The sequence below is a fragment of the Podarcis filfolensis genome (genome assembly GCF_964270895.1).
Source record: "Podarcis filfolensis genome assembly, chromosome: 3".
Classification (NCBI taxonomy): Eukaryota; Metazoa; Chordata; class Lepidosauria; order Squamata; family Lacertidae; genus Podarcis; species Podarcis filfolensis.
Genome location: NC_139606.1, coordinates 99,754,028 through 99,825,274, shown reverse-complemented (window position 1 = coordinate 99,825,274; position 71,247 = coordinate 99,754,028). Strand labels below are relative to the sequence as shown.

Sequence of the window (71,247 nt, the reverse complement as noted above, 5' to 3'; positions counted from 1 at the left end):
GTGCAGAGGAAGGCAACCAATATGATTAAAGGTGTGAAAACCAAACTTTATGAGGAATGTTTGAGGGAGTTGGGGATGTTTAGCCTGGATAAGAGGAGATTAAGAGGAGATATGATAACCATCTTCCAATATCCAAAGGGCTGTCGCTTGAAAGATGGCACAAACTTGTTTTCTCCTGCTCTGGAGGGTAGGACTGAACCAATGGATTCAAGTTACAAGAAAGGAGATTCTGACTAAACATCAGGAAAAACTTTTTGACAGTAAGAGCTGTTCAACTGTGGAATAGACTCCCCTGGGGGTGGGTGGTAGACCCTCTTTCATGGGAGTTTTAAGTAGAGGTTGGATGGCAATCTGTCATGGATGCTTTAGTTAAGAGTCGTACATTGCTGGGAACTGGACTAGATGACTCTCAGGGTACCTTCTAACTTTATAATTCTATGATTCCATGAAATGTGGTCTTCCTCCTGCTTGCCACTTTCTATCCTGTTAAAAGTAGAGGATTTCCTCTGCAGAGCAGTTTCCTGGTCCTACTCTTTGGGGACCACTCCTCAAGGGTCAGGGCACACACCTGGAAATCTTCCCCACACCTCTACCTAAACGGAAAGGTGTAAAACAAGATAACCCTGCCATTATACCAGAAGCAAAGCAGAGCACAGGACACAAACCTACACTGGTGGCTAGAGAACCCATAAATTGGCAAGTGAAGCCAAATATTGTTTGCTCTAAAGCAAACCGTGCTCCAACCAGCATAGCCAATGTTCATGGATTATGGGAGTTGTAGACCCAAAACATGTGAAAGTTATCAGATTGGGGGATGTTGCATTATGGAATATATTTCCAGACCACGATTAGTATAATCAAGACATCCCCCACTCTACCCCCTAAATGCAAAGGCCGATCACTTAGATCAGGGGTAGGCAACCTAAGGCCCAGGGGCCAGATGTGGCCCATTCGTCTTCTCAATCCGGTAAACGGACGGTCCGGGAATCAGTGTGTTTTTACATAAGTAGAATGCGTCCTTTTATTTTAAATGCATCTCTGGGTTATTTGTGGGGCATAGGAATTCATTCATTTTTTTCTCTCCAAAATATAGTCCAGCCCACCACATGGTCTGAGGGACGGTGGACCGGCCCACAGCTGAAAAAGGTTGCTGACCCTTGCCTTAGATGGTATCATCAATTGCACATTTAGTTACCAGATGTCAGTTCAGTTCCTGTCCACCTGGGCTAGATGTGAATAAGAAGAAACTGAAAGATGTTGTTGGCATTTTCTTGAATCACCTGGATTGAGATTGCAGCTCTTACGTTGTATTGAGTCTTTATGTACGCTCTCCCATCTTGCTCACCATTTGTCAATTTAATGCCATTGTAATATGTGTAAAAATAAAAAGGAAATAATTCAGGGGAAATTAAGCATACCTAAGACCCATTGAAACCAAGCGCTTAACATTTAAGTTAAGCGCCTAACATTCCCTGGATGGCAGTCATCATTTCACAACTATGTTGCAGTCCTTAAATATCTCATTTTGGAACGGGCTCATTAACTTCAGTGACATTAAGCTGAAGTGGAATTCCTCCTACCCCCCACATTTCTCTGAAGTTTTGTGTTCCTTCTGGAAGCAATGATAAGTCCTTCCTGTTTTGTCTGGTATTTTTTGGCTCATGGAGCAATCGTTTGGCATGCCTGAAGCCAGCAGCTGGCAACCTACGGTAGCTGCCAGAGTCCACTGCCCTATCGGGGGTAAATCAGTACTGATCCTTGTCCCCATACCCTCCATTTAATTTTTATCTTATTTATTAAATTTATTACTCACTTTTTAAAAACCCAAGTAATAAAAGCAGATTAAAATAAAGAAGGATAAAAGAAAGCATAATAGAAAAAAAAAATCTAAAACATAACTACACACATATATATATAACAAAATGCTTTACAAAATGTCGAACAACTGGGTATGTGAGTTTCCATTTTAACGCAGTACATTGAGTGTTCTGGTGCATTGCAGGAAGTCAAAATGGAGCCCCCAACCACAGCAGTGGTGAGCTGCCACTTCCAGGTAAGCCCAAGGGAGTTCATCAGTGTAAACTGGGACTCACCAGAGGACACTTTGAGCAGCTAAAATGAGCTACAGGAGGGGACCACCTCCCTGCCTAATGGCAGGGTCGGCTGCAAATCAGTTCCCTGTTCTTAGGAGTGGGACAGACTGCTGAGCAAGCATAAGATTCCAAATAACTTCCACGCCTCCATCTCAGCCCAAGTTCCTCCAGGGCTGTTGTGCTGCCTTAGCAGTTAACTACCATTGTGGACATCAGTCGTTCCTACATCAGTCTATCTTTGGTTGGTGTATGGAAGTTGGATGGGGATAAATTTGCTCCCAAGTCAGGAATAGGACCGTGGTGTTAATCTAAAGTAGGTAGGTTACTGGTACTTGTTTTCTATATGTGGTTGCTCACGGACGTTTTCAACACACGTTTGCACACAAATGTTTCTTCCTTGTCCCCCATCTTACATCATTTCCAGGAGACACCAAAGCACCCTTAATACTCCTGCAGATTTGTTTGTTCTCTCTCTTCTCTCTCTGTCTCTCCCTTTCCCTCCTTCCTTGCCATATAACGCAAGCTTTTCAAGCGCCACAAGCAGTCTCTGCATTTAGCATCAGATCTGCCACAACAATGCTTTGGCTCTCTGCCACCGCACAGCTTTGAGCAGCTGTACTCTACCCTTAACCCTCCTGCCTTCTCCTCTTCCTTCCTCATTATATCCTCAACATCTGTATCTGTAGATTGCTTGATTGCTTTATTTAGTTATTTAGTTATACATAAAGCTTGTTGCATCCTGAAAGTGGGGAGGGTGGGCAAGACAGCAAACACACACACTGCAAAACAAACAAAGACTTCATCCACATTTTGCAGAATTGCAGAATAGCATCAGCTGAGGCTTGAGGAGGTAATGATTACCAGAATTGCAACAAGTATGGAGGGACAATTTAACCTTTTCTTCCTACCATGAGGAAAATCTCTCCCCGATTGTGTTTTTTTAGGGCAGTACGAGGGGAAATGTCCGTGTGCATTGCTCCCAAAATACACAATTTGCACACACTTTTGCCCAATATACACATTTTTGCAAGCAATTTACCCCAGTTTAACACATCACCCCCCCATGATTTTCACTAATATATGCATTTGTATGCAAACCTGTCGCTCAGTATAGACATTTTGTACATAGTTCTGGGTTGCCAAATTGCACCGCAAAATTCAAAGAAGCCCGGTGTTTTGACAAGTGTGAATTAGGGAGAATTGCATTACAACGAAACAAAATTTCTCCCCCAACTCTAGCAAACAGTTAAATAATCATAGAACCACAGAGTTGGAAGGGCATCTAGCCCAAGAGGCATCTAGTCCAACCCCCTGCGATGCAGGAATCTCAGCGAAAGCATCCATAACAGATGGCCATCCAGCCTCTGATTAAAAACTCCCTAAGAAGGAGAGTCCACAACCTCCTGAGGGAGACCGTTCCTCACCCTATGCCTCGCACAATGGCTTACAATCAAACCAACATAAGAAAAAAGAAAAAGTGACACGAGTGGAAGAGGAAAATATGTACATTCAGGTACCGACTCTTGGATAATGGTTATGGCCAGATGGAATGGCCGTCTGGCGAAGAGCCATTGCTCAGTGCTAGAGCATCTGCCTTGCATGTGGAAGGTTTTGGGTTCAATCCCTGGTATCTGCAGGTAGGACTGAGAATGTCCCTGGTCTGAAACCCTTGAGTGCTACTGCCAGGCAGTGTAGACCATGGGTAGGCAAACTAAGGCCCGGGGGCCAGATCTGGCCCAATTGCCTTCTCAATCCGGCCCGTGGATGGTCCGGGAATCAATGTGTTTTTACATGAGTAAAATGTGTATTTTTATTTAAAATGCATCTCTGGGTTATTTGTGGGGCATAGGAATTTGTTCATCCCCCCCCCCCCCAATATAGTCCAGACCCCCACAAGGTCTGAGGGACAGTGGACCGGCCCCCTGCTGAAAAAGTTTGTAGACAATATTAAACTAGGTGGATCAATGGTCTGACACAGATTAAAGCAGCTTCCTATGTTCCAGTGTCAGTGTGGGTCATGCTGCCCTGTGCCCAGTGGACAAGAGGACTTCGCTGTTGCATCTCGCCTTTCATAAAGGAAAATGCTTCAACACTACTGCCATTGAAGGATCTCTGCTCCATAGCTTTCTTGGAATTAAAATCAATCCAGCCATGCAAAATGGAAAGTGCGTGAATGACTGGCTGTCCCAAAGTCAGAATTTGGTATTAGATTTCACTTCAGGCTATGGGTTGGGAATCAAGCATTTGAATGCACTGCCGTGTCACAAAAACAACACCAACACATTCCTGCATGGGGGGAAAAAAGCAGTGTCAGAGTGAAGGAGCATTTCCTCTTATTTTCCTTTCCCTGTACTGCATGATGTATCTTTTAGTGGTGCTAGGGCTATTCAAACATTGAAACCCCTCCCATTTCCGAACTGGTACTGTCCAGTTTTATAACTTTGTTTCTGCTGTAGAAATTGAACTCTCTGCATAGTTGGCCCCCTGTAACCATTGAGAATGCCAGCTCTAAGCAGACACAGGTTGCAACTTGCGACTGTCTCCCCCAAAGCCATCTCCATTAACGTTAGGAGATATTCTGGAATAAATTGGTTGAAGTCTCTCTGGTTCTCACTGGGTGGGGGCAGGGGGAGCCATAAAATCCAATGTGGGAAGTGACTTGTGGTCTTTCCCATATGATCTTAATTTTGGATAGGCACATCTTTTAGAAAGAGAGGGAGAAGGTTAACACTTTGCAGATGAGAGTGCTCTATCTAAATCCGCTATCTGCTAGAGTTTCCTGTGCTCAGAGCCATTTTTCAGACATTTCATATACACAACTTTGTTTTCAATTTAGATGCAGGGCTTCAACTTGGAAGACATTTGTAAGGCCCAAATGATGAATTTCCAAGTTGACAACTGTGATCTCCCATCCCACCCCTCTCCAAAAAGACACAATTAGCATTGTATGCTAGAATCTGTTCTGTGAAACATTTTCCAAGAATGTTTCGATTTTTTCTTCTTCTTCTTCTTTTACAGCCTGTTGCTTCTAGGAGGGCCATAGATGAGTTTAGAAAAAGCTCTGGTTTTGTTAGCGCAAGAAGGGTGCCACTGGATGATGCAGAGTGCAATACTGCCATCTCTTGGACAGTTGCCTTTTCTAGATTTTCTTGAATTTCCAGATTTTTTTTAAAAAGCCTTGCTAGACTTTTTAAAAGCAGTACCATTCAACTTTAAACAGTCATGGCTCCCCCACAAGAATCCTGGGCCCTGCAATTTGTTAAGGGTACTGAGAATTATAAGGAGACCCCCAGTCCCCTCACAAAGCTACACTTCATAGAATCATAGAATCATAGAGTTGGAAGAGACCACAAGGGCCATCGAGTCCAACCCCCTGCCAAGCAGGAAACACCATCAGAGCACTCCTGACATATGGTTGTCAAGCCTCTGCTTAAAGACCTCCAAAGAAGGAGACTCCACCACACTCCTTGGCAGCAAATTCCACTGTCGAACAGCTCTTACTGTCAGGAAGTTCTTCCTAATGTTTAGGTGGAATCTTCTTTCTTGTAGTTTGGATCCATTGCTCCGTGTCCGCTTCTCTGGAGCAGCAGAAAACAACCTTTCTCCCTCCTCTATGTGACATCCTTTTATATATTTGAACATGGCTATCATATCACCCCTTAACCTCCTCTTCTCCAGGCTAAACATGCCCAGCTCCCTTAGCCGTTCCTCATAAGGCATCATTTCCAGGCCTTTGACCATTTTGGTTGCCCTCCTCTGGACACGTTCCAGTTTGTCAGTGTCCTTCTTGAACTGTGGTGCCCAGAACTGGACACAGTACTCCAGGTGAGGTCTGACCAGAGCAGAATACAGTGGCACTATTACTTCCCTTGATCTAGATGCTATACTCCTATTGATGCAGCCCAGAATTGCATTGGCTTTTTTAGCTGCCACGTCACACTGTTGGCTCATGTCAAGTTTGTGGTCAACCAAGACTCCTAGATCCTTTTCACATGTAGTGCTCTCAAGCCAGGTGTCACCCATCTTGTATTTGTGCCTCTCATTTTTTTTGCCCAAGTGCAATACTTTACATTTCTCCCTGTTAAAATTCATCTTGTTTGTTTTGGCCCAGTTCTCTAATCTGTTAAGGTCGTTTTGAAGTGTGATCCTGTCCTCTGGGGTGTTAGCCACCCCTCCCAGTTTGGTGTCATCTGCAAATTTGATCAGGATGCCCTTGAGTCCATCATCCAAGTCGTTGATAAAGATGTTGAATAAGACCGGGCCCAAGACAGAACCCTGTGGCACCCCACTAGTCACTCTTCTCCAGGATGAAGAGGAACCATTGATGAGCACCCTTTGGGTTCGGTCAGTCAGCCAGTTACAAATCCACTGAGTGGTAGCATAGTCAAGACCGCATTTTACCAGCTTCTTTACAAGAATATCATGGGGCACCTTGTCAAATGCCTTGCTGAAATCAAGGTAGGCTACATCCACTGCGTTCCCTTCATCTACCAGGGTTGTAATTCTGTCAAAAAACGAGATCAGGTTAGTCTGACATGACTTATTTTTCAGAAATCCATGCTGACTATTGGTGATCACAGCATTCCTTTCTAGGTGCTCACAGACTGTTTGCTTAATGATCTGCTCCAGAATCTTCCCTGGTATTGATGTCAGACTGACTGGGCGGTAATTATTTGGGTCCTCTCTTTTCCCCTTTTTGAAAATAGGGACAACATTTGCCCTCCTCCAGTCTGCCGGGACTTCGCCTGTTCTCCAGGAATTCTCAAAGATGACTGCCAGTGGTTCTGAAATCACATCTGCCAGTTCTTTTAATACTCTTGGATGCAGTTCATCTGGCCCTGGAGACTTGAATACATCTAGACTAGCCAAGTATTCTTGTACTATCTCCTTAGTTATTCTGGGCTGTGTTTCCTCTGCTGAATCATTTGCTCCAAATTCTTCAGGTCGGGCATTGTTTTCTTTATCGGAGAAGACTGAGGCAAAGAAGGCATTGAGGAGTTCAGCCCTTTCTGTGTCCCCTGTTTGCATTTCACCATCTTCTCCTCTGAGTGACCCCACTGTTTCTTTGTTCTTCCTTTTGCTACGAACATACCCATAAAAGCCTTTTTTGTTGCTTTTAACCTCTCTAGCAAGCCTGAGTTCATTCTGTGCTTTAGCTTTTCTGACTTTGTGTCTACACGTGCTGGCTATTTGTTTGAATTCCTCTTTGGTGGTTTCCCCCCTTTTCCATTTTTTGTACACATCCTTTTTTAATCTTAACTCAGTTAAAAGTTCTTTAGATAGCCACCCTGGCTTCTTTAGGCACCTTCCATGTTTCCGTCTCATTGGTATTGCCTGAAGTTGTGCTTTTACTATCTCCCTCTTAACAAACTCCCAGCCATCATGAACTCCCTTTCCTTTTAGTATTACTGTCCATGGGATCTCACCAAGCACTTCCCTAAGTTTTATGAAGTCGGCTTTCTTAAAGTCGAGAAATTGAGTCCTAGTATGCTTGGCTGCTCCTTTCCGCTGTATAGTAAACTTCAGAAGAGCATGATCACTCGCGCCTAATGATCCTTCCACTTCTACCCCACTAACCAGGTCATCAACATTGGTTAGGACCAGATCTAAAATGGCTGTTCCTCTTGTTGCTTCTCCCACTTTCTGGACAATGAAGTTGTCTGCAAGGCCAGTGAGGAATCTGTTTGACCTTATGCTCTTGGCTGAGTTTGACATCCAACAAATATCCGGGTAATTGAAGTCCCCCATTACTACTATCTCCCTTCCTTTTGCATGCTTGGCCATCTGTTCCAGGAAGGCATCATCTATGTCCTCCGTTTGGCTTGGGGATCTATAGTAAACTCCCACAATGAGGTCACTGTTATTCTTCTCTCCCTTAATTTTGACCCAAATGCTCTCACTTTGGCTTTGAGGTTCTAAATCTTGGATCTCTTCACAGGTATACACATCCCTGACATATAACGCCACTCCTCCTCCTTTCTTGTCTGGTCTGTTTCTCTGAAATAGATTGTATCCCTCCATTATTACATTCCAATCGTGGGACTTATCCCACCAGGTTTCAGTGATTCCTATTATGTCATATTTAGTTTGCTGTACCAAGAGCTCAAGCTCATCTTGTTTATTTCCCATACTTTGCGCATTAGTGTACAGACATTGAAGTCCATTAATCATTCCCCCGTGTCTCTTATTTAAGGATTTTTTCCTCCCACCACTAGGTCTGCGTGCTGTTTGCTCCATTCGGTCTATGACATTTGGATGATCATCTTCATCAATTGATAGACTCCTACCTTCAGGAGCACTGTCTCCCTCCCCCACATTAGTCAGTTTAAAGCCCTCCTGATGAGGTTTCTGAGATTTTTTGCAAAAACATTCCTCCCAACCGTTGTGAGGTGCAGCCCATCGCTTGCCAGAAGTCCATCTTCAAGAAACTGCATTCCGTGATCTAAGAATCCAAACCGTTCCTGTTTACACCATTTGCGAAGCCAGTTGTTCACTTCCACTATTTTTCCCTCTCTCCCTGGGCCACGTCGTTCAACTGGGAGGACAGATGAGATGACAATTTGTGCATTTAATTGCTTCAGTTTCCTGCCCAGAGCCTCGTAATCTCTTTTGATCTTCTGGAGGCTATTGCTTGCAGTGTCATTGGTTCCCACATGAACCAAGAGGAAGGGGTATTTGTCAGTGGGTTTTATGATTCCTTGCAGTCGTTCAGTTACATCTTGGATCTTAGCCCCGGGGAGACAACACACTTCCCGAGACATCTTGTCAGGCCCACAGATCACTGCTTCTGTTCCCCTCAGTAGGGAATCCCCTATCACCACTACACGCCTCCTCTTAGGTCTGGTCGGGGTTCTTCCGTGAGCTGTCCGTTCCAAGGTCGCCTGCACATTCCCTGAGGACTGCCTTTGCTGCTCGTCTTCATATACCTGATCGACTGTAATGAGGGAGAGATCCTCAAATGGAGTCTGCTCTTCGTCTTCCATGCTAGGAGAAAGGACCTCAAAGCGATTGCGAATTTCTAAACAATCAGAGCGAACCCTGGGCCTCCTACTTCTTTGAGTCACGTTTCTCCATATATCTGGCTCCTGTGTTGGTGAACTAGCCTCCTTCTCAGGGGAGTCCCCTGTCTCCTCCTTGGTGGAGACGGTGTGCTCTGTTGCTTCCAAGAAGAGCTCCAGCTCTCTAATTCTTTGGAGCGTAGCTACACGTTCCTCCAGTTGCTGGACTTTGTCTTTTAAGAGGGCAATCAACATGCAATTGCTGCAGGTAAAGCTGCCTGCAACCTTTGGCAAGATGGCAAACATTGCGCAGGAACCACAGGCGACTGCAGCTGTTCCCTCACCCTCCATCTTGAGAAGGTGTCGTTGGGGGTGACTACAGCGGTCCTCCATCATAAAAAGCGTGAAGACAGGACAAATAAATCCCCCCAAATAAACCTATATCTCCCCCAACAAACGTTTGAGACTAGCTCCCCTAAATCTAAAAGATGGATCAAACTGCGCGCGCCGCTAGGCGCGCGCCGCTTCCCTACAAGCTCTGACAAGCTCCTCCCACAGCTAATCACCTACCTCAACAGAAGCCCTGCCCCCTCTGACCTTTGCACAGAGAAAGCAGCTAATCAGCCACAAGAAACTCACACAAGAAAACCCTTTTTGTTCCTTCTTCAGCAGCTGCCCTACAAGCTCTGACAAGCTCCTCCCACAGCTAATCACCTACCTCAACAGAAGCCCTGCCCCCTCTGACCTCTGCACAGAGAAAGCAGCTAATCAGCCACAAGAAACTCACACAAGAAAACCCTTTTTGTTCCTTCTTCAGCAGCTGCCCTACAAGCTCTCACACTTACCAGAGTTCCCGGTGAAGAGGGGTTGATTGTTTAGACCACTCTGCAAACTATAGCTCTGTAAGGGAGAAAAGGAGTCTCCCAACAAGTCTCAGGACCCTTGACAAACTACAGCTCCCATAATTCTTTGCAGGAAGCCATGAAAGTGGTACCACAATGCTTTAAATGTATGATGTGAAAGTCACTATTGTGGGAAACATATGGCTGCTGACAGCACCACCATGCAAATCCTCTTCACCACCTAGTAAAATAAGTGAATGGCAAGATGTCCAGCATTTTCACACTCTCGGCAAAAGGCAACCAACCAATTGTACCGGGCTTGGGAAAACACTAGAAGCAGTTATGTCATGTTGCACATTTAAGAAGACACCAAGAAACCTGGAAGATCAAGCCAAAGCTGAACAAACAGGGGAAGAAATAAAAGCAGGGAAGAAATAAAAATAAAAATAATCACATCATCGTTGTACTATGCATCCCATGTGTAGAAAGCATAAAACAAGCGAGGTCCCAACTAAAGAAGAATGGCAACTTAAACTGATGGAATATGTGCAGTTTGCGGATTTCACATGTATAAAAAGAGAACAATAACATACATTTAAAGATTGGAAAATGTTTATTGAATATATGGAGGGAAATTGTGTACACTTGAAAATGTTGGCAGCATTAAGATAAATCCAACAGTGTAAACAAGTTTTGACAGACGTAATGATGGAATACTGAATGGTTTAGTTTATGTAAAATATGCAGGGATTTATGATATACTAAATGAACCATAGAAAGGAAAGTCGCTGACATTTTAAGGTTGTTTAATTGGATATTCTAAATTGTAAAACAGAAAATGTAATAAAAATTATATATAGAAAGCATATAATATTTCAGTAAGTAAAACAATACATCCATTGTCAACTGTATAAAGCACAATTAAAATGGGGATAAAACAGACAATAGCTGGAGATTCATGCTAAGAGGGTTGTGACCATAACTGTTTCAGTAACATAATGATTTCTGAGGCTTACTGCTCCCATGTGAACCACAGTATGCACTGCAAATGGGTACCAAACACTAATGGGGTGGAGCCAGTGTGGTGTACTGGTTAAAAGCGGTGGACTCGTAATCTGGTGAACTGGGTTCGCGTCTCCGCTCCTCCACATGCAGCTGCTGGGTGACCTTGGGCTAGTCACACTTCTTTGAAGTCTCTCAGCCCCACTCACCTCACAGAGTGTTTGTTGTGGGGGAGGAAGGGAAAAGAGATTGTTAGCCGCTTTGAGACTCCTTCGGGTAGTAATAAAGTGGGATATCAAATCCAAACTACTACTACTACTACTACTACTACTCTTCTTCTTCTTCTTCTTCTTCTTCTTCTTCTTCTTCTTCTTCTTCTTCTAATGAATGTGTCTCTTTTTTCCATGAACCTCTGCGTGCGCAACCAGGCAGCTTGCTCCGCTCCTGTGGGCAGTTCGCCCCGTCCTTATGGATGGTTCGCCCGGCCCCCTGGCACTCTGCACTGGGTGCCAGAGAGACTTCTTCTGCCACTGGCCCAAACCCCAAGCATTTCTTCCAAGTCTTCAGAGTAATAATGTAGAATGGATTGTTTAGTTCCTTTCGTTTGAACTGAGCAATGCCCTGTAGTGTTTCAGTTTCATAAGGTTTTTCAGGTTCAGTGGAGACCAGTCTACATTTTCATTCCCTCTTATAAAATTGAACGGCTTTCTTAAGCAGGCAGGCATCACAATAATGATGAAAGTCTGGGGATCCCCAAACCCCCATTATCCCCAACCCTTCATCTGTTATTTCCATTAATGAAAGCAGTCTAAGGTTTTCGCCATTTATGAAGAACATCCTTCTCAAGCTAGACAGGTAAAACCTGAAAAAGAAAGAGGAGCTTAGGTAGAAGCGCCACCTTCACTGCGGCTATTCTACGCTGCTAGGTAAGATTCAGCTCACACTGGCGATGTAAATCCTTCCTAAGCTGCCCCATTAAAGGATCAAAGTTAGGCTTTTTGAGTTGTCTCAGTTCATTTGTGATAATGACTCCCAGGTACTTGAAACAACCTGGGCAGGTTTCCATTTTGAATGTTCTGCTTAGGTAATTTTGCTCTTGCAGAGTAACATTTAAGCATAACATAGAGGATTTTGAAAAGTTCACCTTCAACCCTGATGCATTTTAAAAGTCCAGTAATATCTCTTTTAGTGAGTGCCAGAATTGGACAACATTCTTAACTCCCATCATTCTCAACCAGCATAGCCTATGACGAGGGATGATGAAAGCTTTAATCCAACAACATCTGAAAGGTCACAGGTTCTTTTCTTTTCTTTTTTTAAAATTTGCTTAATCATTTTTTCGCTACAAACATCAACCGCAAAAGGCACATACAACAAAAACCATAATAATAATAACACAATTTGTCAATTCAGATTTGAATACACTGAACTGAATTGAATTGAATACAACTACACCTTTTTAAACAATATTTTTCCACCTCTTTCTCCCCCCCCTTCTTCCCACCACTATCCGCCTTATCGCTTAAATATTCGTTCCAGATTTCTTCATATTTATCCATTCTTATTTTGCGTCGCCATGCAATTCGTTCATATGTAGCTTATGTGTCCATATTATCAATCCATGTGCTCATTCCTGACCTATGATGACTTTGGAGTCAACCTTCCTTCTGTAAGTTCAGCAAGGAATCTGCCCTGGAGAAACACTGAGCTGTTGCATAATGGAGTCCTTGCTTTTATTCGCTTTCAGTTTGCCCAGAGAAGGGTCAGGGTGCGACTTGCTGACCTTCCTGGTATTTCCATACTGATGGAAATATGAATGTCTGAGACACGCCGCAGAATTGATGCTTGTGAATTGACAGGAGGGACACACACACACACACACACACACACACACACACACACGGCAACCCATCGTGTGCCACTTATATTTCTGAATAAATAAAAACTGGGGCGGAAACTGTGATCTGATCTCTGACCAGAGGAATAAAAACATTCCGACAGTTTCCCTCTCCGCTGCTGCAGATGGTTCTCAAGCATCATGCTGGGCTCCCCTTTGGCTATGCAAACTTTCGTGACTATGGTAGGGAAAGGGAAGAGGCATGGCATTATAATAAAACCCACAGCCCCAACCTACCATTTAGTCAACGGCAACACAGAACTCTTTTCACATGCGACGATTATTTCTGAAAGGTTGCAGCCAGTTTCTCTTTCTGGCAGCTGCAATTTTAGGAAATCATAAACGCTGGAGATGGAACACAGTTAGATCATCTATGCAAAATTAGCTTCCAAGGATGGTCTGTGTGCGCATATTCCAGCCCAGCGTTGGCAAACGAACTGGGCCTCTTGCAGAGGGCGCAGTTGCCAAGAGCATAGAAGAAAACACCGTGGAAGATTTCTAGCTTGCAATGTTTGGATGTTCTGAGGTAGAGCTGTTTTGAGGGAAAGCCTTTGCAATACTACTTCTACGCCCTCGACTGCAAACTCTGCTTTGCCACATCCTTACCTGCCCTGCATCTGACAACTTATTATGCCAGGTATGGGGCACATGGGCACAGCTTAGCAAAAATGGCCTCATGGCACAAACAGGGCCCAGAGGGCAGAGTTTCTCCACCGCTTTGCCTTCATCAACCAATGAATCAATCACATTCGACACCATTTCTAAAAGGTCTACATTTACTGCCAGTACATTTCCGAGCACAATTCAAACCTTTGGAAGACATCTAAAGGCAGTCCAGTATCAGAAAGTTTTTAATGTTTGACGTTTTGCTTTGGGTATGCTTTTATTATGCTAGAAGCCACCCAGAGTGGCTGGGGTATGGATAATAAAAGATATTATTATTATTATTATTATTATTATTATTATTATTATTCCCTATTCTTCTAAAGTGCTCATAGTACGCATTCCATTTTTGAGTTTTAAGTGTGCTGGGATTTCTCCTTGGAGGAAAAATCAGTCAGCGGATTCTGCCTGACTGAAATGCTGCAAATATTTGATTTTTTGTTACTGTATCTTTACTTCCAGGGAGAGATGCTTGTGGGATTTTCTGCCTCAGGTGCACTGGCTGCCAACTACCTAATAGGCTAAGTTCAAAGTGCTGATATTTGTGAACAATGCCCTAAATAGTTTGGGACCAGGATACCTGAAACATCACAGCACCTCTTCTATACCCAACCAGTCACAGTGCTCTTATGAGAGGGCATTTTGCAGGTGTTATTATTATTATGGTTAATTAAATTTGTATACAGCCCTATACCCATAGGTCTCAGGGCAGTTCACAGGATAAAAAATCTGATCAGGAAGTTTATTCCATATTATATAGGAATCAGGCTTTTAGTGTGGATTGATCTACCCACTGAAAGTCCCTCCTTTTGCATATATCAGACAGGCATTGCTTCTGTTGTCTTGTCAGCACCTTTTAAAACCTTCCTTTTTTAACAAACCTTTTGCATGGAAATTCTTATGCTGTGCTGTATCTGACTGGAATCGATGTTGTGTTTATATGGATTCCATTCACTTCTCTTCAAAGGGTTCGATGAATCCAAAAGACTTCCCACAAGAGCTTGGTTTTCTTCTCTTGTTTACCTTCCCAGTGCCCACCTGCCTTTATCTCCCGAGGCCATCAGCAACTGGTGCAAAACTTGATTTTTGTATTTCACTAGCTGGTGAATTTAGAAAAATGATGCACTCTCTTTCACACACAAAACTTATATTACTTTTTGAGCCTCCTCTCCCCCATTGTGATATTCTGTAGCTACTATTCAAGCCAAGGACAGATTAGAGACTTCTGAGCTGCAATCCTCATTTTCCCTGACGCAGTGACTAATCTGACTGGAGTAAGAATCACTTTTAATGTCGTTGAAAGATTAAAGCCTCAGTTCCTTAATCTGCAAAATGGTCATTTTAAAGGCTGCAACCCTGCATTCCCTGCCTTGGAAGCAAAAATCCCCATGAACTCAGCATTACAGATTTTTCAAGAAACAAGGATAACATTGTACGCCCAAGAGGACGCACACCTCATTTGCAGTGAAGATGACTGAGATATGGATTGCAGTTCACACTCATCTGCAGATAACAACAGGATGTGCATGCAGTAGTGGCAGGATGTGTAACTGGTGTGCAGTTACACATGTGCCCAGCACACTGTTGGATGGGGTCTACTCTCTGCCTCTCCCCCCCTTGTGTGAATCCACTACATGCCATCGGTGTGCAATGCTATGTGGATGGGTGTTTTATTTTATTATTGACCTGTAAGCCCCTCTGCAAGCCTAAAAAGTAGTATAAATTGCTTTAAGTAAATAAAGAATTTATTCCAGTGACTCTGCTGATACTGCAAGGCAGGCATCGTTTGCACGTATTCCAAGTCGATCTCAAATCTCTTTATGAACACTATGTGGATAGTGTCCAGTCTGTCAGGCCTTCACTCAGGGCCGTCTTACCCATAGGCACTAGGGGTGCAAGGCACCCGGGCGCCGGGCTCTCAGGGGTGCCAGGCTGAGAGTCCGGGGCCCAAGAGTTGAGTCTGGGGAAGATGGCGTCCATCGGTCAGAGCACTGCAACAGGCTCTTCTGCCGCGGGCGGCTCTGCGCCGTGGGTTCGGGGGTGACCAAGCCAGCAAGACGCTGAGGCGGCCACCCGGCTCCACCCTCCTGCGCGCCTGGGTCTGTGCAACCTGGGGGAGGGGGCACTGGGTGGCTCTTTGCACCCCGGCACCACATATGCTTAAGACGGTTCTGCCTTCACTCTTTCCAGCGCAACACAATCGAAGAATAAAAATCCATGCGCCACATATTAATTTCTTCCTTGATCGCTATGAGGAAAATACATTCTCCTAAAACACTTTCCCAGCACACGGGAAGCGCTACAGCCACAGAACGCGGCCATCAAATCCTTTACATTATGAAATTGCGGGAAAGTTTGAGTGCTGACCCACTGTTCCCTAGAGGCGGAGATTCCATTTCCAGTGCTGATTCTAACAGGCCTGCTGAAGAATGCTCAGCTCACAGAGAAGCAAAATAAAAATGTCATTCACAATCGCACACTTTCCATCTGTCTCTTGTCATCTTACATGGCACCCCAGCAATCAGTTTGCTTCCAAAATCTTGGCTTTGGAAGATATCGGTCTCACTCACACACAAAACCCATCCTATCCCTCCATTTATTGCTCTGGCTTTCCCCCTGGCCACTGGAATGCGGGCCTATTGTTTCTCACTCTGAGGAACAAACATTGTGAGTGCTTGGCAAGAGGCCTCTTATTATTTTTAGAAACTGCTTTCTTTCTCCCTGTGTTTTGCCTGGGGAGTTTTCCCCACCCAGGCACGTGGTCACAGCGCCACCTGTTGCCTGAACTGCAGAAAGCGGGCAAGTCATAGGAACAAGTGCTTCCAAAGGCAGAGATGGGAACCTGTAACTTTCGAGATTTAGTTGGTCTCCAGCTCCCATTAGTCCTAGCCAGCATGGGCAATGCTCAGGGATGATGGGAGCTGGAACCCAACACCACTTGAGGGCTACAGTTTCCCATCCCTCCAATATTATTATTTGCTGTACTCATTTCTGGAGCCTCCTTAAAAACATTCCTGTTTAGTTGCTTAGAAAGTTGAGATAATTTTACAGCTTTAGTATTTTAACTTACGTATGTTTTAAAGTAGGGTTGTGAATTTATCTTGAGTTTACCGTTTTGTCTTTTGCAAACCGCTCTGAGGTATTTTAGCAATCAGGCAGTGTATAAATTTTATGAAACAATCTTGAGGAGAAACTCTCAGTTTGGGCAGGCGATATTCTGCATGTCCACTGCATTTAATAATAATAATAATAATAACAATAATAAAATAATTTTATTATACCCAGCCCTTCCCGGTTCAGAAAACCGGGCTCAGGGCGGCAAACAACAAATTTAAAACACTTAATTGATGCAACAAAAACAGCATAAAATACAGTACAAAACGTGAATAACAATAAATTCAAAATCAATTTAGGGGTAAAATCCATCCAATAAACATTAGATGATCACCAGGGCTAGCTAGCTAAATTAGTCCTATTTAGTAGAATTTCAATTTTAAAAATATACCGGTACTCAAAGCAATGAAAAGAAAGTAAAAGAAAAGAAAAGAAAAGAAAAGAAAAAGCCTGAGGATGGGTCTCTCTCTCTCTCTCTCTCTCTCTCTCTCTCTCTCTCTCTCTGTGTGTGTGTGTGTGTGCTGCTCTTTCTAGATGTACATTCCAGTGCTGAAACAGAGAGGATGAAATAATTTCATTTCCCTTCCTTGCAGTGCTTGACAAAAGTAAACATGGCAAGTTATCCACTATGCCAGTTTTGCTTCTCAGCTCAAAGATGGATGAATAAATTCACAAGGTGCTTTCATAGTCATCTCTATCCCTAATGATCAAATCACCCAGTTCTAGGCCCCCCACATTCCTTGACATGAGAGGATACCTGTCTTCCTAAGAAACAGGTCTTTTCCTTCTCAGATATTTCCCCTCAGAGCAGCACCTCCTTCCCTGAAACCCTAATTTTCCCTCCCAGTGGGGGAGCTTACACCTTAGGAATAGGATCAGAGCATTATAGAGTTGGAAGGCACCCCAAGAGTCATCTAGTCCAACCCCCTGCAATGCAGAAACCTGGATAGCGCCCCCAGCCCTGGGTGGAATCTACACACATTTTAAAAACACTGTGAAAATGCTTTTAAAAAATAAGTTTTGAAAAATGCATCAAATTCGGCATAGCTCACTCTCGCCATCTAGTGTCAAATTTGAATATTGCACCATACAACACATTTAAAAAGTTTCATTTGCAGCTGCATAGCTGAGTCCCTGCTAGCTGTCATATCTTTCCTCTGCTCCTCAAAACATGTTTCTCTAGATATTATGGGAATTGTTTGAAAGAGATGGAGCATTTTGGGAAGGACATTCATTTTAATTATGGAAACTCTTCCTCCTATTGAGAATTTTAACCTGCTCCAAGTCTCAAAATCCTTTTTTATTTCTTTCCAAACCTTATTATAATTATTTTCAAATAAATTGATATTTCTTGTGGATAATTCTATACCTAAATATCTTGCCTTTTTCACAATTTGCAATTTTGTCTTTTCCTGTAGATCCTTTTAATCCTGCTCTTGCATGTTTTTCACCATTAACTTTGTCTTTGTCATATTCATCTTAAATCCTGATACACAGCCAAATTCTAGAATTTTCTCTATTGCTTTTGGGACACTTGTTTCTGGTTCTTCAGTCGTTAAAATGATGGCATCCGCAAACGCTTTGATTTTAAATATCTTTTCCCCAAGTGTAATCGCTTTTATTTCATCTTCATTTCTTCATTCTGAATTTAAAATTTTGAGAGTTAAAATGAATAATAAGGGCGAAAGCAGACAACCCTGCCTGGTGTCCTCAATTTTTGTAATATCGGTCTTGGTGTTGTTTACTATTAAACTGGCTTGTTCTTTATATATTGCTTTGACACCTCTACAGAATTTTTCTCCAAAAGCTGATTGTTCTATAGTTTTTTGCAGAAAGGCCCAAGATAGGTTATCAAAGGCCTTTTCGGCGTCTATTAGCATAAATGCTACTTTTTTGCTAGGTCTTAATTCCAAATATTCAATTAAGTCAATGTTTTCATATGTCTGTTTGGTAGAAAGCCTGATTGATCATAATTAATAGTATCTTTTAGTATTGATTTGAGTCCACTTGCCAGGCAGTCCAGTCATTCATTCATTATCTCATCAGTACAGGCAAATGAGGGCAAGGCCTTGGACTGTGGCATCAGCAGAGTCACCAGAATCAATTGTTTATTTACTTAAAGCATTTTGTGCTCCTCTTTAGGCTTACAGAGTGGCTTGCTGATCAATAAAAATAAGCCAAGAGTGGCTTTCAGATCAATAATAAAAAAAGCCCACCCAAACAGTTGCTACTCTCAGGCTTATAGAACTGAAAGACCCTGGCACAAAATGAAAAGGCGATAGGCAGGAAGCAAACCAATATAGTAGCTACAGAGTTACCATATAAACTATAAAGTTCTTATCATGATTCATAGAGTTGGAAGGGACCTCGAGGATCATCTAGTCCAACCCTCTGCAATGCAGGAATCTTTTGCCCAACGTGGGGCTTAAACCCACATCCCCGAGATTAAGAGTCTCATGCTCTGCAGACTGAGCTATTCCAGCAACCAGTTGGGATGGAAATTGATCAGGTTATAAAGAATCCAAATGGTGCTGGATCCTTGAGTTTCTTTCTCACCCCTGTTCTCCCTTATATATTAAGGGGAATTGGTTGTATGTTTTGTGTTTTTAATTCTGCTCCCTCACGCATACCGAAAAGGAGGAGTATTGAGAAAAATAATAAGTCCACAATCAGGTCATAGTTTTATTAGGCCCGACAAAACATTGCAACTTGCTTGCATTCAATCTCCCTTGGCAGTGTAAAAGTTCCAAAGAGTTAATCAAGAAAAAATAGGGGGGGGGGAGAGGAAAATAACAAGAGTCCTGTGGCACTTTGAAAATTGTCATCCGTGTTGTTGCATTTGTATGTTACACATAGGATAGATGCTCAATCTCACATATCACGCATAGATGACAAAGAGGGTGATAAAAAGCTATCAGTGAATACTACTACTACTACTACTACTACTACTACTACTAATAATAATAATAATATCCCCCCCATATGACTGGGTTGCCCCAGCCACTCTGGGTGGCTCATAACAAAAATTAGCAAAAGCACAATACAACATGGCTATGTTCTTCATCCAGTGGCAGAGACAGCGTGCCTCTGAATTCCAATTGCTGGGGATCACAAGTGGGGAAATTGCTGTTGAGTTTGGGTTCTGCTGTTGAGCGTCCCATAGGCATCAGGTTGGCCACTGTGAGAAAGGGATGTTGGGCCAAATGGACTATCAGGCTGATTCAGCAGGACCGATTTGCAGAGCAGTCTTCAGAAAATACACACACACACGGCTGGCACATCAATTTTGCCATGACTGTGCAAGCTTTTGAAAAGGAAGCAGCTTTCTGTGTACTTTATCCCTCCACAAGTTGATCATTGGCTAAGCTACCGAGATACCCTTTCTTCAACAAAGAGACCTTTGGAAGATTGAACGTAGAGAGATCTGGCATTCTATTGAGAAGGGGGGACAGTCAGAGCAGACACTGCCGCTCCGAAGTAGCTTAGAACCACGTATAGCAGCTCACGAAGGTTGTGCAAAACTTAGTTGGCATGATGTATTGAGCTATGCAAACTCATTTCCTTCCTCCGGCGCACTTTGCTATCAAGAGTCATGGAGAAGATGCTTGTGAACGTAAAGAAATGGGTAGAAGAAAACAGAGCTGCCTTCTTGCCTCCAGTATGCAATAAGCTCATGTAAGTTAATGGGTTTGTGTTGTTGTTTTTATGGAACATGTGCAGAGTTTTCTCCTGCTCTTGAGGGTCGGACTCAAGGCAAGAGCTTACAAGAAAGGAGATTCTGACTAAACATCATGAAAAACTTCTGACAGTAAGAGCTGTTTGGCAGTGGAACAGACTCCCACAAGAGGTGATGGACTCTCCTTCCTTGGAGGTTTTTAAGCAGAGGTTGGGTGGCCATGTGTCATGGATGCTTTAGCTGAGATTCCTGCATTGCAGGGGGTTGGACTAGATGACCTGTGGGGTCCCTTCCAACTCTAAGGTTCTATGATTCTATAATTCGCTGTTCTATGTTGTTTGAAAACAACATGTTGTTTTTCAATTCTTATGCAAATCGAAGAGGAGAGGAGAGTCACGGCTCAGTAGAGCAGCAATGCTTTGCATACCAAGAGTTCCAGGTGCAGCGCCTGGCATCTTCAGGTAACACTGGGAGATTTCTCTGTCTGAAACCCTGGAGGACGACTTCCAGTCGGTATAGACATTACTGAGTGGTCTGATTCGGTACAAGGCAGCTCCCTATGGTCCTTGAGTGAAATACTGTATATGTCTGTCAAAGGTCTTCAATGTCTGGCCGAAACAGAAGCAATCAAACCTAAAGGCTGTTTTGCAGATTTAAAGCCATAGCTGTCAACATTAAGTACACAGTAATTCTTGGTTCTAAACATGCTTTGTAGTCTTTGTGGCATTCACAGATGCACTGATAATAAACTTGTTGTATGCCTGTGGACAGCAGGTTGTAAGAGTGTACAACACTCCACAAATAATATTTTTCACACCTTGAAATAAAACACAGGTTCAGAATTATTATTATTATTATTATTATTATTATTATTATTATTATTAATAATAATACTCCGCCCATCTGGCTGGGCTTCCCCAGCCACTCTGGGCAGCTTCCAACAAAATATTAAAATACAGTAATGCATCAAACATTAAAAGTTTCCCTAAACAGGGCTGCCTTCAGATGTCTTCTAAAAGTCTGGTAGTTGTTGTGGTCTGTGCCATCAGGTGGGAGGGCGTTCCACAGGGCGGGTGCCACTACCAAGAAGGCCCTCTGCCTGGTTCTCCGTAACTTGGCTTCTCGCAGTGAGGGAACCACCAGAAGGCCCTCAGCACTGGACCTCAGTGTCTGGGTAGAACGATGGGGGGCGGGGAGAGACACTCCTTTAGATATACTGGACCAAGGCCGTTTTGAGAAGAACTCCAGGCTTTGAAGAAGCAAGTCATATAACTGTGAAACATGGTTGAGTTTTCCAGGCACCAAGAGGGTGGGAATAACATATCATAATCAAAGTGCAACAACAATTTTAGGATAGCTCAGAGGTGGGCTGTGCAACCAGTTCAGCTGAATCCCACTGACTCAGGAAGATTTGGGATGATTCAGCTTGAATCTGAATCGAATTGAAGCCACTCCAACTTGCTCTGACTTGCTCTGAGTAAATTGGGAGTGATTTGAGCCTGTTTGGAGCTTGGAACTCTGTCTAAGCTTAGCTGCCTGCCCCACCCCATCCCCACCCCCACCCCATTGTTGCAAAACACCATATTAGGTGGATGCCAGTTTGGAAAGCTGGACTTTGCTCACTGAGAGCTCTATCTCCCAACCCAGAGCTAAAGTCTCACTGAACACTTTCCAATCACAGTGCTTGGGGAGAGGGATGGTGAAAACTTCAAAGTACAACTCAGCTCTCACTAGATTCATTCTTTTGCAAGCTCCCTCTCTGAATGTTAGAAAGCAGGAATGTGGGAGAAATTTGATTCATTTCTCATGTAGAGGTGAAACTCACTAATTTACACTATTTGAAACAATACACGAGCATCCTTTGAAATTTGAACTTCTCCAAATTTTGCAGTGTAGTTTGTTGGCCAAGTAAATTGCATAAAAGTGCACCTGTCAATGAAAATAGCATGCGGATATGCTTTATATCAGGGAAGCCAGCCATGCAAAATTGTGCAAATAGGCAAGGTTGCATACAAAAATGCTGGTTTGAAGAGTCTTTACTCTTTTATCCTTTTATGCCTTAACTTATCATAGGTTTATGTTAAAAATTGGTTTTTTTATTACCCTGCAGGCACCACTATCAGCTCAATGTAATGTTTGTTGGTGGGCCAAACCAAAGGAAGGATTATCATATTGAAGAAGGAGAAGAGGTAACCCACTGGGAAGTCTTTCATTTAGTGATTTGGGTACAATGTCTTTACGTAGGCTTGCACTATCTATGACGCAATGCCCTCTAGATCAGTGTTTCCCAACCTTGTGCCTCCAGCTGTTTTTGGACTACAATTCCCATCATCCCTTGCCACTGGTCTTGCTAGTCAGGGATGATGGAAGGTGTAGTTTAAAAACAGCTGGAGGCACAAGGTTGGGAAACACTGCTCTAGATGTTGTTGGACTACTACTTCCATCATGCTTGATCATTGGCTACTCTGGCTGGGACTGATAGAGGAGTAGGGGACTGTTTTGTTGTTTAGTCGTTTAGTCGTGTCCGACTCTTCGTGACCCCATGGACCAGAGCACGCCAAGCACTTCTGTCCTCCACTTCCTCCCACAGTTTGATCAAACTCATGCTGGTAGCTTCAAGAACGCCATCCAACCATCTCATCCTCTGTCGTCCCCTTCTCCTTGTGCCCTCCATCTTTCCCAACATCAGTGTCTTTTCCAGGGAGTCTTCTCTTCTCATGAGGTGGCCAAAGTATTGGAGCCTCAGCTTCACGATCTGTCCTTCCAGTGAGCACTCAGGGCTGATTTCCTTAAGAATGGATACGTTTGATCTTCTTGCAGTCCATGGGACTCTCAAGAGTCTCCTCCAGCACCATAATTCAAAAGCATCAATTCTTCGGCGATCAGCCTTCTTTATGGTCCAGCTCTCACTTCCATACATCACTACTGGGAAAACCATAGCTTTAACTATACGGACCTTTGTTGGCAAGGTGATGTCTCTACTTTTTAAGATGCTGTCTAGGTTTGTCATTGCTTTTCTCCCAAGAAGCAGGCGTCTTTTAATTTCGTGACTGCTGTCACCATCTGCAGTGATCATGGAGCCCAAGAAAGTAAAATCTCTTACTGCCTCCATTTCTTCCCCTTCTATTTGCGGTAGTTGGAGCATTCTTTGGCACTGCCATTCTTTGTCACTGCCCAATCCCAAAGAAGGGCAGTGCCAAAGAATGCTCCAACTACCGCACAATTGCACTCATTTCACTCATTTCACACGCTAGCAAGGTTATGCTTAAAATTCTACAAGGAAGGCTCAAGCAGTATGTGGACCGAGAACTCCCAGAAGTGCAAGCTGGATTTAGAAGAGGCAGAGGAACCAGAGACCAAATTGCAAGCATGCGCTGGATTATGGAGAAAGCTAGAGAGTTCCGGAAAGACATCTACTTCTGCTTCATTGACTATGCAAAAGCCTTTGACTGTTATCATTAAGCTATTTTTTTTTTAAAGCGAGCATCTTAGCCCAGGCATAGGCAAACTTGGCCCTCCAGATGTTTTGGGACTACAACTCCCAGCATCCCTAGCAAACAGGACCAGTGGTCAGGGATGGTGGGAATCGTAGTCCCAAAACATCTGGAGGGCCGAGTTTGCCTATGCCTGATCTTAGCATTCGTAGCTTGCAGTTTTCCATGTATCCAATAGATGTCAGCATATTCCCTCATATTGAATTTTTAAAACCACAGTTCAGTTTTCCAAAACTGATTGTGCGGGCGCTGCAATATACATGAATCCCTTGCAGACTGTACATATGGCATTGTGATATGCATACTTTAAATTAAGTTTTCCCCTCTCCTACACTGTAGTTGTTCTACCAGCTGGAAGGAGATATGTGCCTGAAGATAATAGAGAATGGAAAACACAAGGATATCTACATTAAAGAAGGAGAGGTAAACATAGGCTTGTAAATGGTTAATGGAAAATGGGTGGGGGAAATATGCACATAAAGCAAGGGTGTATTTGTCATAGTTCTCTCTGCTGAAGAAACAAGCCACATTTTCCATTGACTTGTGGCTTACCTCTTCAGCTATAGGAACGTTTGCATGAAAAGAAAAACAAGCAAACAGAATGAGCTCTGGATGCTCCTGGAGTCCTCCCCTTATCATGTGTATAGCATACCCTCCAACATTTCTCCGATACAACCTCTGTATCCTCCATACAGACAAGCAAGAGGTATTATCAGAGTTCAAGGACATGTTCCAGCCAGAAAACATTCAGGGGGTGAAACAAGGCCAGTGTATGGCCTGAGGGGAATTCTGAGGGCCAGATAGAGCAGGATTTGGCCCCCACGCCTGAGGTTCCCCACTCCTGTCATGAACTATGGCAACTGTTTCCACTTCCTTTCTTTTTTTCTGGGCAGATGTTCCTCTTACCAGCCAGGATACCACATTCCCCTCAGAGATTTGCAAACACTGTGGGACTGGTTATTGAGAGAAAAAGATTAAAGACTGAAACCGATGGACTCAGGTGAAATATAATCTTCTTAAAACTCTGACTCTATTACCTTGAGCAACTTTGAGAACAATTTTGGTTCAAAAAAGTGGCATACAAATACTGTAGTATAAATACAGTACTTATGCAATATGTAACCTCTCCGGGGCACAAACCTGGGCAGTGTGTATGGAGGCCCTTGGCTGTCCAGTTGATATGGTCCAAAGGAAAGTAGAGCAACATGTTTGGCTGCTGGAGTTACCAGAAGGAGGCGTACAAGGCGCCATCCAACTGTCTTAGGGCCTCCACTCTGGGTTTGTGTAGGGTTTACTCCTTAGCATTTTCTTCTCCCAAACATATCCCACAAGGCAACAAAGGTTTAGGATCAGAGTATTCCTTCTCCTCGATGGGTCACCTTCCCAGGTTGATGAGCCCCACCTGCTCCTCACTTCCTTCTACAGCCCATGCAGAAACCACCTTCTTGTACATTGAACCCTCCATTGGTCGCAGAGCCTGTCTACACATTCAGGGGGGAGTCCCTAACTCACTGAGGGTTTGAGACCCATCAACTACCCTCACCTGGTTTAGCTGGTGTGGCCGCTGTCGCATGCTGGCAGCTTCTAGGAGTCACAGGTGAGATCTGAGGGTAGGATGGAGACCAAAGTGGGACAAACTAGCCCATAAGGAGCACAATGCGTGTGTGTGTCCCCCATAGGTTCTACCCCTCCTGTAACATCCTACACATCCCATGGAGCTCACTTCAGTGCTGATAAAGCAGTGGTTTGACTTCACCCCTTGAGGCACACTGGACTGGCTCTCTAAACAGATGGATGCCAACAAGTATGCAATGTGTAGTAAATAGCATATTGAGGAAAGAGTCAGTGGGATGGCACATATTTGCACACAGAGGGTCTGGTGTCTCAAGGTTGGGCTGGAAATGTCCTCAGTTTCAAATCCTGGAGATCTTCTGCCCATCAGTGCAGACAATACTGTGCTTAATGACAAGGATGTGCTGCCATGTAGATGAATTAACTGAAGTCCAATCTAAGCTGAAATCAGATTTCAAGATTCTCAGTGGTGCTGAATTTTATTTTCCTACCCAGTGCAGATAAGTTCAAATCAAAGCATTATACGTTTATTTGTTTTTAACCAGTGCATAATATTTTGAAACGCATTTAGAGAGTAAAATAACACAGCCTTCCATTTTATATGATACAGCCACTTAATGCAGTTCCTCCCCCACCCTTTTGTCAGATACTACGTTGGAGAATCAACCAATGTCCTTTTTGAGAGATGGTTTTACTGTGAAGACCTTGGCACACAACTTATCCCAATAATCCAAGAGTAAGTCTTCTCCATTTTATTGCATCGTGCTGTATCCAAATAACTTTTATTCAGAGCTGACCCACTGAAATTAATGGGCCCAAGTTGTATTATTATTATTATTATTATTATTATTATTATTATTATTATTTGCTGCTCATCTAACTATCTGACTGGGTTGCCCCAGCCACTCTGGGCAGCTTCCAACAAAACACTAAAAACACAATGAAATACCAGCCATTAAAAACTTCCCTGAACAGGGCTGCCTTCAGATGTCTAATGAAAGTCAAATAGTTGCTTATCTGTTTGACGTCTGTTGGGAGGGCTTTCCACAGGGCAGGTGCCACTACCGAGAAGGCCCTCTGCCTAGTTCCCTGTAGCTTCACTTTTCGCAGAGGGAGTGGGAAAGCAAGAATGCATTTGTAATGTCACCCAGACATACAATTTGGTTACCTATATTAGTCTGAAAAGTTTTACTCCTTTAACATTTGCCATTCCAGGTTTTTCAGCTCAAGGCAGTATCAGACTGGAAAACCCAATCCAGGTAATATAAACTGATTTCAGAATCAAAGCAATTATTCAACAAGCAATAATATGGGTGGTTTTTTCCCCCCTTAAGGAAAGCTTAATTAACAGCAAAAAAAACCCTATTATTACTGGCTGTACTGGCTGTGCACACATGACACATTCAAAGCACACAGACCTTGGGAATCCTGGGAACTGTAGTTTACCACTCACAGAGCTACTATTCCCAATCTCAGCATCCTTAACAGTTTCCAGGATTTGGGGATGGTGGTGGATGTGATTTAAATGTATGGTATGTACAGAAACACCATCTCTCTTTAAACTCTGCTCCAAATGAAATAACTTCTGCAGGAGAAATGTTAACTTTCTTCTCTCTTTTTCTCTTGACTGAGACTCTGCCAGAATGAAAGGGTAGAAACAACAGGCAGATGGATTTATTGCCTAGCTTTCTCTGAGCTTTTCAGGATCTCAAAAATTAAAATACATAGCTTTCTAACAAAGCTTTTCACAAGAAAGAGGAATACTTTGGTCTGGAGTGTTTGTGCTTCCTCTGACAGCTTCAGTAAACTTGTGCAAAAGGTTCATGGTGGTTCAGTTCAATTCCCATGGTGAAATATTAGGAGAGCTTTTAGGGATGATTGTTTGCACACGGCCCCACGGAGCAGCTTTCATGGTTAAGAGTATTACAAAGCAAAAGAGGAGCTATTGTGTTTATTCCCGCCCCCCTTAAAAACTCTTATGAGAGTATTTCTCTGTCCTCTATTATATTAACAATAACAAAACCACTTGTGTTTATTTCTAGATACAAAGAAGCTAGACTACTTGAAGCCAGTTTGTCTCTTAAGCTTAACACAACAGACAGAGTAGATTAAAAAACGGCAAATGCTATAATTGCATTTTAGCAACAGCCATTGGGTTTTACAGTGGTTTATCCCAGGGGGACATGGGACGCGGGTGGCGCTGTGGGTAAAACCTCAATGCCTAGGACTTGCTGATCATAAGATCGGCGGTTCGAATCCCCGCGGCGGGGTGAGCTCCCGTCGTTCGGTCCCAGCTCCTGTCAACCTAGCAGTTCGAAAGCACCCCTAAGTGCAAGTAGATAAATAGGGACCGCTTTATAGCAGGAAGGTAAACGGCATTTCCGTGTGCGGCGCTGGTGCTGGCTCGCCAGATGCAGCTTCGTCACGCTGGCCACGTGACCCGGAAGTGTCTTCGGACAGCACTGGCTCCCGGCCTCTTGAGCGAGATGAGCACGCATCCATAGAGTCGGTCACGACTGGCCCTGACGGGCAGGGGTACCTTTACCTTTTATCCCAGGGGGACATGGGTGGCGCTGTGGGTTAAACCACAGAGCCTAGGACTTGCCGATTAGAAGGTCAGCGGTTTGAATCCCCGCGACAGGGTGAGCTCCCATTGCTGGGTCTCTGCTCCTGCCAACCTAGCAGTTCGAAAGCACGTCAAAGTGCAAGTAGATAAATAGGTACTGCTCCGGCAGGAAGGTAAACGGCGTTTCCGTGCGCTGCTCTGGTTCGCCAAAAGCAACTTAGTCATGCTGGCCACATGACCTGGAAGCTGTACGCCGGCTCCCTCGGCCAATAAAGTGAGATGAGCACCGCAACACCAGAGTCAGTCACTACTGGACCTAATGGTCAGGCGTCCCTTTACCTTACTATCCCAGGGATAGAGAAGCTGTGAGCCTCCCATATGTTGTTGTCCTCTGGTTCCCATCAGCCCCCAACCAGCAAGGTCAGGGATGATGTGAGCTGCAGTTCAGCAAAACATCTGGAAAGCCATGGGATCCCCATTCCTAGTTCACCCCTAACTGGGTGCTACACTAGAACTAGTGGTAATCATTTGGCTGCCACCAAAATGGGAGTGACACACAGATTTATTCGCCTTCTTTAAAGATCAAGTAGAAGTGACCTCATGTCATGAATGCCATCCATTCATATTATACCCTGGGATGTTCTCATGTGAGTTCACTATCTCTCAACCCAAGCAGGATTGCTATGGAGTTAAAATGATGGAGGAGAGGAGGAGAAAGAGAAAGGTTTAAGCTGCTCTGGGCAGCCTTAAATGAAAGTTAGGAGGGAAATGCAAGAAAAATAGCTGGTTGATGCAAGAAGAAAACAATCATCTTTGTGACCTGTTTTCTGCATCAATTGTTCATTTAGTTAAGTGCAGTCATCCTTGCTGTGCAAGGATGTTAATGTACATGACAAGTTCCTGGAATAAGGGTGGGTGAATCTGCCCCTTTTTGGTTTCAGTTTCTCATTTTTTTTCTGTGATTTTTTTAAAATAAAATTTCCCTGAAAATTCATCAGCATTTTAGTGAAATTTCCTCCTTTTATCTGCAATTTTGCCTGGCATACACATTTTTTTTTTTTTTTTGGCAAAGCAATTTTGCATTTTATATGTTGTTTTCAGGAACATATGCCTTTTGATGCACACTTTAATATACACATTTTTGTATGTGTCGTTTGGTTGGGGAACTGCATTGTAAAATGTAGAGAAGTACAAATCCTGAAGATTTGCAAGTTGTTTCAGGAACTTCCAGTCAGGTAGGTTCGCATTGCAAGTCCTCATTAAACTGAATTTCTTCTCCATCTCTACCTATAAGACACCACTAGATGCAGCAGCCATCGGAGGGGGTGGGTAAGGCAAGGCAACGTTGCTCACCTGCATTCCCAATGCTGAGCATTCCTGAGAGGAGGAAAGGTGAGACACAGGGTAGGGTAGGGAGTTCAGTGTGGTGCAAACATGGTGGCAGGAGCACTGGACTACCTCTGCTAAGCCTCTTCCTTACCCAGAACTGACAGTGACTCTTGGGGTTGGGAGGGCAGGTGTTGGGGAGAAGCTGCCCAGCTTGTGCTGCTCCACCATGCATGAAGTGTTGGCCTGAGGGTTTTTAAAATTAAAAGACCTTAGAGGCCAGTTACCAGGAATAGCATTTTCTTGCCAGAGATCTGCAGAGTTTTAACAAGTTTCTGATCTGTTTGGGTTTTTTAAAAAACTATAAATTTTGGTGCCATGTCTTTGTTATTCCCAGCGCAGTACATTTTTTTCACATCTAAACCTGATCTGCAAAAACAATTATACAGGATACAGGAAGGTTTTAAAGTAGACCAAATGAACACAATTCCACGACCCCTGGCTGACTATACTACTGATGCTTACCTAATGTGCTTCATAACTACTTGGGATACCACAGAGAGACGCTGCATTTTTCTGCATCTCATTTGGATCATTACCAAAAAAGCACCACAGAGACGTGTTTTGAGAGTACCGCGTGGCTTTCAGAGAAGAAAATGGGAGTGTGGGTGAAGATTTCACCTTTGCATTTAGATGAGAGACTGAAGTTAATTTCACAGGGTGCAGAACTGTGAACCTCAGAGCAGGATTTGAAAGGGCAGAGTGTGTTTTAGACTGTTTCAAAACAATCAGGAAATGCAGGGTAGTAAATTTGGAAGTGCTGCGTAATCAGTTTTGTTCCATATTGGCCAAGAGAATCCCTAGAAGGCATTTTAATGCACAGTAGGTAGGTAATGAGTAGTGGCAGTAAACGTGTCTGCTTAATGTTGTCTGTATTTATGACAAAGCAGGAATTGAAAGACCTAATGGTGGCAGGTTTAAAGAAGCTGGTGAAGGGCAGGAGAAGTAGGAGAAGCTGTCGTGGACTGTTAGATAATTTGAAATTTGGCCCTTGTCCTTTTCTACCCGTATGTTTGAATCTTCTGAAACACCAAGCATTAATATAACAATATCACATGTTCTTGCAATAAGCTTTCTGATGGGCTAACACCTGTCACCACTTCTAAAGCAATCAGAAATCTATCTATCTATCTTTTCTACCTCTAGATTTTCTTTGTTTTTAGATGAACTTTTGAAAGAAATGCCTTTCCCGTTAAACGAAGCCAAGGTCATGGATCCTTTTTCCTTTCAAGGCTGGCTGAACGATCATCGTGAAGAGATAGATCAGAAGAAATCCTTCAGACTTTTTGGAGACAGCTCTGAAACTGAGGTAGAAAAAACTTGAGTACTTTGAAAAGGAGGAGTTGAGTGAATTATTTTTTCAAGTGAACAGGCAGCCTCCTTTGGAGAAGTGTTTTTTATATCTTATTCAGGGGCAGGGAATAAATGATATGCAATGTCTCTCAAGGATAATCTAGCCTGAAGATATCCACTCTCTCTTTCTTCTCTTGTCCTTGGACAAGGATGAGGAATCTCTGCCCAATCTCTGTTGGACTCCCAGTAGATGTAGTCAAGCCATGTCTGGAAGACTGCAGGTTCCCAAACCCTGAACCAGGAGAAACTCTATAGCAGTTGTATGCCCAACAGCCGTTCTAGGGAGCTATACAGATTCCTGCTAATACACAAACTGATTTACACCAGTACTTCTGAGGAACACAGATTTAGTCATCAAGAGACCAAACAAGTGATGTTAAATGTGCCTTTTCATTTAACATTAAACATAAATAAAAATAGCTTTTTATATAACTTATTCAAAGTGTTGGTGCTGACCTTTAAAGCCCTAAACAGCCTTGGCCCTGTATTCATAAAGGAGCATCTCAACCCCATCGTTCTGCCCAGATATTGAGGTTCAGCTCTGATGGTCTTCTGGTGGTTCCCTCATTGCAAGAAATGAGGTTACAGGGAAGCAGGCAGAGGGCCTTCTCAGTAGTGGCTCTCTCCATGTGGAACATCCTCCAATCAGATGTCAAGGAGATAAATAACTAGACAACTTTTAGAAGACTTCTGAAGGCAGCCCTGCTTAGGGAAGTTTTTAATGTTTGATGTTTTATTATGATTTTATATTTGTTGGAAGCCACCCAGAGTGGCTGGGGAAACCCAGCCAGATAGGTGGGATACAAATAATAAAATTATTATTATTATTACTATTTACCTCTAATAATCAAGTCTGATTGGAGGTGGTTTACAATGTCAGAAAAATCCCCCACATGGATTCATCTTCTATTGATGATGTTGCTTTCCTCACAAAAGTGACCATAATCAACTTGCAAAAGCAATAAATCGTTAAAACCAAGTGCCCATAGTCTCCAGGAGCTGGGACAAGATGTGCAGAACATTGCTACAATGACCAGTGCCAGCAAGGTTAACCATTGGGATCTGCCCCTAACTTCTAAACAGGGATTAGGAGGAATGAGAAGAGAAAAATAAATGAGGAATCACAGCTGTTTGAAGTCCAGAAAAAGATTCCCATTAAGTTCAAGTGCAAGCCTCTGGCAAAAGGAAAACACACTGTCTGTCCCAAGAGTGGTGTGCACTATGGATAAAAGCACAAAGCTATTAGTGGGAGGATCAGAAGAGTACAGGGGCAAAGACCATAGAGGTAAAGAGAGAGAAATGTGTAGATGTGATCTGTTACATTTTGTTTTTACATTCTGGTATACAAAGCCTTTGGCAAGGTTAATGCATCTTCTCACAATTTCCGTTAAATAATTTTACTTTGACACAAATAATTCTCATAGTAACACATTGCATTTTCTTGGTTTGTTGCCCAGGTTATAATTTTTGGACCAGGAATAACCAAAGAGGGAGGAAAGAATGCAGATGTATGGCTATGGCAGCTGGTATGTGATGCTAGTTCCATTTCACACTAATTATGTAGGTAGGGTAAAAAGGTAAAGGACCCCTGGAAGGTTAAGTCCAGTCAAAGACGACTGGGGGGTGCAGCGCTGATCTCACTTCAGGCTGAGGGAGCCGGTGTTTCCGCACTGGCAATAATTCTTCCATCGAACAAGCAATGGAAATACATGAGGTGTGTGCACTGATCAGAAGTGGCTCAACAGGTAGGACAGAACTGCTATGGTAGCTTCTGGGGTAGCCAGTTGCTTATCTGGAGGGAGAGCAGCAAGGTGGCATAGAGGCTGGCATGCTGCAAAGCCAATCCAGTGTTCGGCCATGTCTCCCCCAACCCTACCCCACCGCCTTGTCCCTTTTCCTCCTGGCAAGCAATAACAACACACTTGTCAGAAAGCAAGCGTAGCTGCTCTGCCCCGCTGGGTGAAGCCTCCATGGGCAGAGGATCCAGCTGTGGGTTCGACTCTGGCTCAGGAGAAAAGTCTTTCACTTCAGGGGCTACAGACGATGCTGGGACACCCTTGTCATCGCTGCAGTTGGACTGAGGCAGTGGGGTTCACCCATGGGTTCCTCAGCAGTCTCTGAACCCAGTCTACTGTTGATGCTGGCTGTGCTTCAGTTTAAGAATAGAAGATGATTATTGCTGGATCTGGTCAAAAGTCCATATAGCCCAGATGTCCCATTGGCAGCCCACAAGCACAACCTGTGTGTTAAAGCATTCTCCCTACCTGCCCATTTGAAAAGTTCTGTTCATGCAAGACCTCCATTAGTCCTCACAGGAATGAAATGGCTCACAGAGCATCAGTCTTACAAGACAGATATGAGCCCTTTTTAGTAGTGTATTCATGGTTTTCCTTGTAGTAATGTCAGTCTGAAGGAGACTCTTGAGAGTCCCATGGGCTGCAAGAAGATCAAACCTATCCATTCTGAAGGAAATCAGCCCTGAGTGCTCACTGGAAGGACAGATCCTGAAGCTGAGGCTCCAATACTTTGGCCACCTCATGAGAAGAGAAGACTCCCTGGAAAAGACCCTGATGCTGGGAAAGAAGGAGGGCGCAAGGAGAAGGGGATGACAGAGGCCGAGATGGTTGGACAGTGTTCTCGAAGCTACAAACATGAGTCTGACCAAACTGCGGGAGGCAGTGGAAGACAGGAGTGCCTGGTGTGCTCTGGTCCATGGGGTCACGAAGAGTTGGACACGACTAAACGACTAAACAACAACACAATGTCAGTCTAGTCCCTGTTGGCTTGGTGAGCAACTTTTCAGGTCCTGGAAAGTATTTTGAGCATCTGATGAGAAGACTGAAAAATACTTCGAACGACCAAGTGCCATATTTTCAGGCTGACATATCTATCAGCACACTGCTAGCTTAGTTGATTAACATTGCCACAGAAGTGGGTCGCCTCAAGACAGCTTCATTATGTGGAGCTGTGGGCTGCAAAACTCAGTCTGATTGCTGCTCCTCACAGTGCATATGTACTGGGTAGCAGGGAGTTTTTCTGTTGGCTTTACTTTGGAAGTTAAGCCTCACTCAGTTTGTTTGTTTTTTTATTTCAAATCAAATAGTTCCACAAATGAAAAGGTCAGCTATCACTACAGAATTCCAGGGAGAGGTGAACAGCTTTTCCCCAAATTTCTACATCGACTCACATTATTGGTCTCAATTCCCCCGCCTCCTGCAAGTAATGAGCCCTAAACTGATCAAAACAAAGGAGAACCTTTTCACTGCATACAAGGTTTGCACAACTTGTGATGCACTAAATCAGTTTTTTCTCAACCAACAGGGGCATACGAAGAACTTGGTGTGGAGTGTGTGTGAGAGTGGGATTTTTTTGTTTTTGTTTTTTGTTTTGGTAATGTACAATATAAGTAAACAAATTTAAAGTTAGGAAATTTCAATCCATGTGAAAAAATCAAATTAAATAATTATGTGAACTGGGATTGAAGGGGGTGTGGCATCTTTTTTATGTTAGCTAAAAGGGGACATGGACTGAAAAAAAGTTGAGAAACACTGTAGTAAATGAAAAATCTCCCACCAGCAGCCAAATCTAGGTTCTTGTCCCAATGACCATTCAGTTTATTCAGGTCCCAGAAAGAGGAGAACCAAGGATGTCTATCAAGCCTATAGTTGTTAAAGACTGTTTTGGGTCACAAGCCCTGCTATTACAGAATTAATTGATTTGTTTATTTCCCGGATCACTAGATTACTGATGATTTGGTTAGACTGACTGATTAGTTTATTAAGATATACTTCCTAGTTTGTGGCTGCTAATGACAGTTCAGGAAGAATTAAAAGCCTATCTTTTGTTCCTGCCTTTTCAGGAAGGAACATCTGTTGTTACTGCTGACAGTAATACCCTGTGTCTAGCAAATGGAGACAGCCTTCTCATCCCAGAACAGACTGCGTAAGTATACAACAGTATGTGAGGTTGGCCACCTTTTGCAAATGGCCACCTCCTCTCACCCAGGTATTGGTACATCACTGCTCCTTCTGCTTTCTACTCATGAAAAATTCATTTAGTTTCTACACCAGGGGTAGCCATTATTTATTTATTTATTTTGCTGAACTACAGCTCCCATCCTTCCTAACCATGATGACTGAGGCTGGTGGGCAATGTTCAACAACATCTGAAGGACACCATATTGGCTACCCTTGTTTGTGTGTAGTGTCACCAGTATTTTGTAACACTGTTCCTACTGAAATCAGACAGGTGCTGTCATTTTGATATTTTTGATACCAAAAGATATTTTGTTTCACCAGGCCTTCTCAGAGAATTTATTTGTTTCACTGTTGGCTATTTCCCCTGTACAGTCGTACCTTGGAAGTCGAATGGAATCCGTTCCGGAAGTTGATTTGACTTCCAAAACGTTCAGAAACCAAGGCGCTGCTTCCAATTGGCTTCAGGAAGCTCCTGCAGCCAATCAGAAGCTTCAGAACCCATGCTGAATGTTTCGGTTCCAAAGAACATTTCCAAACTGGAACACTCACTTCCGGGTTCGCGCCGTTCGGGAGCCAAAACGTTCGAGTTGCAAGGCATTCATTCAACTTCTGAGGTACGACTGTATTTTAAAGATTTAGATGTACACAATTTTTTTTTTAATAATTATGGAGTTTGTGGTCCTAAGATCTATGGGTATAGGGTGGTATGCAAATTTAATAAATAAATACAATAAAATAAAATAAACATATTTGCAATTTATTTATTAAAATGATTGCTTAATGGGACATTCTTCAGAGTGACGATAGACAAGTCCGCTCACCATCTCGATGTGGCAGCGTTGTGGGATGGCAGAGGCTCTTCTAAGACCCTCAAAACGATGAGGGATTTGAGGATGGTGTCCTGCCCTGATAGGTGGCCTGGGCGTAAGCCCGGACTACCTATCACGAGCCAGATCCTAGCCTGCACCAGGAATTGGCGAACGGGGGTGCAGGCATGGACAATGGGCTGGAGCTGACAGAGCAAGAAGACTTCCCTCAGGTCTGTGTCCAGGCCATTTAAACAGCCTCCACTTGGAGCCCTACCTTGCTTTTCATCTCTGGGTTCCTCTCATCAAGTCCATTGCTGGAGCGTCAGATTGGCTGCTTCACTTGCCCCAGTGGAGTCATAATAGCCAAATGTTTTGTGAGGGTTCTTGTTTTGCTTTTTCTAACTTTGTTCCACAAGTCAAATAGAAAGCATGAGATTTTGGCTGCAATACATATTTATATCAGAGTAAACCTCACTGATATCAGTGGGGATTTCTTATGAGTGATATAGGTTTGCGTTGTCTGTCTCAAACTAAGCATTCCCACGCTGCCATTCCACTCCTGTCTTCTTGGAATGCTTTTTACCTTTAATCTACTGAACTAGAAAGGTGGCTGTCATGTACTGAGTTGAATAGGCTCCAAAAGGCAGCAGTCTGATTGCTCCTAGAATAATAGGGTCCAGAATGCAGCAGTCTGATTGGTCCACAGGAGCCACCCAATCCAGCTCCAGGTGGAAGTGTATCCGCAACCTGATTGGCCTACAGGTGAATCCCAGAATTAGCTAAGTACATGGCGCCCATTGTGTAAATAATGTATATAAAGCAGACATTCTGGCGGAACTTCCATTCCTCCTCACCACTATGAGCTGAATAAAAAGCATGAAATCCACTCTCAACTCCGAGTGGCAGTGATACAGCACCGGAAAGGCAAGGAGGCTTAACTCTGTCCCATATTCAGGAGGACCACCAGCTTTCAGGTTCCTGCCCATGCCCTAATAATTTGTGACCCACACACCATAGATTGCTTTCCTATTTAGAATTAATGTGCTCCGTATGTTTTAAAGTTGGTAGAGCCCAGCTCTATGATGGGGAATTGACACCTAGGGTCTCATTGCTATGAACTGCATTGAATCCCGCCCATATGTTTAATCTACCCAAATCCCTGGTGAGATGTTCATTCTCAGTCATGACAGTCCAGTCTCATTACAACAATCTAATGCTTCCACTTATTTTGGCAACACTCTGTATAGCTGACTGCTCAATTAAGCAATGACATTTTCCCTAAACTACCATTTTACTTCTTTCCATTCTGCTAGTTACCAGTAATTAAATTCAGGAGCAGGAGGTGAAGTGAGAGGCGGAAGGGATTTGGTATTTGGTAAAAAGTGTTCCGCATCCTCAGAAATTCTTCTAGCATTGTCAACAAGCAATGAATAACCTAAAGGGAGAGTTTATTGTTATCGGGCAATGAATGCTTAGAGTCAATCTGAAAAGATTAACTGATATGGTTTAAAAAACAGCAGGATCAGTGGAGGGGTGCGTGTCTGCCATTCAGTCCCATTCTCTGTTGTGTTTTGAAGGTTCCAGTGGAAGAGAGCTGAAGGATCCATTGCTCTTTCCGTTATTCAGGATCCTGCACGGAAAAGACCCTATACCTGAGTTGCTGGCAAGACTGATTCATAAAAGACTGATAAAATGTTTTATGTGAGCACTGCAATCTCAGAAGAAGAAGAAGAAGAAGAAGAAGAAGAAGAAGAAGAAGAAGAAGAAGAAGAAGAAGAAGAGATTCATTAATCTTGAATCCACACATCTAAAACTATATGACACCACTTTAAACAGTCATAGATTCCTCCAAATAATCCTAGGAATGGTAGTTTTTTAAAGTTGACACGGCTCCCTGGGAAGAGGGATTGATTGTCAAACGACTCTGGAATTGTAGCTCTGGGAAGGAATAGGAGAGTTTACAAGCAACTCTCAGCACCCTTAATAAACTACAGGGCAACTGATATGACTTTTCATATGTGGTGGGCATGTGAGCTGTTACAACCATTCTGAGAAAGAGTAAGTATGTACAGAAATAAGCAAAATCACGGATCAGGACATATAATGTAATCCAAGCCTAGGCTTATTAACTGATATTCAACTTAATTTGTTATAAGGAACTTATTGATTTTCTTCTGGTGGCTGCACAATTACTCATAGCAAAGTAATTGATCACCTACACATCAGACAATGGGGGGGGGGGGGAATGGACAATTGCTTTGTCCGAGAAACTAATGAAGAGAGTACATGTCTCAAAAGGCATCTGATCTGGATAATTTTGTTGAAATATGTTACCCCTTTATGAAATATTCACATGGACTTATGGGAAAATCTGACTCATTAGTCTTCTGTTCCAGGGAGAGGTGGTGGGAATGGGGAAAACCAATTGTTCTGTTAATGCTTATATTTTTCGAAAATGATAACAATTTTTTTTAAAAAAAAATGGAATAAAAATAAATGACAACTCCAAGATTTTAGGGGTGGGGGAAGCCATGGCTGTTTAAAGTGGTATCATAGTAATTTAAATGCATGGTGCGAATGTGGCCTAAGAAAAAATAAAACATATTTCAGTGTTCCACCAGGAGTGAGGGCTTGTAAAACGAATGCCTAGTTGTTATATATAACACAGTGTCAGAACTCTTGAACAGACTTGCATCACCCACAACACCAGATTTAATTTTAAAAGTTGGCAGGGTCAACAGGGATGGAGTGGGGTGAGGGGAAGGATTTGGACAGTCTGAGCCAGTGGTTCGTAGATCCCACTCGAAAAAGCCAAAAGGAGCTGTGTAATAGGAAGCTGAATTGATGGCTTGAAACATGAGTTTTGATTAAAAAAAATAGGGAGTTGATGAAAGTTTTGAAAGTAGAGGAAATGAGAGCAAGTGATATATAGAAATCGACACATTGTGCATAACAACACTTGCCCACCGTTCTCTTTAAACCCAAGCTCCTCATGTTTCAAGTGTTCCTAAATGATTGACTTTGCAGAATACAGTGAGCAAAAATCTCCCCTTTCATGCTGATTCAGCTGCTATCGTATATTGCAGCCAAAATAGTCCTGGCCATTTTGAACCCACTTACCCCCCTCTGTCTTGGACCATTACACCACAGCATATAGCATATTTGAAAGAAAGGAAAACACAAGAAAGGTTGACAAGCTGAGGGGGAACAGAGTAAATATTTATTATTTGCAGGAAGGCAGAATCTTGAGATGACTCTCAGCCTGTTTTAAAAGTTTGCATTGCAGAAATCAGAATCATCACAGCATTTGACTTCCCGACGGATACCATTTTCATTAGGACAAGGCACATTACACGTCACCATATTCTTCAATGCACAATCGAGTATTTTATCTCTAAACACCCCATCTGAGACAACGTGTGAAGAGGAAAAAAGAGGAAGAGAGAAAAGAGTGAAGATATGTATCATTCTCATCCTCAGTTACCACAATGATTAACTGGAATTCACATAAAATAACCAAAGTGCTCTCCATTAAAAAACCTGGTAATACTGATGGCTGAAAGAATAAAGAAACACAAGGGCTGAATCTAGACATATATATATATATATATATATATATATATATATATATATATATATATATAACATTTTAGGAAAACGTGTTGTAAACTTTATAATGGGAAATCACGTTGGAGAAAGATGGGACTCCACAGTGCCATCCAGTGTCACAGTGTTATAATGCATATAAAATGTTTTTTCTTTACTAATGCAGCTGAGTCCAAGGTTTATTACTCTGGGGAAACAAAGCTATTCTGAATACACGTACACATGTCTCTCCCCAACTTCTTCAACAGCCCCTAAATCTGCTCTAGAATGCAGAGAGAAACACACAAACAAGTTTAGGAAGCATATATGGGAAGGAGTGGAGTGGAGTATTGTGTGGTACCCACATGCGTACTGTGGAATATAGCAGTGAAACATAAGTATGCATGGAGGCTTTGAGACCAGAGAGCTGTGTTTTATAGAATTAGGTCACACACTCTCTTCTCTGGTGATGTAAGTATCTTATTTGTCCTTCTTTTAATTATTTCAATGTGCTGGGGGGGGGGCAAGAAATTTTCTGCACGGGGTACCACCTGACCTTGCTATGCCACTGAGTGATGGAGGAAATAAGACCTTCTCTTCCTTTCTACACTCACACTCCCTTCAACTATGCAACAGTCAGGAAAGAAATGTCTGAGCTTGTTGCATACAAGCTCAGACTGCATGCTTGAAGCTATGCTTCTGACAAAGGCATTTCCATGAATTATTCCCCATTGCTGTATCACTAAGCTGGAAAAAAAAGGAAAATAAGCAGAAGGGGAATGTGGACCATGGAGCCCAAACAAGGCACAACCTTTGCAGCTGTTTCTTACCTTCGCGGGTGGTGATGCCAACACAGGTTCCTCCATCATCAACTTCACATGTTTGGCCGTTGCATGGTATTCCTGGTATCATAATTAGGCATTTTTTACAGAGGCGAGCATCTGCTCCAAAAGACAAAACCAAAATGTTGTGAATAATGGAGGGTGGCTTTGATTGATGGATTATTTTTCTATGCTGCTTTTCATTCAAAGGAACACCAAAGTGTCTTAGAAACAATGAATGACAATAGGGTAATAGAGCATCAGGAATACATCAAAAATCATAAGACAGAATACAGCAGAAATCATACAGAATAATTAACAAGATTTTTAAAAAGTAATAGTCAAATGGCCACAGAATTTCCCTAAGCCACTGTAAAATATTAAATGGAGAAATGGAGAAAGAGAAAGCCCCCAGACCACTTCTGAAGGACTTCATGCTTGTAAAGCTGGGTGGATTTTTCATGGCTTGTTCTTTAAAGAATTGCCTCCAAATGGGATTAAAAGGAGTTGGCACAGGATGGGAAAACATTGAGCCATCAACCCTTAGCTCTGAGATGAACCTATAGTTTACCCTCATCTTTTTTAAAAATAAATAGTTTTTATTAAAGATTTCTTGTGCTACAGAAGGCTTGCCCACATCTTGAGTTTTATTTTCTGTTTGCAAAGTATCTCTACCCGGTAAAGGAGTCAGTTTCCCTGCTTGAATATTAGGGAGAGTTGCTTAAATAGATAAAATGTTTAACAGATTCTAACAGGCTGCAGTAAAGAAAGAGATGTGAAGCAGGGCCTCTCCATCATTGATTGCAGGGAGTTGGACTAGATGACTCTTGGGTCCCTTCCAACTCTAAGATTCTCTGATTCTCTGATCAGCTTCACCGCAACAACAGCTGCCCTTGGCTCACCCTCTCCCTCAATTGCCACCACCAACAGTCTTTCCATTAAGGTGCAACAGAGGGAGAGAACAGAAGAATTTCCATTTAACTGACTCAGTTCAGATTCTATGGACAGAGCATAAATTTGGTTTGGTTCATACTTCTGCCTGCCAACCTGCACTTAAGCTGCCTCCCTTGGCTGACAGTGCTTTTCCCAGCTCTTGCAAAAAGAACATACCTCCAGGTGTAAGGAACAGGAAAACACAGATTGAAAGAAGTACTTGACTTGGGATGGACATCTTGGTATCAAAAGGTGTGTTCTCCAGCAGAGCCCCAAATCACAGAGGAATAGATGTGGACCTTCACTAGATTCCTCCAGGGTGGAGAAGCTCCTTCCTTTGATCCTTTTAACAACACCCTAGAGATCATGGTGTCTTGAAAGGAACTATAAAGATAAATGTGTGGGCCATAACATCATGAACTGGCCACTCATCACAGAACAAAAATCCCAATTTAAGTGAGGACTTGAAGTGTGGGTGCAACAGATTCTTTGATGTCAGGGCTTCAATGGCCTCTGCAAGTCCCCACTGGCACACCTGCCACTTTTAGGACCAAATAAATGCAGGGCAGAATCAAAAATATCATCAATGCTTGCCCAACAATAAATGGACAATGGTTTTAATGTTTAATTCAACTTTTAGGTGTTGAATGGTCTCTTTAAATTTGAAGGTTCATTATTGTTCCACAAGATGTGTATGTCTTTAAGGGCCAGAGCAAATAACGTGACCTAGTTTTACAGCCGTGAAACAGTATAGCAGGTGCTGCTAAGTTGTGTTAATCAAGCTGTGTCAGCAATTGGGTATAGTATATAAAGAGCAGCACCTAGCTCTCTCAGTTCCCTGGTGGTTGGGTTGGTGGATGGGTCATGTTTACTGATATATTAAGTGTAAAAGGAGTTTTTGTTTTTGTTATTAAAAGCTAGCTAAAGTTATTTTGCGTTCCTTGTAATGAATGTGTGGTCTCCCTCGCAAGCTCTCTGCAGCGCAACTAGTATGCAAATAGCCAACATAGGACCAAATAAATGCAGGGCAAAATCAGAAATGTCATCAATGCTTGCCCAACAATAAATGGAGAATGGTTTTAATGTTTCTAATCTGATATAATAAATCTGTAGAAATGACAATATAAACACCGCAAGGCCATACTTACCTCACAACCTTATGCATGCCCATACAAAAATAACTTCAAGGAGACCTTTTAGCCTCACTAATATAGAAAAGATGGGAGTGACAATCTTATAGCAGATTTTGATAGCCAAGATGTGTAAATAAGCAGCAGAGTCCTGACGTCCCTGAAATACTAAATGCATTTCCCCAAAAAAGAAGAAAGTGTTATAGGATTTCCTGTCAACGTCTTTTGTTTTATTTTGTATTGAAGAGACTTGTTGGAGATAGTATTACTGTGATGGCTTGGGACTCAGGCTCAGACTCGGAACCAGAGGAGTCTCAGTCTGCACTGGATCCTTTGCCTCAGGCAACATCAGAAACAAGTCTGGGGCCTGATCCTGAAAAGTCCCAGTCTGCACAGGTTCCTTTGCAACAAACACCAACTGGGCCGAGTCAGGTGCCTGAGCCTGCCCTGGCTCCAGATGCGGGGATTACCTTGTTGCCTTCAGCTGGGCCATCACTTACAGCTGCTCCACTACCGGTTTGGTCAGGGGAGGCTGAGGCAGCCCCTGGGTCTAGTAACACACCGAAGTCTCCCTAGCTGCAGAGACTGAGGTCTGAGAGAAGGAGAGACCTGAGTACTTGCAGGAGGAGTGCTCACCTTCGAGCGAAACAGGGAGGTGAGTCGCCTGGGGATCAGGACCGGCTGTTACCCCAACAAAGATAAAAGGCTGTCAGACCCCGCCCCAGGTTGTGGGAGCAACATTGCTGTATGCCAGATCCTATACCTGTCCTTGCCTGGTTTCCTGCCTCGTGTCCTGCCTTGACCCTGTCGGACTGACTCCTAGCAGAACCTTTAGATTCTGGACTGGACCTGGACCAAGGTTCTCGTGTTACCCCCGGGCCCAGCACAATTACTTCCAAATATCATTAAAATAATGAATTGTTGTGGAATTCTGGAAAACTGAATTTAGGAATCAAGAAATGAGACAGAATCCAAAATTAACAAATGTGTCAGTTGTCATAGTGCTTCTCTCCCATGGCATGTGTGTATAAGCTGCCTGCCTCTTAGTCAATGTGTGTGGCCACTGGCATGAACCCCTTGCACCTTCAGGATTTCCCTGGAGTTGAAAAAGAGGGTACATCTCTGCACTAATCTATTTCCCCTTTAAATGTTGACATGGCAAACTTGGACATGGCAATTCTTGGAAACAGAATTGACACAGTTACAGATAGACCAGGAGAGACCTGGTCTGAACAAAGACATTGGATTCTTATCTCATTACACATGACAAAGCCATTTTTCACCTTCTCACCCCTTGCTTTTTCCTGTAAGACCTATTGCAGTCGTTAAGAGTCGTCAACAGGCTCATCACAGCTATCTGCCAAAGACACTCCCGACATAGAGAGGGGGTGGGGTTGCGGGCTCACGCCCCCAACTACAATCTCGCGGGGCCGGCGTCAGCCCTGCGGGACTCAGGGATTCCCCTAGCTCATCAATATTCATCGCCCTCATCGCCAGCCAATCGGCTGGCGCTGGGGGCGGGCTTGCCAGGTGCACTTAAGGTCAGGGCAGCCCTGCCTCGCCCCTTTTCTTCCTTACAGCAGCTGCGGTCACCACATCATAGGGTGCGCCTGTCGCAGGCGGTAAAATCGGATCTCCAGGTTTGGCTTCAATTCTTGGATGGCTACAATGGAATTTCTCTTTGGCAAGACAGCATGGCCCTTCAGGCTGACTTCCAAGTGCATTCAGATGCAGCAGGTTCCCTGGGTTTCGGGGTCTACTTTAGAGGGCAGTGGTGTGCACAGCATTGGCCCCCTTCATGGCAGGGAAAACCCATTCTCCGTGATTTAACTTTCCTAGAATTCTTCCCTATAGTAGTTGCAATTCATCTTTGGTCTGAGAAATTTAAGGATCGCCGGGTCTGCTTCTGGACGGACAACCAAGCGGTGGTGTCCGTCTTGAATAAACAATCTTCTCGCTCCCCTAGAGTTGCGTCTCTGTTACGATATTTTGTCCTTTCCTGCCTTAAACTAAACTTATACGCTTCAGCCAAATTTGTGCCGGGGATTGATAACAACATTGCGGACGCTTTGTCTCGTTTCCAGATGGAGCGCTTTCGCTCATTGGCGCCGGATGCGCAGCAGCTGCCACAGCCGTTTCCGGAGCACCTCTGGAGTATTGGCAACGAGAAGCAATAAAGGGAGTATTGTCAGCAGTGGCGCCCTCAACCCTTAGATCCTATAACAAGGCGTGGTTAGATTTCACATTATTCCGTCAGAAAAAAGGTCGGTTTAAACCAGGAAGAACCCCAACTAAGTCGGAGGTTATAGAATACCTTGTACGCCTTCGCGACCTAGGTCGGGCCCCCAAAACTCTTAATATTCAATCCGCTGCTATATCGTTTTTCTCCAAAGCTCTGTTCTCGGTTGACCCCTGTGCACACTTCGTGGTGCGGAAGATGCTGGAGGGCTGGCGTAGATCGCAGCCTCCTAGTTCTGACAGCAGACGTCCCATAACTTTTGACATACTTACGCAAATACGCACAAAGCTCAGGGTTATCTGCTGGTCCAGGTATGAGGCCAGGTTATTTTCCGCAGCATTTTCCTTCGCTTTCTTCGGCGCCTTACGCATAGGCAAGGTGGTCTTCGACAACCAACTGATCGGCGTCGGCAGGGGGCTCCTCTTCGAGGATGTGTCCTTGTCCAGCTCTGAGGTAGTCCTTAAAATCCGCAGCTCAAAGACCGACCAGCTCGGTAGAGGGGCTCTAGTCCGTCTGCAAGCTACTCAGTCGGCCGGCCCTTGCCCAGTTAAGGATGCTAGAAAATTTCTGTGCTTAAGGCCAAAAGCTAGTGGCCCTTCTTCATACATGCCGATGGCTCTTGCTTGTCAAAACACCAATTCACGAGGGTCATGCGGAAGGCGATCGCGGCCATCGGGCTCTCACCCGAGGAGTACGCCGCTCATTCTTTCCGCATCGGGGCTGCCACCACCGCCGCCCACATGGGTTTGCCAGCAGAGAGGATAATGGACATAGGGCGGTGGAAGTCGAATGCCTACAGGGGTTACATTCGGAAATCACACTAACCCCTCCCCCGGTTTTCCCTTTTCCCCATCTGCCCCCCACCCTGACCCGGCTCTCTTGCTTTCTTGTTTTCAGATGGCGGCGCTGTGCGGATCTGGATCGTGGGCCACAGCATTGTCCACTGGGCAAGTCTGCGGGCAATGTCTACGGGATGTCCCGTCGATCTCCAGCTCCCCAGTAATGCTGAAGTTTACTGGTTGGCACGTCGGGGAATGCGCTGGGAGGAATTCCGCCCAGCAGTATCAAATAAAATTGCAGTACAAGGCCCAACAGAGGCGCTGGTCATCCAACTGGGCGAGAACGACCTCGCTTACAGAAAGGGGGTGGACTTACTGTGGAATATTGTCAATGACCTGGAGGAGTTGAGGGCCTCCTATCCAAAGCTAACAATTATATGGTCTTCTCTGCTGGAAAGGCGCTGTTGGCGGGACGCCACTAATCCCGTGGCCGTTAATAGAGCCAGGCGGCTCCTGGAGCGCTCGGTAGCGCGTAGAGTGGCTGCAATGGGTGGGCGGGTCATTGAACACCCAGGCATCCAATTCTGCAATGAGGCACTCTACCGCGGGGATGGCGTACATCTTACCGATGCTGGTAACGATATCTGGCTGGCGGACATTTTTCAAGGGTTGAAGGATTGGTTACAGGTCTGAGGGTATTGGCGGCGAGCTTGGCTCGTGTGGCGGTTAGGCATTGGCAGGGGTATTGTTATGCAAATGAAGTTGGGGGGGAGGAACGCCATCACCTCCCCCAAATCTGGATGGGTAGTTCGTTAAAGGACTCCGGGGGGTGTCGCCTCGTCCGAAACCTACGGAGGCTAGGGCCTAAAGCGCGCCCCCGAGCGGTAACCCCTTGGGGAGCGCCCCAGGGATGTGCATCTCGGGGGTTCCCCTTGTTGGTGCTTAACCCTTCCGGTTAGACCGGATAGTCTGTTAGGGCCAATGCCTAAAGCCAATACCGCTCTTACCTGTAATCAATAAAGTTGTGGCCATTTACGCCCATTAACCTTAATTCTGGTGTCCGGTGTCTTTATTTACTTCATCTGTGGGAGGGGGCGGGTATCGCCACGCAATCACCCATTCCCACCACCCTTCAGAGTAATACCCCTCCCCACCTTCTCACTATATAGAAGGATCTGGCAACTTCTGTTTCAGTGTATCTGAAGAAGTGTGCATGCACACGAAAGCTCATACCAAGAACTAACTTAGTTGGTCTATAAGGTGCTACTGGAAGGAAAAAATTTTTTTTTAGAATTGACACAGTCATCAGCCTTCACACTCCTGCATAGAATAAAAATTATATACTGTTTCTCTTTAGCTTGTCATCCTTTCTTGGTTTTTTCTTTTCTTTTCTTTCAAGTATGATATATGCAGTGGTGTAATAGTCCAAGATAGTGGGGGGGGGGTTGAGTGGGTTCAAATTAGTCAGTGCTATTTTAGCTGCAGTATCCTAAGGTACAGTAAAGGTAAAGAGACCCCTGACAGTTAAGTCCAGTTGCGAACGACTCTGGGGTTGCGGCGCTCATCTCGCTTTACAGGCCGAGAGAGCCGGTGTTTGTCCTCTCCGCAGACAGTTTTTCCAGGTCATGTGGCCAGCATGACTAAGCCGCTTCTGGCACAAACGAACACCGACACCAGAGCAGCACATGGAAACCTTGTTTACCTTCCTGCCGGAGCGGTACTTATTAATCTACTTGCACTTTTTGGCGTGCTTTTGAACTGCTAGGTTGGCAGGAGCTGGGACAGAGCAACGGGAGCTCACCCCGTTGCGGGGATACAAACCGCCAACCTTTTGATTGGCAAACCCAAGGCTCAGTGGTTTAGACCACAATGCCACCCGTAGTATCCTAGAACAGCCCAATCAGCATGTGTCAGGGAATGGTCTGAATCAGAGGATTGGGGAATGCATTCTCAGGCAGATCAGATCCTCTTTGAAGAGGAGCTCGAGGAGTGGGAAGATTCGCGCCCCTTGTCTCCAGCAGTTTCAGAAGCAGGGAGAGACACAGACACAGAGCATCTTAGACGGGAGTTGCCTAGCTACGAGATAATGGAAAGAAAAACAGAAGGGAAGACCCTCCCTCCCCCAAAACTAGGAGGTCTGTCCATCTTAGAGAAAAAAGAATGCAGAGAGGAGGAACTTCTTGTTGACGCCCGGGATGTTGTGGGAGATGGAAGGTGGAGGATTCATATTAGCTAACTTCGCTACTACTCTTTGAAGTCACTGAAGGGAGGGGAGGACTCTCCATGCCTTATAGCATGAAAGGGGAGGTTTTTGGCCAGAAACTGAAATGAAACAGTCATCAGCCTATGACCTTGTGAGTTTTTCATTTCATCATCTGCCTTTTATGTATGTGCTTTCTTGGCCAGCGGATGCATTTGCTCTGGTACACCTCCCACAGTGTACTGAAATTATATGAAGGCAGGCAGGAGTTGGGACATTGCTATCTGAGTTCAGCCAGATGGAACTATACTGTGTACCTTAAGTACAATGTGCAATTGTATTCTCTCTTTATGGGTTTCTTGTGTGTCCTGAATGCATTTCTAATGTGCAGGAGCTTTGTGTACCAATTTGTCAGGAACACTTTCTCTGGCAATCACACTTTGAGAGCTGCTTCCGATTACCAGTTGCTGAAAATAACTGGAGGGGAGAAGACCCTTGTGCTTGGGTCCTTCAAGCCAGTTTCCCACAGGCATCTGGCTGACTCTTATGAGAACAGAATGCTGGAGTGAATTGGTCATTGGCCTGATCCAGCAGGCTCTTCTCATCTTCTTAATTTTGCACTCAGAACCAGAATCTGAAATTCTAAATAAAGTATTACTAGATAATCTGGACATTGCCATTAACATTACATGTCACATTTCATGTTCATTGAATGAAACCTGAAAAAAGGTGATCCTGTATGGGTCTACTCAGAAGTGAAATCTACTTAGTTAAATGGCGCTTACTCCTTGGTAAGTGGGTGTAGGTTTACTGACTGAGTGGATAAAGTCTCTTCAATACACTGGAACATCATGTTACGGACGGAATCCATTCCGGAGGCCCGTCCGTAACATGGAATTGATGCAAGCCAAAGCGCTGCATCTGTGCATGTGCACGGTGTGATTTAGTGCTTCTGCGCATGCACCAGTCGCAAAATCCAGAAGTAACCCTTTCCAGTACTTCCGTGTTGCTGCGGGACACAACACGAAAACACATAACCTGAAGCGGACGCAACATGAGGTATGACTGTACAAAATAAAACAAAGGATGTTGAAAGGAAGTCCTATCACACTTTCTTGTTCTTTGGATGTGGGGGAATGCATTTAGTCTTTCAGGAACGTCAAGAATCTGCTTCTTATTTACACATCTTGGCTATCAAAATCTGCTATAAGTGTGCCAGTGGAGACTTGCAGAGGCCATTGAAGCCCTGACATTGAAGCTGAGATACACATTTTTGTACGCATCATTTGGTTGGGGAACTGCATCGTAAAATGAAGAGAAGTTCCAGTCTTGAAGATTTGCATGTTGTTTCAGGAACTTCCAATTGGGTAGGTTTGCATTGCAAGTCCTCACTAAACTGAATTTCTTCTCCATCTCTACCTATAAGACACCACTAGATGCAGCAGCCATCGGAGGGGGGTGGGTAAGGCAAGGCAACGTTGCTCACCTGCATTCCCAACACTGAGCATTCCTCAGAGGAGGAAAGGTGAGACACAGGGTAGGGAGTTCAGTGAAGAAGAAGAAGAGGAGGAGGAGGAGGAGGAGGAGGAGGAGGAGTTTGGATTTGATATCCCGCTTTATCACTACCCAAAGGAGTCTCAAAGCGGCTAACATTCTCCTTTCCTTTCCTCCCCCACAAGAAACACTCTGTGAGGTGAGTGGGGCTGAGAGACTTCAGAGAAGTGTGACTAGCTGCTGGTCACCCAGCAGCTGCATGTGGAGTAGTGGAGACGCGAACCCGGTTCACCAGATTACGAGTCTACTGCTCTTAACCACTACACCACACTGGCTCCCAGCGAGGTGCAAACATGGTGGCAGGAGCACTGGTCTACCTCTGCTAAGCCTCTTCCTTCCTCAGAACTGACAGTGACTCTTGGGGTTGGGAAGGCAGGTGTTGGGGAGAAGCTGCCCAGCTTGTGCTGCTCCACCATGCATGAAGTGTTGGCACGAGGGTTTTTAAAATTAAAAGACCTTAGAGGCCAGTTACCAGGAATAGCATTTTCTTACTAGGGATCTGCAGAGTTTTAACAAGTTTCTTATCTGTTTGGGTTGGGGTTTTTTAAACTATAAATTTTGGTGCCATGTCTTTGTTATTCCCAGCGCAGTACATTTTTTTCCCCCACATCTAAACCTGATCTGCAAAAACAATTATACAGGATACAGGAAGGTTTCTAAGTAGGCCGCAATCCCAGGACCCCTGGCTGACTATACTACTGATGCTTACCTAATGTGCTTCATAACTACCTGGGCTACCACAGTTGCATTTTTCTGCATCTTATTTGGACCATTACCGAAAAGGCACCCCAGAGACATGTTTTGAGAGTAACCTGTGGCTTTTGAAGAAGAAAATGGGAGTGTGGGAGAAGATTTCACCTTTGCATTTAGTTAAGAGACTGAAGTTAATTTCACAGGGTGCAAAACTGTGAACCCCAGAACAGGATTTGAAAGGGCAGAGAGTGTTTCAGACTGTTTCAAAACAATCAGGAAATGCAGGATATTAAATTTTGAAGTGCTGCGTAATCAGTTTTGTTCCATATTGGCCAAGAGAATCCCTAGAAGGCATTTTAATGCACAGTAGGGAGGTAATGAGTAGTGGCAGTAAACGTGTCTGCTTAATGTTGTCTGTATTTATGACAAAGCAGGAATTGAAAGACCTAATGGGTGGCAGGTTTAAAGAAGCTGGTGAAGGGCAGGAGAAGTAGGAGAAGCTGTCGTGGACTGTTAGATAATTTGAAATTTGGCCCTTGTCCTTTTCTACCCGTATGTTTGAATCTTCTGAAACACCAAGCATTAATATGACAATATCACATGTTCTTGCAATAAGCTTTCTGATGGGCTAACACCTGTCGCCGCTTCTAAAGCAATCAGAAATATATATATATCTATCTTTTCTACCTCTAGATTTTCTTTGTTTTCAGATGAACTTTTGAAAGAAATGCCTTTCCCCTTAAACGAAGCCAAGGTCATGGATCCTTTTTCCTTTCAAGGCTGGCTGAACGATCATCGTGAAGAGATAGATCAGAAGAAATCCTTCAGACTTTTTGGAGACAGCTCTGAAACTGAGGTAGAAAAAACTTGAGTACTTTGAAAAGGAGGAGTTGAGTGAATTATTTTTTCAAGTGAACAGGCAGCCTCCTTTGGAGAAGTGTTTTTTATATCTTATTCAGGGGCAGGGAATAAATGATATACAATGTTCCTCAAGGATAGTCTAGCCCGAAGATGTCCATTCTCTCTCTCTTCTATTGGCCTTGGACAAGGATGAGGAATCTCTGCCCAATCTCTGTTGGACTCCCAGTAGATGAAGGCAGCTGTAGTCAAGCCATGTCGGGAAGACTACAGGTTCCCAAACCCTGAACTAGGAGAAACTCTGTAGCAGTTGTATGCCCAACAGCCATTCTAGGGAGCTATACAGATTCCTGCTAAACTGATTTACACCAGTACTTCTGAGGAACACAGATTTAGTCATCAAGAGACCAAACAAGTGACGTTAAATGTGCCTTTTCAGTTAACATTAAACATAAATAAAAATAGATATTTATATAACTTATTCGAAGTGTTGGTGCTGACCTTTAAAGCCCTAAACAGCCTTGGCCCTATATTCCTAAAGGAGCATCTCAACCCCATCGTTCTGCCCAGACATTGAGGTTCAGCTCTGAGGGCCTTCTGGTGGTTCCCTCACTGCAACAAATGAGGTTACAGGGAACCAGGCAGAGGGCCTTCTCAGTTGTGGCTCTCTCCATGTGGAACGTCCACCAATCAGATGTCAAGGAGATTAATAACTATACAACTTTTAGAAGACATCTGAAGGCAGCTCTGTTTAGGGAAGTTGTTAATGTTTGATGTTTTATTATGATTTAAATTTGTTGGAAGCCACCCAGAGTGGCTGGGGAAACCCAGCCAGATGGGTGGAATACAAATAATAAAATTATTATTATTATTACTATATACCTCTATTAATCAAGTCTGATTTGAGGTGGTTTACATTGTCAGAAAAATCTCCCACATGGATGCATCTTCTATTGATGATGTTGCTTTCTATTGATGATGTTGCAGATGTATGGCTATGGCAGCTGGTATGTGATGCTACTTCCATTTCACACTAACTATGTAGGTGGGGTAAAAAGGTAAATGACCCCTGGAAGGTTAAGTCCAGTCAAAGGCGACTAGGGGGTGCAGCGCTGATCTCACTTCAGGCCGAGGGAGCCGGTGTTTCCGCATTTTGCAATACCATATTTTTCGCTCTATAAGACACACTTTCCCCCCCTCCAAAAACTAAGGGGAAATGTGTGTGCATCTTATGGATCGAATGTAGGCTCCATGGCTTCGCGTTGATTTCACTGAAGCCTGGAAAGCGAGAGGGGTCGGTGCGCACTGACCCCTCTCACTCTCCAGGCTTCAGAGATAGCCGCCCAAAGTCTCCAGAGCGTAGCGGGAGCTCCCGCTGTGCTCTGGAGGCTTCGCGTTGCTTTCGCTGAAGCCAGGAGAGCAAGACTCTCCTGGCTTCAGGGATAGCTGCAGCGGGAGGAGAAATGGAAGGGGCTCCGCTTCTCCTGCTGCTTCGCTGAAGGGGCATTGCGCAGAGAGGGAGAGAATTTTTTTTTTGTTCTCCCCCTCTAAAACTAGGTGCATCTTATGGTCAGGTGCGTCCAATAGAGCGAAAAATACGGTAATTCTTCCATCAAACAAGCAATGGAAATAAATGAGGTGTGTGAACTGACCATAGGTGGCTCAACAGGTAGGACAGAACTGCTATGGTAGCTTCTGGGGTAGCCAGTTGCTTATCTGGAGGGAGAGCAGCAAGGTGACATAGAGGCTGGCATGCTGCAAAGCCAATCCAGTGTTTGGCCATGTCTCCCCCAACCCTACCCCACAGCCTTGTCCCTTTTCCTCCTGGCAAGCAATAACAACACACTTGTCAGAAAGCTAGCATAGCTGCTCTGCCCCATTCGGTGAAGCCTCCATGGGCAGAGGATCCAGCTGTGGGTTTTGAGTTTGGCTCAGGAGAAAAGTCTTTCACTCCAGGGGTTACAGATGATGTGGGACATCCTCGTCATCGCTGCAGTTGGACTGAGGCAGTGGGGTTCACCCATGGGTTCCTCAGCCTTTTCTGAACCCAGTCTACTGTTGATTATATCTACTTATATTCAGTTTAGGAATATAAGATGATTATTGCTAGATCTGGTCAAAAGTCCATATAGCCCAGCTGTCCCATTGGTAGCCCACAAGCACAACCTGAGTGTAAAATCATTCTCCCTACCTGCCCATTTGAAATAGTTCTGTTCATGCAAGACCTCCATTAGTCCTCACAGGAATGAAATGGCTCACAGAGCATCATTCTTACAAGACAGATATGAGCCCTTTTTAGTAGTGTATTCATGGTTTTCCTTGTAGTAATGTCAGTCTGAAGGAGACTCTTGAGAGTCCCATGGGCTGCAAGAAGATCAAACCTATCCATTCTGAAGGAAATCAGCCCTGAGTGTTCACTGGAAGGACAGATCCTGAAGCTGAGGCTCCAATACTTTGGCCACCTCATGAGAAGAGAAGACTCCCTGAAAAAGACCCTGATGTTGGGAAAGATGGAGGGCACAAGGAGAAGGGGACGACAGAGGACGAGATGGTTGGACAGTGTTCTCAAAGCTACCAGCATGAGTTTGACCAAACTGTGGGAGGCAGTGGAAGACAGGAGTGCCTGACGTGCTCTGGTCCATGGGGTCACGAAGAGTCGGACATGACTAAACGACTAAACAACAACACAATGTCAGTCTAGTCTCTGTTGGCTTGGTGAGCAACTTTTCAGGTCCTGGAAAGTATTTCAAGGATCTGATGAGAAGTCTGAAAAATACTGGCAGAATCCGAGACCTGGGAGAAGAGTTGGTGGAAGAGGACTGGAAGAAATTTAAAGACTATCTTCAGAAATACTACAAACTTAATGAATGTTAAAAATGCTTGGATTGGTAACAAGTGGTAATTAGTGACAAAAGTTAGTAAGATTATGTAAAAAAGGTATTGATAAATGGTTAAAAATATTGATGTATAATATGTTATGGTATAAAGTTAAAATATTTGAAAAAGGGTAAGAATTTGCTGAATTAAATTTTTATATGGGAATACAAAAGTGGGGAGGCGTGAGGAGGTCAAGAACATAAGTATATGAATTTGAGATTATTGGGAATAATGGATTTGTTTTTACTTTTGTGTTTTTTGTTTAATTTAACTTTTTTTTTAATTAATTGTGATTCTTTTTTTTGTATCTCTGTGTGTTTTGTTTTTTCTGTAATGTATGGTTTTTTATTTTGAGAATTTCTATTCTTCTTTTTTGTAAAATCTTAATAAAAATTTATTTTAAAAAAAAAGGAAAAAAAAAGAAAAATACTTCAAACAACCAAGTGCCGTATTTTCAGGCTGACATATCTATAAGCACACTGCTAGCTTAGTTGATTAACATTGCCACAGAAGTGGGTCGCCTCAAGACAGCTTCATTATGTGGAGCTGTGGGCTGCAAAACTCAGTCTGATTGCTACTCCTCACAGTGCATCTGTACTGCGTAGCAGGGGAGTTTTTCTTTTTCTGTTGGCTTTACTTATGGAAGTTAAGCCTCACTCAGTCCCCCCCCCCTTATTTCAATTCAAATAGTTCCACAAATGAAAAGGTCAGCTATCACTACAGAATTCCAGGGAGAGAAGTACTTTTCCCCAAAATTCTACATCGACTCACATTATTGGTCTCAATATTCCCCCGCCCTGCAAGTAATGAGCCTAAACCGATCAAAACAAAGGAGGACCTTTTCACTGCATACTAGGTTTGCACAACATGTGATGCACAACTTGTGATGCACTAAATCAGTTTTCTCAACCAACGGGGGCATATGAAGAACTTGGTGTGGAGTGTGTGAGAGAATAGGGTTTTTTTTGTTTTGGTAATGTACGATATAAGTAAACAAATTTAAAGTTACGAAATTTCAATCCATGTGAAAAATTCAAATTAAATAATTACGTGAACTGGGATTGAAGGGGGTGTGGGATCTTTTTTATGTTAGCTAAAAGGGGACATGGATTGAAAAAAAGTTGAGAAACACTGTGGTAAATGAAAAATCTCCCACCAGCAGCCAAATCTAGGTTCTTGTCCCAATGACCATTCAGTTTATTCAGGTCCCAGAAAGAGGAGGACCAAGGATGTCTATCAAGCCTATAGTTGTTAAAGACTGTTTTGGGTCACAAGCCCTGCTTTTACAGAATTAATTGATTTGTTTATTTCCCAGATCACTAGATTACTGATGATTTGGTTAGACTGACTGATTAGTTCATTAAGATATACTTCCTAGTTTGTGGCTGCTAATGACAGTCCAGAAAGAATTAAAAGCCTGTCTTTTGTTCCTGCCTTTTCAGGAAGGAACATCTGTTGTTACTGCTGACAGTAATACCCTGTGTCTAGCAAATGGAGACAGCCTTCTCATCCCAGAACAGACTGCGTAAGTATACAACAGTATGTGAGGTTGGCCACCTTTTGCAAATGGCCACCTCCTCTCACCCAGGTATTGGTACATCACTGCTCCTTCTGCTTTCTACTCATGAAAAATTCATTTAGTTTCTACACCACGGGTAGCCATTATTTATTTATTTATTTTGCTGAACTACAGCTCCCATCATTCCTAACCATGATGACTGAGGCTGGTGGGCAATGTTCAACAACATCTGAAGGACACCATATTGGCTACCCCTGTTTGTGTGTAGTGTCACCAGTATTTTGTAACACTGTTCCTACTGAAATCAGACAGGTGCTGTCATTTTGATATTTTTGATACCAAAAGATAGTTTGTTTCACCAGGCCTTCTCAGAGAATTTATTTGTTTCACTGTTGGCTATTTCCCCTGTACAGTCGTACCTTGGAAGTCGAATGGAATCCGTTCCAGAAGTTGATTTGACTTCCAAAACGTTCAGAAACCAAGGCGCTGCTTCCAATTGGCTTCAGGAAGCTCCTGCAGCCAATCAGAAGCCTCAGAACCCATGCTGAATGTTTCGGTTCCAAAGAACATTTCCAAACTGGAACACTCACTTCCAGGTTTGCGGCGTTCGGGAGCCAAAACGTTCGAGTTGCAAGGCATTCATTCAACTTCTGAGGTATGACTGTATTTTAAATTTTTAATTATACACCATGGTTGTTGTTGTTGTTATTATTATTATTATTATTATTATTATTATTATTATTATTATTATTATTGAGTTGGTGGTCCTTAGATCTATGGGTATAGGGTGGTATGCAAATTTAATAAATAAAAAATAAAAAAATAAAAATATTTCCCATTTATTTATTTATTTATTAAAATGATTGCTTAATGGGACATTCTTCAGAGTGACGATAGCCAGGTCCGCTCACCCTCTCGATGCGGCAGTGTTGCGGGATGGCAGAGGCTCTTCTAAGACCTTGATGAGGGTTTTGAGGATGGTGTCCTGCCCTGATAGGTGGCCGGGGCATATCACGAGCCAGATCCTAGCCTGCACCAGGAATTGGCGAATGGGCATAGATGTCAACGTTTCCCTTTTTTAAAGGGAAATTCCCTCATTCTGAATAGGATTCCTCACAAGAAAAGGGAAAAGTTGACAGCTATACGAATGAGGGTTCAGGCTTGGACAATGGGCTGGGCCAGGGGTGGGGGTGGAGCTGACAGAGCAAGAAGGCTTCCCTCAGGTCTGTGTCCAGGCAATTTGAACAGCCTCCGCTTGGAGCCCTACCTTGCTTTTCCTTGTTGGGTTTTTCTCATCGAGTCCATTGTTGGAGCATCAGATTGGCTGCCTCGCCTGCCCCAGTGGAGTCATGATAGCCAAATATTTTGTGAGGGTTTTTGTTTTGCTTTTTGTAACTTTGTTTCACAAATCAAATACAAAGCTTGAGATTTTGTCTGCAATACACATTTACATCAGAGTAAACCTCACTGATATCAGTGGGGATTTCTTTTGAGTGATATAGGTTTGTGTTGTCTGTCTCAAACTAAGCATTCCCACGCTGCCATTCCACTCCTTTCTTCTTGGAATGCTTTTTACCTTTAATCTACTGAACTAGAAAGGTGGCTGTTATGTACTGAGTTGAATAGGATCCAAAAGGCAGCAGTCTGATTGGTCCTAGAACAATAGGATTCAGAATGCAGCAGTCTGGTTGGTCCTAGAACAATATGGTCCAGAATGCAGCAGTCTGATTGGTCCACAGGAGCCACCCAATCCAGCTCCAGGTGGAAGTGAATCTGCAACCTGATTGGCCTTCAGGTGATTCCCGGAATTAGCCAATCACCTGGGGCCCATTATGTAAATAGTGTATATAAAGTAGACATTCTGGGGGAACTTCTATTCCTCCTCACCACTATGAGCTGAATAAAGAGCATGAAATCCACTCTCGACTCCGAGTATATTTCAGTGGCAGTGATACAGCACCGGAAAGGCAAGGAGTCTTAACTCTGTCCCATATTCAGGAGGACCACCGGCTTTCAGGTTCCTGTCCCATGCCCTAATAATTTGTGACCCACACACCATAGATTGCTTTCCTATTTAGAATTAATGTGCTCCGTATGTTTTACAGTTGGTAGAGCCCGGCTCTATGATGGGGAATTGACACCTAGGGTCTCATTGCTTGGAACTGCATTGAATCCCACCCCATATGTTTAATCTACCCAAATCCCTGGTGAGATGTTCATTCTCAGTCATGACAGTCCAGTCTCATTACAACAATCTAATGCTTCCACTTATTTTGGCAACACTCTGTATAGCTGACTGCTCAATTAAACAATGACATTTTCCCTAAACTACCATTTTACTTCTTTCCATTCTGCTAGTTACCAGTAATTAAATTCAGGAGCAGGAGGTGAAGTGAGAGGCGGAAGGGATTTGGTATTCGGTAAAAAGTGTTCCGCATCCTCAGAAATTCTTCTAGCATTGTCAACAAGCAATGAATAACCTAAAGGGAGAGTTTATTGTTATCGGGCAATGAACGCTTAGAGTCAATCTGAAAAGATTAACTGATATGGTTTAAAAAACAGCAGGATCAGTGGAGGGGTGTGTGTCTGCCATTCAGTCCCATTCTCTGTTTTGTTTTGAAGGTTCCAGTGGAAGAGAGCTGAAGGATCCATTGCTCTTTCCGTTATTCAGGAATCCTGCATGGAAAAGACCCTATACCTGAGTTGCTGGCAAGATTGATTAATAAAAGACTGATAAAATGCTATATGTGAGCACTGCAATCTCAAAAGAAGAAGAAGAAGAAGAAGAAGAAGAAGAAGAAGAAGAAGAAGAGTCATTAATCTTGAATCCACACATCTAAAACTATATGACACCATTTAAACAGTCATAGATTTCCCCAAATAATCCTAGGAATGGTAGTTTGTTAAAGTTGCCACAGCTCCCTGGGAAGAGGGATTGATTGTTAAACGACTCTGGAATTGTAGCTCTGGGAAGGAATAGGAGAGTTTACAAGCAACTCTCAGCACCCTTAATAAACTACAGGGCAACTGATATGACTTTTCATATGTGGTGGGCATGTGAGCTGTTACAACCATTCTGGGAAAGCATATGTACAGAAATAAGCAAAATCACAAATCAGGACATATAATGTAATCCAAGCCTAGGCTTATTAACAGATATTCAACTTAATTTGTTATACACAGAACTTACAGTGGTGCCTCAGGTTAAGAACTTACGGTAATTCGTTCTGGAGGTCCGTTCTTAACCTGAAATTGTTCTTAACCTGAAGCAGCACTTTAGCTAATGGGGCCTCCCACTGCCGCTGCACCGCTGCCGTGCGATTTCTGTTCTCATCCTGAAGCAAAGTTCTTAACCTGAAGCTCTATTTTTGGGTTAGCAGAGTCTGAAACCTGAAGCGTATGTAACCTGAAGCATATGTAACCCGAGGTACCACTGTATTGATTTTCTTCTGGTGGCTGCACAATTACTCATAGCAAAGTAATTGATCACCTACACATCAGATAATGGAAAAAAATATGGACAATTGCTTTGTCTGAGAAACTAACAAAGAGAGTACATGTCTCAACAAGGCATCTGATCTGGATAATTTTGTTGAAATATGTTACCCCTTTATGAAATATTCACATGGACTTATGGGAAAATCTAACTCATTAGTCTTCTATTCCAGGGAGAGGGGGTGGGAATGGGGAAAACCAATTGTTCTGTTAATGTTTATATTTTTGGAAAGCGATAACAATGATTTTTTTAAAAAAAATGGAATAAAAATAAACGACAACTCCAAGATTTTAGGGGTGGGGGAAGCCATGGCTGTTTAAAGTGGCATCATAGTAATTTAAATGCATGGTGTGAATGTGGCCTAAGACAAAATAAAACATATTTCAGTGTTCCACTAGAAGTGAGGTCTTGCAACATGAATGCCTAGTTGCTATATATAACACAGTGTCAGGACTCTTGAACAGACTTGCATCACCCACAACACCAGAAGTAATTTTAAAAGTTGGCAGGGTCAACAGGGATGGAGTAGGGTGAGGGGAAGGATTTGGACAGTCTGAGCCAGTGGTTCGTAGATCCCACTCGAAAAAGCCAAAAGGAGCTGTGTAATAGGAAGCTGAATTGATGGCTTGAAACATGAGTTTTGATAAAAAAAATAGGGAGTTGATGAAAGTTTTGAAAGTAGAGGAAATGAGAGCAAGTGATATATAGAGTCAGTGAATTCTTTTTGATTAACCAAGAAATCGACACATTGTGCATAACAACACTTGCCCACCCTTCTCTTTAAACCCAAGCTCCTCCTGTTTCAAGTGTTCCTAAATGATTGACTTTGCCAAATACAGTGAGCAAAAATCTCCCCTTTCATGCTGCTTCAGCTGCTATCGTATATTGCAGCCAAAATAGTCCTGGCCATTTTGAACCCACTTACCCCCCTCTGTCTTGGACCATTACACCACAGAATATAGCATATTTGAAAGAAAGGAAAACACAAGAAAGGTTGACAAGCTGAGGGGAAACAGAATAAATATTTATTCTTTGCAGGAAGGCAGAATCTTGAGATGACTCTCAGCCTGTTTTAAAAGTTTGCATTGCAGAAATCAGAATCATCACAGCAGTTGACTTCCCGACGGATACCATTTTGATTAGGAGAAGGCATATTACAGTTCACCAGGTCCTTCGATGCACAATCGAGTATTTTATCTCTAAACACCCCATCTGAGACAACGTGTGAAGAGGAAAAAAGACGAAAAGAGAAAAGAGTGAAGATATGTACCATTCTCATCCTTAGTTACCACAATGATTAACTGGAATTCACATAAAATATCCAAGGTGCTCGCCATTAAAAAAACCTGGTAATACTGATGGCTGAAAGAATAAAGAAACACAAGGGCTGAATCTAGACACACACACACACACACACACACACACATATATATATATATATATATATATATATATATATATATATATAAACATTTTAGGAAAACATGTTGTAAATTTTATAATGGGAAATCACGTTGGAGAAAGATGGAACTCCACAGTGCCATCCAGTGTCACAGTGTTATAATGCATATAAAATTCTTTTTCTTTACTAATGCAGCTGAGTCCAAGGTTCATTATTCTGGGGAAACAAAGCTATTCTGAATACAGGTACACATGTCTCTCTCCACTTTTTCTACAGCCCCTAAATCTGCTCTAGAATGTAGAGAGAAACACACAAACAAGTTTAGGAAGCATATATGGGAAGGAGTGGAGTGGAGTATTGTGTGGTACCCTCATGCGTACTGTGGGATATTGCAGTGAAACATAAATATGCATGGAGGCTTTGAGACCAGAGTGCTGTGTTTTATAGAATTGGGTCATACACCCTCTTTTCTGGTGATGTAAGTATCTTATTTGTTCTTCTTTTAATTATTTCAATGTGCTGGGGGGGGCAAGAAATTTTCTGCACGGGGTACCACCTGACCTTGCTACGCCACTGGGTGATGGAGGAAATAAGACCTTCTCTTCCTTTCTACACTAACACTCTCTTCAACTATGCAACAGTCAGGAAAGAAATGTATGAGCTTGTTGCATACAAGCTCAGACTGCATGCTTGAAGCTATGCTTCTGACAAAGGCATTTCCATGAATTATTCCCCATTGCCGTATCACTAAGCTTAAAGAAATGGAAAATAAGCAGAAGGGGAATGTGGACTATGGAGCCCAAACAAGGCACAACCTTTGCAGCTGTTTCTTACTTTCGAGGGTGGTGATGCCAACGCAGGTTCCTCCATCATCAACTTCACATGTTTGGTGGTTGCATGGCATTCCTGCTACCATAATTAGGCATTTTGTACAGAGGCGAGCATCTGTTTCAAGAGACAAAACCAAAATGTTGTGAATAATGGAGGGTTGCTTTGATTGATGGATTATATTTCTATGCTGCTTTTCATTCAAAGGAACCCCAAAGTGTCTTAGAAACAATGAATGACATTAGGGTAATAGAGCATCAGAAATACATCACAAATCATAAGACAGAATACAGCAGGAATCATAAAGAATAATTAACAAGATTTTAAAAAAAGTAATAGCCAAATGGCCAAGGAATTTCCCTAAGCCACTGTAAAATATTAAATGGAGAAATGGAGAAAGAGGCAGCCCCCAGACCACTTCTGAAGGACTTTCTTCTTGTAAAGCTGGGTGGATTTTTCATGGCTTGTTCTTTAAAGAATTGACCCCAAATGGGATTAAAAGGAGTTGGCACAGGATGGAAAAACATTGAGCCATCCACCCCTAGCTTTGAAATGAACCTATAGTTTGCCCTCATCTTGTTTTTTTAAAAATAATAGTTTTTATTAAAGATTTCTTGTGCTACAGAAGGCTTGCCCATATCGTGATTTTATTTTCTGTTTGCAAACTATCTCTACCTGGTAAAGGAGTCAGTTTCCCTGCTTGAATATTAGGGAGAGTTGCTTAAATACATAAAATGTTGAACAGATTCTAACAGGCTGCAGTAAAGAAAGAGATGTGAAGCAGGGCCACTCCATCATTGATTGCAGGGGGTTGGACTAGATGACAATTGGGCCCCTACCAGCTCTAAGATTCTATAATTCTCTGATCAGCTTCACTGCAACAACAGCTGCCCTTGTCTCGCCCTCTCCCTCAATTGCCACCTAGCAACAGTCTTTCCATTGAGGTGCAACAGAGGGAGAGAGCAGAAGAATTTCCATTTAACTGACTCAGTTCAGATTCTGTGGACAGAGCATGAATTTGGTTTGGTTCATACTTCAGTATGAAACTACCTAAGTTGCATTTTCCTTTTCTTAACCTGCCTCCCTTGGCTGACAGTGCTTTTCCCAGCTCTTGCAAAAAGAACATACCTCCAGGTGTAAGGAACAGGAAAACACAGATTGCAAGAAGTACTTGACTTGGGATGGACATCTTGGTATCAAAAGGTGTGTTCTCCAGCAGAGCCCCAAATCACAGAGGAATAGATGTGGACCTTCACTAGATTCCTCCAGGGTGGAGAAGCTCCTTCCTTTGATCCTTTTAACAACACCCTAGAGATCATGGTGTCTTGAAAGGAACTATAAAGATAAATGTGTGGGCCATAGCATCATGAACTGGCCACTCATCACAGAACAAAAATCCCAATTTAAGTGAGGACTTGAAGTGTGGGTGCAACAGATTCTTTGATGTCAGGGCTTTAATGGCCTCTGCAAGTCCCCACTGGCACACCTGCCACTTTTAGGACCAAATAAATGCAGGGCAGAATCAAAAATATCATCAATGCTTGCCCAACAATAAATGGACAATGGTTTTAATGTTTAATTCAACTTTTAGGTGTTGAATGGTCTCTTTAAATTTGAAGGTTCATTATTGTTCCACAAGATGTGTATGTCTTTAAGGGCCAGAGCAAATAACGTGACCTAGTTTTACATCTGTGAAACAGTATAGCAGGTGCTGCTAAGTTGTGTTAATCAAGCTGTGTCAGCAATTGGGTAAAGTATATAAAGAGCAGCACCTAGTTCTCTCAGTTCCCTGGTGGTTGGGTTGGTGGATGGGTCATGTTTCCTGATATATTAAGTGTAAAAGGAGTTTTTGTTTTTGTTATTAAAAGCTAGCTAAAGTTATTTTGTGTTGTGTGGTCTCCCCAGCAAGCTCTCTGCAACTAGTCTGCAAATAGCCAACATTAGGACCACATAAATGCAGGGCAAAATCAGAAATGTCATCAATGCTTGCCCAACAATAAATGGACAATGGTTTTAATGTTTCTAATCTGATATAATAAATCTGTAGAAATGACAATATAAACACCGCAAGGCCATACTTACCTCACAACCTTATGCATGCCCATACAAAAATAACTTCAAGGAGACCTTTTAGCCTCACGAATATAGAAAAGATGGGAGTGACAATCTTATAGCAGATTTTGATAGCCAAGATGTGTAAATAAGCACCAGAGTCCTGACGTTCCTGAAATACTAAATGCATTTCCCCAAAGAAGAAGAAAGTGTTATAGGATTTCCTTTCAACGTCTTTTGTTTTATTTTGTATTGAAGAGACTTTGTCCACTCAGTCAGTAAACCTACACCCACTTACCAAGGAGTAAGCTCCACTGAACTCAGCAGAGTTCACTTCTGAGTAGACCCATACAGGATGACCTTTTTTCAGGTTTCATTCAAGGAACAAGAGATGAGTCGTATAATGTTCATGGTAATGTCCAGAATATATAGTAATAACTTTATTTAGAATTTCAGATTTTGGTTTTGAGTGCATAATTAAGAATGTAAGAAGAGCTTGCTGGAACTGGCAACTAATTTGAATGGCTTTCAGTGACGTTTGGACATATTAATGGAAGATAAGGCTATCCGTGCCTAGTAGCCATGATAGTTATGCTTTCCTCCGAGGGTTGGAGACAGTATTACTGTGATGGCTTGGGACTCAGGCTCAGACTCGGAACCAGAGGAGTCTCAGTCTGCACTGGATCCTTTGCCTATCATCTGAACCAAGTCTGGGGCCTGATCCTGAAGAGTCCCAGTCTGCACAGGTTCCCTTGCAACAAACACCAACTGGGCCGAGTCAGGTGCCTGAGCCTGCCCTGGCTCCAGATGCAGGGATTACCTTGTTGCCTTTAGCTGGGCCATCACTTACAGCTGCTCCACTACCGGTTTGGTCAGGGGAGGTTGAGGCAGCCCCTGGGTCTAGTAACACACCGAAGTCTCCCTAGCTGCAGAGAATGAGGTCTGAGAGAAGGAGAGACCTGAGTACTTGCAGGAGGAGTGCTCACCTTCGAGCGAAACAGGGAGGTGAGTCGCCTGGGGATCAGGACCGGCCGTTACCCCAACAAAGATAAAAGGCTGTCAGACCCCGCCCCAGGTTGTGGGAGCAACATTGCTGTATGCCAGATCCTGTACCTGTCCTTGCCTGGTTTCCTGCCTCGTGTCCTGCCTTGACCCTGTCGGACTGACTCCTAGCAGAACCTTTAGATTCTGGACTGGACCTGGACCAAGGTTCTCGTGTTACCCCCGGGCCCAGCACAATTACTTCCAAATATCATTAAAATAATGAATTGTTGTGGAATTCTGGAAATCTGAATTTAGGAATCAAGAAATGAGACAGAATCCAAAATTAACAAATGTGTCAGTTGTCATAGTGCTTCTCTCCCATGGCATGTGTGTATAAGCTGCCTGCCTCTTAGTCAGTGTGTGTGGCCACTGGCATGAACCCCTTGCATCTTCAGAATTTCCCTGGAGTTGAAAAAGAGGATCCATCTCTGCACTAATATATTTCCCCTTTAAATGTTGACATGGCAAGCTTGGACATGGCAGTTCTTGGAAACAGAATTGACACAGTCATCAGCCTTCACCCTCCTGCAAAGAATAAAAATTATATACTGTTTCTCTTTAGCTTGTCATCCTTTCTTGGTTTTTTCTTTTATTTCAAGTATGATATATGCAGTGGTGTAATAGTCCAAGATGGGGGGGGGGGTTGAGTGGGTTCAAATTAGTCAGTGCTATTTCAGCTGCAGTATCCTAAGGTACAGTAAAGGTAAAGAGACCCCTGACAGTTAAGTCCAGTTGCGAACGACTCTGGGGTTGCGGCGCTCATCTCGCTTTACAGGCCGAGGGAGCCGGTGTTTGTCCTCTCCACAGACAGTTTTTCCAGGTCATGTGGCCAGCATGATTAAGCCGCTTCTGGCACAAACGAACACCGACACCAGAGCAGCACACGGAAACGTTGTTTACCTTCCTGCCGGAGCGGTACTTATTAATCTACTTGCACTTTTTGGCGTGCTTTTGAACTGCTAGGTTGGCAGGAGCTGGGACAGAGCAATGGGAGCTCACCCCATTGCAGGGATACAAACCGCCAACCTTCTGATTGGCAAACCCAAGGCTCAGTGGTTTAGACCACAATGCCACCCGTAGTATCCTTGAACAGCCCAATCAGCATGTGTCAGGGAATGGTCTGAATCAGAGGATTGGGGAATGCATTCTCAGGCAGATCAGATCCTCTTTGAAGAGGAGCTGGAGGAGTGGGAAGATTCACGCACCTTGTCTCCAGCAGTTTCAGAAGCAGGGAGAGACACAGACACAGAGCATCTTAGACAGGAGCTGCCTAGCTACGAGATAATGGAAAGAAAAACAGAAGAGAAGGAACAGCCAGTAGAGACATCATTAGAGAGTATGGGAGACTCTCCCTCCCCCAAAACTAGGAGGTCTGTCCTTCTTAGAGAAAAAAGAATGCAGAGAGGAGGAACTTCTCGTTGACGTCCGGGATGTTGTGGGAGATGGAAGGTGGACGATTCATATTAGCTAACTGCGCTACTACTCTTTGAAGCCACTGAAGGGAGGGGAGGACTCTCCATGCCTTATAGCATGAAAGGGGAGGTTTTTGGCCAGAAACTGAAATGAAACAGTCATCAGCCTATGACCTTGTCTGAGTTTTTCATTTCATCATTTGCCTTTTATGTATGTGCTTTCTTGGCCAGCGGATGCGTTTGCTCTGGTACACTTCCCACAGTGTACTGAAATTATATGAAGGTAGGCAGGAGTTGGGACATTGCTCTCTGAGTTCAGCCAGATGGAACTATACTGTGTACCTTAAGTACAATGTGCAATTGTATTCTCTCTTTATGGGTTTCTTGTGTGTCCTGAATGCATTTCTAATGTGCAGGAGCTTTGTGTACCAATTTGTCAGGAACACTTTCTCTGGCAATCATGCTTTGAGAGCTGCTTCCGATTACCAGTTGCTGAAAATAACCAGAGGGGAGAAGACCCTTGTGCTTGGGTCCTTCAAGCCAGTTTCCCACAGGTATCTGGCTGACTCTTATGAGAACAGAATGCTGGAGTGAATTGGTCATTGGCCTGATCCAGCAGGCTCTTCTCATCTTCTTAATTTTGCACTCAAAACCAAATTCTGAAATTCTAAATAAAGTATTACTAGATAATCTGGACATTGCCATTAACATTACATTTCACATTTCATGTTCTTTGAATGAAACCTGAAGAAAGGTGATCCTGTATGGGTCTACTCAGAAGTGAAATCTACTTAGTTAAATGGCGCTTACTCCTTGGTAAGAGGGTGTAGGTTTACTGACTGAGTGGATAAAGTCTCTTCAATACACTGGAACATCATGTTACGGACGGAATCCATTCCGGAGGCCCGTCCGTAACATGGAATTGATGCAAGCCAAAGCGCTGCGTCTGCGCATGTGCACAGTGTGATTTAGTGCTTCTGCGCATGCACCAGTTGCAAAATCCAGAAGTAACCCTTTCTAGTACTTCCGGGTTGCTACGGGACGCAACACGAAAACACATAACCTGAAGCGGACGCAACATGAGGTATGACTGTACAAAATAAAACAAAGGATGTTGAAAGGAAGTCCTATAAAACTTTCTTGTTCTTTGGGTGTGGGGGAATGCATTTAGTCTTTCAGGAATGTCAAGAATCTGCTTCTTATTTACACATCTTGGCTATCAAAATCTGCTATAAGTGTGCCAGTGGAGACTTGCAGAGGCCACTGAAGCCCTGACATCAAAGAATCTGTTCCACCCACACTTCAAATTCTCACTTAAATTGGGAATTTTCTTCCATGATGTGTGGCCAGTTCATGATGTCACAACCCACCCATTTATCTTTATAGTTCCTTTCCAAGAACATCATGATCTCTAAGGTGTCATTAAAAGGATCAAAGGAAGAAGCTTCTCCAACCTGGAGGAATCCAGTAAAGGCCCACATCTATTCCTCTGTGATTTGGGGCTCTGCAGGAGAACATACAGTGTCCTTTTGATTCCAAGATGTCCACCCCAAGTCAAGTACTTCTTGCAATCTGTGTTTTCCTGTTCCTCACACCTGCAGGTATGTTCTTTTTGCAAGAGTTGGGAAAAGCACTGTCAGCCAAGGGAGGCAGGTTAAGAAAAGGAAAATGCAACTTAGGTAGTTTCATACTGAACTATGAACCAAACCAAATTTATGCTCTGTCCATAGAATCTGAACTGAGTCAGTTAAATGGAAATTCTTCTGTTCTCTCCCTCTGTTGCACCTTAATGGAAAGACTGTTGGTGGTGGCAATTGAGGGAGAGGGTGAGCCAAGGGCAGCTGTTGTTGCGGTGAAGCTAATCAGAGAATCAGAGAATCTTAGAGTTGGAAGGGACCCAAGAGTCATCTAGTCCAACTCCCTGCAATCAATGATGGAGAGGCCCTGCTTCACATCTCTTTCTTTACTGCAGCCTGTTAGAATCTGCTAAACATTTTATCTATTTAAGCAACTCTCCCTAATATTCAAGCAGGGAAACTGACTCCTTTACCGGGTAGAGATACTTTGCAAATGGAAAATAAACCTCAAGGGCAAGCCTTCTGTAGCACAATAAATCTTTAATAAAAACTATTTATTTTTTTAAAAAGATGAGGGCAAACTATAGGTTCATTTCAAAGCTAGGGGTGGATGGCTCAATGTTTTCCCATCCTATGCCAACTCCTTTTAATCACATTTGGGGTCAATTCTTTAACGAACAAGCCGTGAAAAATCCACCCAGCTTTACTTTTAGAAGCAGAAAGTCCTTCAGAAGTGGTCTGGGGGTTGCCTCTTTCTCCATTTCTCCATTTCACATTTTACAGATGCTTAGGGAAACTCCATGGCAATTTGGCTATTACTTTTTAAAAATCTTGTTAATTATTCTATATGATTTCTGCTGTATTTCTGATGCTGTATGAAGCTATTGTCATTCATTGTTTCTAAGACACTTTGGGGTTCCTTTGAATGAAAAGCAGCATAGAAATATAATCCATCAATCAAAGCAACCCTTCATTATTCACAACATTTTTGTTTTCTCTTTTGGAGCAGATGCTCGCCTCTGTATAAAATGCATCGTTATGATACCAGGAGTGCCATGCAAACACGAAACATGTGAAGTTGATGATGAAGGAATCTGTGTTGGCATCATCACCTATAAAAGTAAGAAACAGCTGCAAAGGTTGTGCCTTGTTTGGTCTCCATGGTCCACATTCCCCTTCTGCTTATTTTCCATTTCTTTCAGCTTAGTGATACAACAAAGTGGAATAATTCATGGAAATGCCTTTGTCAGAAACATAGCTTCAAGCATGCAGTCTGAGCTTGTATGCAGCAAGCTGAAATATTTCTTTCCAGGTTGTTACATAGTTGAAGAAAGTGTGAGTGTAGAAAGGAAGAGAAGGTCTTATTTCCTCCATCACCTAGTGGCGTAGCAAAGTCAGGTGGTACCCCGTGCAGAAAATTTATTGTCACCCCCCCCCCCAGCACATTGAAATAATTAAAAGAAGGATAAATAAGATACTTACATCACCAGAAAAGAGGGTGTATGACCCAATTCTATAAAACACAGCTGTCTGGTCTCAAAGCCTCCATGCATACTTATGTTTCACTCCAATATCCCACAGTACGCATGAGGGTACCACACAGTACTCCACTCCACTCCTTCCCATATATGCTTCCTAAACTTGTTTGTGTGTTTCTCTCTACCTTCTAGAGCAGATTTAGGGGCTGTATAAAAAGTGGAGAGAGACATGTGTACCTGTATTCAGAATAGCTTTGTTTCCCCAGAGTAATAAACGTTGGACTCAGCTGCATTAGTAAAGAAAAAGCATTTTATATGCGTTATAACACTATGACACTGGATGGCGCTGTGGAGTCCCATCTTTCTCCAACGTGATTTCCCATTATGAAGTTTACAACACATTTTCCTAATTTTATATATATATATATATATATATATATATATATATATATATATATATGCATCGATTCAGCCCTTTTGTTTCTTAATTTTTCAGCCATCAGTATTACCAGGCTTTTTAATGGAGAGCACCTTGGATATTTTAAGTGAATTCCAGTTAATCATTGTGGGGGACTGAGGGTGAGAATGATACAAACCTTCACTCTTTTCTCTTTTCCTCTTTCTTCCTCTTCAAACCCTGTCTCAGATGAGAAGTTTATAGATAAAATACTCGATTGTGCAAAGAAGGATAAAGTGCGGTGTGAAAATTCTTTACAGCGAAACAACATGCTTCAGGAACTCAGGTGCTGTGATGATACTGATTTCTGCAATGCAAGCTTTTAAAACAGGCTGAGAGCCACTTCAAGATTCTGCCTTCCTGCAAAGAATAAACGTTTATTCTGTTCCCCCTCAGCTTGTCAACCTTTCTTGTTTTTTCCTTTCTTTCAAATATACTATATGCACTGATATCCAAGATGGGGGTGGGTATTATTTTGGCTGCAGTATCTGATAGAACCCCAAACAGATCAGAGCCCGCCAAACTTGAAGCATGGGAAGTCCCAACAAAATATTTATAATTTAGGCTGAATATTTGGACTATTTGATATGTACCGTATTTTTTGCTCTATAAGACGCACTTTTTCCCCTCCAAAAATTAAGGGGAAATGTGTGTGCGTCTTATGGAGTGAATGCAGGCTCCTTGGCTTCAGCGATAGCAACGCGAAGCCTCCAAAGCATAGAGGGAGCGCTCTCTCCGCGCTCCGGAGGCTTCGCGTTGCTTTCGCTGAAGCCAGGAGAGCAAGACTCTCCTGGCTTCAGTGAAAGGAACCTGAAGCCTGCGGAGCGCAGCGGGAAGAAAGGCTTCAGGGATAGCCACCTGAAGCCAGGAGAGTAAGACTCTCCTGGCTTCAGAAGAGAAGGAGAGCTGCGCAGTGCCCCTTCAGCGAAGTAGGAGGAGAAATGGAAGGGGCTCCGTTTCTCCTGCCACTTCGCTGAAGGGGCGCTGAGCAGAGAGAGGGAGATTTTTTCCCCCTTGTTCTCCCCCCTCTAAAACAAGGTGAGTCCTATGGTCGGGTGCGTCCTATAGAACGAAAAATACGGTATTTGTTTAATTTTGAACATTCTATGTAATTTGATTGGATTGTTAAAAGGTGAAACTTAAGAAAAATGATTTAAAAAGGAAAAAAGCAGCCCAAACAGCATGAAAGCTGAGATTTTTGGTCACTGTATTCTGCAAAGCTAAACATTTAGGAACACTTGAAACATGAGGAGCTTGTGTTTCAAGAGAATGGTGGGCAAGTGTTATGCACAATGTGTTGATTTCTTGGTTGATCAAAAAGAATTAACTGGCTATATATATATCACTCGCTCTTATTTCCTCTACTTTCAAAACTTTCATCAACTCTGTATTTTTTTTAATCAGAACTCATGTTTCAAGCCATCAATTCAGCTTCTTACTACACAGCGCCTTTGGGCTTTTTCAAGTGGGATCTATGAACTTCTGACTCAGACTTTACAGATCCTTCCCTTCACCCCACTCTATCCCTTTCAGCCCTATGAATTGTGAAATTGAACTTTTCTACCTACATACTGACACCTGCCAAATTTTAAAATTAATTCTGGTGTTGTGGGAATGGAACCCCCACTTGTGCAGGGGTTCCATTCCCAGCTGCTCCATGCATCAGCGAAACACACGTAATTCTGTCCCTCCCCTTTCTGCCCCTGCCCTGCCCTCACCTCACTCCCTTCTGGTGCCAAAAATGCTGCTCATGTCAGCAGCCCCATGTGTGCTGATTGTGCGCAAGAAGATGGTGCCTGCATTTATTTCTGTACTCTGATGCAATATATACACCAAACTCTCAGTCAATAGGGAATACAAACACAGCTCATTGGAGAGCACCTTGGATATTTTATGTGAAATCCAGTTAATCATTGTCGTGGTGGTGGTCATGACCCAAACATTCACGCTTTTCTCTCTTCCTCTTTCCTCCTTTCCACCCCTTGTCTCGGTTACTGGCACAATACTTGGTTGCAAGACGGATAAGTCTTTGAAGTGTGGTTCTATAACTTATAAGCCAGAGCTCATCACCCATTATGAACTCCAGTGCTGCAGGCTTTTTGCAATGCAAAACTGTAAGACAGGCTGAAAGCAACGTCAAGATTCTACACTCCTGCAAGCAATAAATGTTTATGCTGTTTCCCCGTGGCTTGTCAATTTTTCTTGTTTTTGTTTTAATTGAGCTATGAGAAGTGGTCTAGTGGTCTGGGAAAGCAGGCAGGGGCTGGGGGTTCGAAAGAGAAAGTACTATCCCCCCCCCCATGAGTACAGTTTGGCCACTGTGTTCTACAAAGCTGGGACGCGGGTGGCACTGTGGGTTAAAACACAGAGACTTGCTGATCAGAAGGTCGGTGGTTTGAATCCCTACAACGGAGTGAGCTCCCGTTGCTCAGTCCCAGCTCCTGCCAACCTAGCAGTTCGAAAGCACGTCAAAGTGCAAGTAGATAAATAGGTACCGCTCCAGCAGGAAGATAAACGGTGTTTCCATGCGCTGCTCTGGTTCGCCAGAAGCGGCTTAGTCATGATGGCCACATGACCCGGAAGCTGTACGCTGGATCCCTCGGCCAATAAAGCGAGATGAGCGCAGCAACCCCAGAGTCAGTCACGACTGGACCTAATGGTCAGGGCTCCCTTTACCTTATTCTACAAAGCTAAGCATTTAGGGACTCTGAATAGACAACAGGATGCTGGACTGGATTGGCCATGCCATTGGCCACAACACTTGTGGGGGAGGATTTTTTTAAAAATAAATAATGCTCACCTTCTTAAACTGCTAGTAGATCTGGGACAGGGAGCTCCCTTAAACACTACTAGAGTCATTGATCTTCAAAG

General features: G+C 43.4%; 2 protein-coding genes and 2 long non-coding RNA genes across 9 annotated transcripts; 2 read left to right on the top strand and 2 right to left on the bottom strand.

The window, feature by feature from the left end:
* The first annotated feature begins 20,015 nt into the window (after window positions 1–20,015).
* Window positions 20,016–58,540, top strand: HAAO (3-hydroxyanthranilate 3,4-dioxygenase). 6 transcript variants are annotated; one of them, XR_014545859.1, is made up of 11 exons: window positions 20,017–20,284; window positions 22,396–22,474; window positions 24,119–24,202; window positions 24,673–24,779; window positions 25,962–26,087; window positions 26,567–26,610; window positions 30,467–30,612; window positions 32,114–32,182; window positions 34,516–34,598; window positions 37,020–37,844; window positions 58,305–58,540. XR_014545859.1 is itself a non-coding variant. In XM_083605539.1 (10 exons), exons 1-10 carry the CDS (start codon window positions 20,202–20,204, stop codon window positions 37,145–37,147), a joined length of 864 nt encoding a protein of 287 aa, XP_083461665.1. In that variant the 5' UTR covers window positions 20,016–20,201; the 3' UTR covers window positions 37,148–38,081. The 6 variants fall into 6 exon arrangements, 5 of the variants coding, with proteins under 5 accessions (XP_083461665.1, XP_083461663.1, XP_083461664.1 ...); XM_083605539.1 differs by lacking the exon at window positions 58,305–58,540 and having other exon boundaries at window positions 20,016–20,284; window positions 25,998–26,087; window positions 37,069–38,081; XM_083605537.1 differs by lacking the exon at window positions 58,305–58,540 and having other exon boundaries at window positions 20,016–20,284; window positions 37,069–38,081.
* On the bottom strand, window positions 38,632–41,149 carry LOC310758820. The gene is made up of 3 exons (XR_014545962.1): window positions 40,959–41,149; window positions 39,858–39,968; window positions 38,632–38,849 (listed from the first exon to the last, which is right to left on the bottom strand). It is a non-coding gene; the product is annotated as an uncharacterized lncRNA (long non-coding RNA).
* A 589-nt stretch (window positions 58,541–59,129) lies between the features above and the next one.
* Window positions 59,130–61,674, bottom strand: LOC310758796. The gene is made up of 3 exons (XR_014545915.1): window positions 61,485–61,674; window positions 60,363–60,473; window positions 59,130–59,338 (listed from the first exon to the last, which is right to left on the bottom strand). It is a non-coding gene; the product is annotated as an uncharacterized lncRNA (long non-coding RNA).
* Window positions 61,675–66,292: 4,618 nt separating this feature from the next.
* On the top strand, window positions 66,293–68,771 carry LOC310758235 (uncharacterized protein). The gene is made up of 3 exons (XM_083604159.1): window positions 66,293–66,465; window positions 67,451–67,561; window positions 68,566–68,771. The coding sequence occupies exons 1-3, from the start codon at window positions 66,405–66,407 to the stop codon at window positions 68,700–68,702; spliced, it is 309 nt and encodes a 102-aa protein (XP_083460285.1). The 5' UTR covers window positions 66,293–66,404; the 3' UTR covers window positions 68,703–68,771.
* The last annotated feature ends 2,476 nt before the right edge of the window (window positions 68,772–71,247 follow it).

Bases quoted from the DNA above. Each gene is read 5' to 3' on its own strand.
- LOC310758235 (XM_083604159.1), top strand. From the start codon at position 66,405: ATGTCCACCCCAAGTCAAGTACTTCTTGCAATCTGTGTTTTCCTGTTC. The intron at 66,466-67,450 runs GTATGTTCTTTT...CTTTTGGAGCAG, and splicing joins CCTGTTCCTCACACCTGCAG to ATGCTCGCCTCTGTATAAAA. The intron at 67,562-68,565 runs GTAAGAAACAGC...ACCCTGTCTCAG, and splicing joins TGGCATCATCACCTATAAAA to ATGAGAAGTTTATAGATAAA.
- HAAO (XM_083605537.1), top strand. From the start codon at position 20,202: ATGGAGAAGATGCTTGTGAACGTAAAGAAATGGGTAGAAGAAAACAGA. The intron at 26,611-30,466 runs GTAATATAAACT...CTTTGTTTTTAG, and splicing joins GACTGGAAAACCCAATCCAG to ATGAACTTTTGAAAGAAATG. The intron at 34,599-37,068 runs GTAAGTATACAA...TCCGTTATTCAG, and splicing joins CTCATCCCAGAACAGACTGC to GATCCTGCACGGAAAAGACC.